Consider the following 72,089-nt stretch of genomic DNA (forward strand, 5'->3'; position numbering starts at 1 on the left):
TCTAGGAAGCAATAATATTGTTGCCCGGCCAATCTTTTCAAGATTTGATCAATGAAAGGTAATGAAAAATGGTCCTTCCAAGTGGCGGATTTCAGCTTTCGGTAATCCATGCAAACACACCACGAAGTGGCAATGCGTTTCGAGATGAGATCACCCTTAGCATTTTCAACAATTGTGAATCCTGACTTTTTGGGAACCACTTTAGTTGGACTAACCCACTTAGAATCAGAAATAGGATAAATGATTCCCGTATCTAGAAGTTTCATAACCTCTTTCATGAAAACTTCCTTCATATTCGGGTTCAATCTCCTTTGAGCATCCCTAAAGGGCCTTTTATCCTCTTCCATGTGTATGCGATGCATACAAATAGAAAGGTCAATGCCTTTTAGGTCAGCAACACTCCATCCAATAGCTTCTTTGTTAGCTTTAAGCACTTCCAAAAGATCATTCTCTTGGTCATTTTTAAGATTTGAAGCAATGATAACCGGAAGAGTCTATTTTGGGTCTAAGAAGGCGTATTTGAGATTAAATGGAAGAGGCTTAAGCTCAAGAGTAGGAGGAGAGATGAGAGAAAGAACTGGTGGAGTACTAGAGAGTGAAGGAAGAGGTTCTTTCTTACTTTTCCAAAGTAGGAAATCCATAGTGGCCACAGAGTCCATCAAAGCATTCACCTCACTTATGGATCCTTCTGTGTCAAAACCACAACTTTCAAATATTTCATAAAGGCACCCCTCAAGAGGGTCCTTAGAGAGAATAGAGGGAAGATTCTCCTCTATGGTTTCATCCAAGACATCCACTAGGAAACACTCGTCTTCATCTGTGGGATGTTGACTCGCATTGAAAATATTAAGCTTAACCATCATGTTGCCAAAAGAGATGTCCATAATGTCGGATCTACAATTAATGGTGGCATTGGCAGTGGCAAAGAATGGTCTTCATAGGATGACTAGAATATGATTGGTAAGATTACGGACTGACACAGTATCAAGTACCAGAAAATCAACCGGGAAATAAAATTTATCAACTTTAATTAGAATGTCCTCAACAATTCCCCTGGGTTTCTTAATTGATCTATCGGCTATTTGGATTACTACCGATGTTAGCTTTAAGTCCCATAATCCTAATTGCAAGTAAACAGAGTATGGAATAAGATTAATACTTGCACCTAAATCAAGGAGAGCTCTACAAACCTCTTGGTTTCCAATAACACAAGAAATGGTCGGAGCACCCGGATTCTTGAACTTAGAAGGAGTGTTAGAAAGAATAATGGAACTCACTTGTTCCGTTAAAAGCACTTTCTTAAGGTTCTTTCCTTTGTTCTTCCTCTTTTGAGTACACAAGTCCTTCAAGAACTTTGTATATGGTAGAATTTGCCTAATTGCATCTAGAAGAGGAAGATTAATTTTCATTTGTTTAAACACTTCCATCATGTCATGAATTTTTCCTTCTTGTCTCCTAACTGATGAAGTCTCTCTCAAAGTTTGGAGAAATTGAGCTTTTGGCTCATAAGGCTTCTCTAATTGAGGAGATGATGATGAAGATGATGGAATGTCCTTTTTAGAACCACTAGAATCCAAGGAAATAGGAATAGGATTTTGAATGGGATGGATGCAACCACTTGGTTGTGCCAGTTCACTATCCTTCTTAGGTACCTCTACCCTATTGTCCACTTTCCTACCACTCCTCAAAGTAGTAATTGTTTGAACTTGCTCATTTCTTGAAAATCTCGATGAAAGACTTGTTTGCGCCATAAAATGCCCCTTAAGATTGGTCTCAGTTTGACTAGGCAACTTACTTTTCTCTCTCACATTTAAAGAATTAGCTAATTATCCGATTTGAGCTTCAAGCTTTGTAATTGATTGAGAGTGAGAATGAAACAATTGATTATCTTTTCGGAGATCACCTAAGGCTTCCAAGACCTTATCTTCAAAAACGGGACTCTTAGGAGGCGTTTGATTTGGATTAGAGTAAGATTGAGAATTTGATGCTTGAGGATGAGAATATTGATTCACATTTTGAGGATAGAATGAAGGACAGTATCCTTGAGAATTCTGATTTTGGAGATGTGGGGGAACATACTTTGCTTGGTAACCTTGAGTTTGAGGAGGGTTTGCACCATCTCCTTGATTTTTCTATGCAAAGTTTGGATGATTCTTCTACCCCGAATTGTAAGTATTGGAATAAGGGTTGTTCCCTTGATGAATGAAAGCGGCATTTGCTTGTTCTTGAGACTCACTTGGTATGATTTGTCCAAGAAGACAATTTGAAGTATGGTGAGTGTAACTAGAACAAGTTATGCACATTTCATTGGAATGATGGAAAGAAGATTGAATTGTCGGACCTTGATTCAAAAGGAATTTATTAAACCTTTGAGTAAAATTTTTGACCTCGGCGGCAATTTCCATGGACGTGTCTATTTGACATAGAGCTTTCTTTCCTCCCACATTTGCTAGGCGACCCCCCCCCCCCCCCCAGAAGATAAAGATCTATGCATTGAGTTTTCACTCATTTTCTCGAAAAGATTTCATCCTCATTTCTTTCTCTGTAACTGCCTCCACGTGAAGCATCAACAATGCCCTTATTGGCATCGGATAAACTTGAAAAGAAACATTGAACTAATTGTCACTTAGGAATGTCATGATGTGGACACTTCCGTAGCAAGTCATTCAAACGTTCCCATGCTTCATGAAGGGGTTCTCCTTCTTCTTGTGCAAATTCACGAATGGAAGTTCTCATGGAATCGATTCGACTCGCGGGGTAATACTTTTTTAGGAACTCTTGTTGCAATTGTACCCAATAGGTGATTGTATTTGGCCCCAAGTTGTTAAACCAATATTTAGCTTTATCCCGAAGAATGAAAGGGAAAAGTTTCATTTTAAGGACTTTTTCCGGCACATCCGTGATTTTCACGATGGAACAAACTTCCAAGAACTTATCTAAATGTTTATAAGGCTCTTTATTGCTTAACCCATAGAAAAGGGGGCACATGTTAATGGTGGAAGCCTTAATCTCATAATGATGAGCATGGAAATTTAGTAATTGAATGCAAGTGGGTGCCATTTAACCTTAATGAGGGTATGCCATTTGACCTTGATGAAGGTATACCATTTAAACATATTGATGTTGTTGCTCACCAATTGGGGGAACAACATTTGGCCTTGGCATCCCTAGATTAGGTTGTTACATAATAGGATTGATTAGTTATGGCATTCCCAAGGGTGGATGCACACCTTGAAGATCCACAATATAAACTTGTTGTGGGCAGTGCACACCTTGATGATCCACATGACCAAGATCTTCAATGGGATCTTCAATTGGGTCTTCCATTAAAGGTGATGGAAGATCAAAAGTGGGAAGAATAAGATGACTATCCCTAGTACTACCTCTTAAATGCCGAAGGGAAACTTTGAGATTTTAATTTACAAGAGCGAGAGGACGACTAAGTGATCTATTGTGATACCCCTCGATTCTAGAGCCATGGGTGATCAAGTCCGAGCACAGATCCGAGGGATACCAAACAATTAATATGTAAAACGAACACGGAATACAAAAGTGAATTTAAAAAGAAATAAATAATATAGTTGAAAAGAAATCTAATTACAAAATCTTCAAAGGTTATTATTGTAAAACCATTAATCCAAAACCTCCATTTATTTATAACTCGAAAATCCATCTCATGGACCCTTAATAAAATCCCAAACCGAAGAGAAAAGAACTGAAACAAGTCCATAGCTAAACAAAGAAAGTAATCCTACATAATCGGAGGATTGAATGCCTGTATCTGCTATGCATGTCCAAGTTCTAACCCTGGAACTAACGAACACCTGAAAAATAAGAGGATGGGTCAGGCCCACATGCAAGTCCTATTCTACTACGATCCATACATAAACTCGATACGCAGATACATCCTAGATAGACTCAACAATATCTAGAGTAGTCCATATATGTATATAATACATACTATAGGACGCTCACTAGTCCAATAGGTCTGTCTCAGCCTGAGTAGAGATACTATGCAAATCGCACATTACGTGGTCATGTGTACCTAGACCTACCAGGGAACAGCAACTACTGTCCAACTATCCATCCTAGGCAATATACGTACCCTAACCATGGTCCTGAGACTCAAGCTCATACCATGGTACTATAACATAGATATATAAAATCCGTTCCAGATGTGTCATTCAAAAGGTTTATTGACCTGACACCTAATTATAAGTAGGACTTAACTTATATAGTTAATCCATCTTATTTCCATGTAGGTAGGACTTAGTATTAAACTAATCCGTCCCTAAAATAGGTAGGTCTCAGTGTTTTGAACTGAGCCGTCCCTATTATGCCACCGTCCCATACCGGTGCATATCCATCCCTGCAAGTAGGACTTAACTTTTTATAGTTAATCCAACTCACTCCAAGTTAGGTAGGATTTAGTGTTTTACTAATCCATCCCTAGTATGCCACCGTCCCATACCGGTGCATACAAATCTCCACATAACATAATTGTTAAAACAATATTTGTTATTTATCTCTACTATCCAGAATATGCATCATACAGTTTAATACATATATCATGATATTAGACAGTTATTATAGAATTCTAAAAATCACATTCCAACTATCTAAGTTGCTACCACCAGACATAGCATTTAAATCCTTCGCAAAATCCATAAATTGATACAATTATTACGACATACATATCAATTTTGTTCCAAACCAAGCATAGATGGTTTCAATGATTTACTATACCTGTAACGCTATTTAATTATAGTTAAACAGAAATAAATTATATATATCAAAAGCCTCAAGTATCCGCAAGTAGTTGAAATCTCCGACACAGTGAGAAATCTACAGTTTTTCCCTAACTTCCACTTGTTCCAAACCTTGGTCCAATTATGAAATAATGATTTTACATCATCATACCAGTCTGTTACAGTCCTAGGCATTACTTAAACAATTTAAAACAAAGCGCAAATACACTGCATAGACCAAACAGCCCCTAAGGATCAAAAACTAGACCATTTAAGTGAGAGCAGGCTCTTTTAAAAATTGGAGCCTGCTCTAATTCACCTAGAGCCAACTCTAGGTCCTTAAGAGCCTGCTCCATTGCACCTAGAGCAGGCTCCACCTCAATGGGAGCCGGCTCCAATGGTTTTAGGAGCCTGCTCTCCCTCCTATGGCAGCCGTCTTTAGTTTTCAACTTGTCTTTTTCGACTCCGGTGATTTCCAAGCCTCTGTAATGTGTTTAAATTCTTGTTCCAGTGCTCAATTATCATCCCAGAATAATTATAAGGCAACTATATGCATCGTTGTTTTCAAACAAGCAGACTTAAGCATAGGTAACAGCATGAACTAGTTAACAGAAAACTTAAAGAACTTGTAACACAGTTTCAACAAACGAGATTAATTACCAACCAAGCATGCATAAAAGATTTATTTAAGCATTCTTTTAAACCCTGGAGTCTATCTAACATGCACAGATCACAAGTTTAAGGGAAAGAGAAGAACAGAGACTTACCTTTGAGTTTCAGTTTGAAACTCTAAACTGTCGTCTCTGAATTTTCCGACGAGATTCCCAACTGTTGTTCCACCTCTGCTGCTCATGGTTTCACCTACGAACAACCTCTTCTTCCTCCTTCTTGATCCAACCTTGGTCTAGACCAAATCCTAGCCCTCATCTCTTTATCTTCCTCTGTTTCTCTCAGTACCTCTCTGTCTCTCTGTTTTACAGAATTCCTTTTAATTTTCTAAACCCTAAACCACCGTAAGGTTTATATTTATAGGTTTATAACAATAACCCTAACCATGTATAATTTGTAACAGAGCCCTAAGTCCAAACTTTAATCGGCCCATGAAACTACACGTGAATTGTAATCCGAAGGTATAACTGTAACCTAAAAAAAATATTAACTTAGTGTTTGACACCACAAGAAAAATAGTAATTACTACCTACGTTTAAAAACAGAAAAATACAATTAATACCCTTTGTAATTTAATTAAAATAATTCCATTAAAAATAATAAAAAAAACAACAAGTTAAACCAAGTAATTCACATAATCACAACCTAATTCAAGTAATGCAAATAAGTCAAAGAACAACCATTAAATCACACAAACTAAAACCAAACAAATCAATAAAATATACTTAAACAATAAATTAAATACCAGAATTATCCTTTTGAAACTAGGGGTATTACATCTATGACCATGCATGCACTAGAATAATTCAACACACCAACACTTCAATTTTCAACCTCCACATACGATATTCCCAAACTCCTCAATAATATCAATGCACAAACAAATAAAAGCCTCCACACGGGCCGATGCCTTCTACAAGAAGGTATGCTTTGACTTAAAAATAAAAGAATTCAATTTAAGCCTCCACTTGGGCTGTCCAAAACATGCAAAATACTAGACAATTAAATTCAAGACTCAAAGAAAAACTTACAAATGGTCCTTAAGCAACTTCAAAATTTTTAGTGCTTAAAGGTTCAGCGTTTGCTCCACTTTGCTTCAAGTACCTAATTGAAATAATGTCAAGTGGGCATCATATTTTATAATTTATAAAACCACTAAACACTTATACTATGGAGTATGAAGCAAGAAGGGATCGTCCCAAGAGATCTAAAAAATGTTGATTTTTGGAATTGAATTCTACTTTAATACTTATGTGATTACCAAAAAGAGGTTTGTCTTGTGATTAGAACTAATTTTTAATTTAAATAATTGCAATTAAATATTATAGTTTAAAAGATTATGAAAGAAATTTAGGGCTTAAGATTCACCACTAAACACATTCACTAACTCACTAACTTTTAACTAATTGGGGAAATAATAATGTGTAATCTAAATGTGGCAAACAATTACAATAAAAAGTGTAAACCATCAATTTCAAACATAAATCAACTACTAAATGACAATTAAACTAAGTATAGTGCAATTCACCAGTTCAAAGTATGATACATCAATTCAAGTTACAATTTCAACACACATTAATCTAGAGGATAATGCATTTGTAACAAAGAGCATGGAATTCAAACATAAGTATGGATGGTTTACTTACCTAATAATTAAATTGCAATTAAACTAATTAAACTTAAATTAAACTAATTATACATAAACTTAAAATTAATTAGACAATGAATTAACTTAATTGTGTAGTGCTATCCATCAAGTAGAAGTATTTTCCATCAAATTGAAACACAATTACATCTAATTAACACAATGCATAGCCATCACAAGAATCAATTAACAAAGAATTCAAGTGTAGAAATTAATTATCATTCAAACACATATAAGACAATATGAGATTGACATAGATAATCAAATAAAAGAATTAATTTATATATTTCAAGGTTATAACATAAATTACATAAATTAATCCCCAAAAGTCAAGAGTTAATAATTAGGTTACATGCTTAGGGTTTATCCAATCCTAAGTTAAAGAATCAACCACTCATGGTCGATGGATGCAAGATGTCAACAAGTTCCATCATCTGCTTCATCATCTTTGAGCTTTTTCTCAAAACCCTAGCCTGTTCTTACTTTTTCTCCTCTTTCGTGTTTTCCAGAGAGAAAGATATATATATTACGGAATATAAAAACTTCATAAAATATAATAAAAACTCAATCTCTAATAATGGTTCACTGCCCCTTAAGTAACAAGCCTATTAGAGCCAAATAGGTTACATAATAAGCCCAAATAAATTAATCCCGTAACCATTAAAATAAGACAATCCTGTAACTAGTCTGCTCCCAGAAGCATGGCGTCCGGATGCAGCTTTTGGCGTTCGGACGCAATGTACAGAAGGCTTGAGTCCGGACACAAGGAATGGCGTCCAGACGCAGTGTAAGGTAGACTTGCGTCCGAATGCAGGATGTTAGCGTCCAGACGCAATGAACTTTGCTGCATTTTTCTGCTTCCTTCTGGATCTTGTCCTAATGCTCTAGCTTGACTCCAAAAGGCTATAATGGACTGTTCTTAGCTCATTTTAACTTTATTGCCCTGAAATACACATAAACATAAATTAGGACTAAAACATGAAAGTAAGATAGATGCAAGGACTGAAATACCCTAGCTTAGGTGCTGAAATGTGCAAGGACTGTTCTCAGATTTTATAATAGACTTTTTGGGATCTTAGATTTTGATGTCTATGGTTCTTCTTGATGTGTTCTTGTATGTGTGTTTTGTGCGTTATATATATATATATATATATATATATATATATATATATATATATATATTATAAACGAATTTCGAGCCGAGCTCGAGTTTTTGGCAAACACAATTGAGCCGAGTTCAAACAATGAAGCCGAGGCTCGATTCGAGTTCGAGTCAAGCTTGAACACTCCTACTGCAGATCAAGTCGAGCTCAAACAGCCCACTAGTCAGCTTGACTCGGCTCGATTGCAGCCCTAATAGTTATATGCCATGATATGAGCTTGAGTCTCAGGATAATAGTTAGGGTGCATATATTGCCTAGGATGGATAACTAGTGGTGCACACGGTTAGGTTCGGTACGGTTCCTGCTGGAATCAGAACTAGAACCGGTCTCGACGGTTCCTAAAAAATGGAACTAGAACCGGAACCGTGGACAGTGGTACCGAACCGTGAAAACGGTTCGGTTCTGGTTTGGTTCCGGTTTGGTTCCATAAAACCGTTGACCAAGCTAACTTTTTCAATATTATTTTAATTTCCCTTAAAAAAAATACAAATACAATAACATAAATCAAAACATAAATAAACAAAAAATATAAAAATAGTACATCCCACAAATTCAGTTACTTCATTAGAATTACAAAAAAGAAAACTGAATCAATATTCAACATTCAACATTCAACAATCCAACATCATTCACTAATAATAATTGATATGAAATCTAATAGTCCATTATGCAGCATCATCAGCAACAACAATGACTCCTCCATTGTAGCTGCTCACAGCTTCACACAGAAAGCATCTTCCCCACCTTTTAAAAAAAACCAAGAGTTACAGAATGTGGTGAATTTGAAACTAAAAAAGTATAACCAGTAAAAGAACTACAAAAGAACTCACCAGTGACTTAATGAGACATTCTGTTGCATCATGCATGGCTGCATGCTACTGCCAAGTGCTAATCAGCTACTACATTCTCATCTACAAAAGGCAAAGACAACTTTTATAAATATTTTAATAAAAGCAAAATACTTTAAAACTAAATTTTCATCCCAATTGAACTGAAAATCAAAGACTTTCACTAATCTTCAATGGAATTTTAAGATCCTATCTGTTTTTAAGTTAAATAAATAAATAAATTTGACTAACATTTCAATCACCTAGATGTAGAATTCAGTATTCACTATCTCAAAATAACCAGAACGGCAGAACTAACCTTAATTCTTGCCAAACAAAGCTGGCAGACACGTGATGTTATCATTTAATTATAATATAAAATGTACGTTTGAAAAAGAAAGATCTTATCAAAATAATTACATCTATCTATATATAAACAAGAAACTAATTTAACTAAATAAAATTATTTACCTAAAAAGAAAAGAAAAAATAAGTAAAGAAAACAATATATGCATTCATGGAGTTATATATAAGTTATAACCAAAGAACTAAAAGAAGATGTGATTAATTAAATTAACAAACAAAAATAAATTATTATGGAACAAAACAACTTAAGATTGAAAGGAAAAGGTAAATAAAACAACGTTGTTATAGATGATCAAGAAATATAAAGAAAATCTATCAGATCTGAAATACCTACCTGCCAAACTGAGACCGGAAGCCGAAGATCTGTCAGATCTGAGAAGACAGAGACCACGAATCACCGAATCAGAGGCGAGTCGACGCCGCGAGAGTCACGAATGTGATCTGAGAAGATAGAGACTTTTGAGTTTTGAGTTCTAAGACTTGAGATTGTGAAAGGGCCGAGAGGCTGAGAGTAGGAGATGAGAGGAGGGAAGGCGAAGCGGTGGAGTGAGTTTGAGAAATTGAGAGGTTAGGTAAATTTAGGTTTTGAGAAATTTGATATCTTATTATTTTAGCAGATCTTAGTATCTTACAACGGCCCACACTCCAGCACTGTCGGCACAACCCAAACTAGTAGCCCACACCCCAGAAGTAATCAAGTATAATTATATATATATATATATATATATATATATATATATTGGTTTGGTTTGGTTCTAGAACCAAACCGTGAGTTAGGAACCGGAACCGGAACCGATTCCAACAGTTCCTTATTTTTGGAACCGGAACCGTGAGAACCGAAAAATCAGTTCTGGTTCTCACAGTTCCGGTTCTGGTTCCATGATTCTTTTGTTCACCCCTATGGATAACTGGATATGGTAGATATTTGTGTGCCCTGGTAGGTCTAGGTACTCATACCCACTTTATGTGCGATTTGCATGTTGCCTACTATTCAAGTTGAGGCAAACCTATAACCTTGTGTGCATCTTATAGTGTGTATCTAGATATATACGGACTATTTAGCTATTGCATGAGTTGACTAGGATGTATTCGTTCCTTATGTCTCTGTTAGATATAGTAGAAAGAACTTGTTTTTGGGCCTGACCCACTATTTATTTTTAAGGTCTACGTAGATTTTGATCGTGCAGAGCAGAGACCAGTCATCATCATTCTTTTGGATCTTCTACATAGGATATTACTTTATATTTTAGTATTTAGATGTAAACAATTGTTACTATTGATTATCAGTTTGGGATTTTCAAGGGGTCCACACAGTATGAATTCCCGAGTTGTATTTTGGAGGATTAGATGTATCAGAAGATTTATTATTTAATGAAAATATATTCTGAGGATTTAATAATATTGGATTATCATTTTAATTTTCTTTTCAGCATTTTACCTATTCTTATTTATCCTTTTGTATTGTGTGTTCGTTTATTACCAGTTTGTTTTTTATATCTCTGAGTATTCGGGTGTGGGCTTGGCCAACCCGCATTCGGAAATCTAGGGGTATCACATTAATTCTCTATATCTCTCATCTACATATCACGTATCTACATACAGGAAGTGGATCGTGCAACCGAATGAGAAAGATTAGGTGGGTGTATTATATTAAGCTACCATCAAATTAACATAGTGTTAATGAAATGGATACTTTAAAAAATGTAAGAGGACTTTTCATCAAATGATCTTGATCCATCTCTAGGAACTACTTTAATGCATGAAGAAGATGATGATATATTCATTAGAATTAGTAACTTACTTTAAGGCTCGAGTAAGCCTCTAAACCATCCACAAAGGGAACGTTCTCCCTTATGAATATCACTTTAGCTCTTTCCTCCTCATTAGGTCACCATCTTCACTATGGTAGTCTTGCCTTTAGGAATCACCTATATGCCTCCATGAAAGACCTTGGATGCATAACTTGTGAGAGCCTCCATTAAATGAGAACACAAAACCTTAAAATTCTAGAGAGAGAAACTTTATTTCTTCACACATTAATGATGCCAAAAATCCCACTAATCAATATATGGTCACATGTATATATAGTCACATGGTGTATCAAAAGTAATTCTCAATCTTTACAATTAAAGTGCTATCTCCAATCCAATGGGCCTCCAATATCAAATTGTGCTATAGGTGAGAATTCTTTGGGCTTACTATCTTTTTGTTCCAATGAATTAATAATTGACCCGGTCCATTGTACCATGAACCCAATTCAATTCATTCATAAATTAATTTCTATTCCACTAAAAGAAATTAATTGACCTCCAATTATATAATAAATAACCACTAAGTCAATGTTGCACTTTCACCCCTCTATGCATAATTAGATATCAAATAATTAAATACATCAATCTGATCGCACAATTACTATATTTATTGTGGTTCCTTAATTATTTCCCGGCTTGATCACAATAAAATATTTATTTGACAAAAATAATAATTTAGTAAATAAATACATAAAAAAAACATTTTGTCTAAACACAAGAAAGTCTTTGAATTTACTTTCTGATCAACCAAAATTAATAAAATAAATAAATACAAGTAGCAACGATGCATATATTGAGAATATAACCCTCCAACTGTTAATTATATAATTACCCAAAGTGTCGGTCATTGGATCCTGAAGGCTCTGCCGAATCAATCAAAGTAATTACTAATTAATAAATAAATTTACACTTCTCTCATGCTTGAGAGGAAAATGCCATAACTATGATATGGAGCAATTGCATATGATGGCTCTCGCAATATATCTTAACCTATTACGGATCTGGTTCAAGTCTTAGGTACTTAAGAGTCCATCCTTAATTACCGACTACAAACTATTTATGATCGCTATTTATATTCTTGTATTGATTGCCATCACATACATATAAATATCTCTTGTAACCAAGTGGACATATTCAATTCCATCATGAATCGGAAACATAATACATTAATATTCACCAATTGTATAATACATAAATGTCATTTCAGATAAGAAAAAATGTCTATACAATCCAAATAAGAATTTTTTATGCCAAGGCATACAAATCCTAACACATAATACCTCACTGTAAACAAGTAATCTCATTTATGCCCTAGATTATTTCATTACACCATATTTAGCACCCTTCATCACTCTCGCGACTCATCCCAAAGTGATACTTGAATCCCATTATCTATATTGTACTCATGACTATATCAATAAACACAATTCTGACAAGGTCGACCGAGCTTTGAGTCATAACACAATAATGTATCACATAATTATCTTCCGTAGCTACTCACGTTAATCCAATTAGACTTATCTACTTTCCTAGATATGCCCACCGGATAGCATCAATCATGATCCTTTTGGTGAAGGCAAAACGGAAGCATTTAATAAATTTTCAGGATCTTATCCACGTGATTTTTCATCAAATCAAGAAACACTGAAAAGGGATCTCATACCTTTGGACGAACACTCCGAGAACAACAATGAAACGCACACACTCCTCCTTTAGCCCGAACACCAGTGAAACTTCACCTCTATAACCCCATAATAGATGGTCTGGCTTATGGTACCGTACGTCTATTAGCCTCACTCTCTTTATTTCAGAAGACTATTTTTACGTTTGTTATTTCATAATAAAGACCTGAGGGCAACGACGATATATGCACCATTTAAGTGATAGGGCTAGAGATGAGGATCAAAGGGAATCCTTATCTTAGCTTCAGTTGGATAGAGGTTGAGTTATCTCATAACTCTACCCTATCCAATTAATTACCATGATATTATTGTAATTGTACTCTAAGATTTGGAAATTACAACAAGGCCCTATCCTACTAAATAATTACTTATCATAAGTAGCCCCAGGAAAATATATACTGTCCCACCTAAGGCTTACTTATTATATTCCTTGAGTAACCAATTTAATCCTTATGATCACTGAATTAAATTCTTTTAAAAAATAAATAATAGAAAATTAATTTAGTAAACATTTTACTAAAATGCCCTGGCCAGGTTCTAGTGATCAAACTTATTAAATTGCATCAAGGGGATATTCTAAGTCTTATAAAGTATGAATTCCATGTTGAGTATTTGTATTCCCAAAGCTTCAACATTAGCCACCCAAGATACTGTAGTATTAAACTTAAAAGATCTCACACGTTAGAAAATCAAAGTGACCAATACTGAAACTTGAGTCTATCAAACCTCTCAGGATTTAAAGCTTAATGTATTTAGTAGATAAGAATCACACCAAAATAATAACAATAATTTTTATAGTGTGATCTTATGGTAATCCAGTTTAGTGTACTCTAAGCACACGAACACCCTAACTTAGAGTCAACTACCCCAATGGTCGAGACAAACCATCACATCTCATAGAGGTCAAGTGTGTTACAATCTTATAGATATAAGTGTCCAACTTTTATCACTGACTGTGAACGATACCAAGGTGTAAGAAATCAGTGAGCTCAAATCTCTTATGTGTAAATCTTATTCAAACACTTAAGTCACCTATAATGCAACTTAAGGACTAAAAGGCATATCATGCAAATATATGAAAAACCCAATGCATGAATATCTAATTTAATAAATCATATTTATTAACTAAATGTCGAATATTAAAAGTATATAATTGAATTTTAGGGCACATAATCCCAACATTAGGTACATACTAAAGTAATGACATTAATTATTCTCTTCATAACATAGTCATAGCTCACAAAAGCAAGAGAGAAATAAAAACAATGTTTAGACAAAAAAAAATTTTGTCTAAACATTTTATATAAACATAAATATACATATATCCATATATGTATATAAATATATATACATAACACATTATTATAGGTATATACATATATATATATCTGTCATTCATACAACTACGGGTTAAAAATCTCAACCCGTCTAAGCTTCCTTCCTATGGCCCAAACCATTTAGTTGGCCCACACTACAAACCCAAAATCTCCTTTTAACTTTAAAAAATAAAACTAAAATAAAGTACCTAACTTAAAACCCTAAACATCTAAATAAACAAAAATAATAATTAATAACTAACAAAACAAAGACACAGTAAATAAATACATTTAAATGACCATTAATTACACATTACATAAATAACATCTAAATGACAAATAATTAAACACTCCAAAATAAATGCACAAACAATTCACATAGCCATAGAAAAATAAATAATTTAAATAAAATTTACACATTAAATAAATAATATTTAAATGACAAATAATTAAACACTACAAAATAAATGCACCAACAATTCACACAGCCCATAGATAATTAAAATGAAATATAAATAAATAAATAAAAGCCTTGAAAATTTTAGGAGTATTACAATTTTTATATAGTTAATTAAATTTCTACAACAAGGATACATAACATTTTTTTATCATGAAATTAACACATAAATACTCACAAAGAAACCCAAGACTTCATGAATTAGACACCCCTACTTCAAATTAGCGTGAAAACCCTAATCCCACTGAAATCAAAATGCCTCCCTCGCAAAACCGGTTCCGTACGACAAAAGAAAAAGTGAAGGAGATCAACCTTTCCTCATGAAGTAATTCCAAAAGCCTCCACCCTTGCCATGGCCGAAATCTCAAAGTGTTCCAATGGCCTCCAAAATCACCTCATCTTGTAGATCAAGAGGTGTTCTACAACATCTCTAACCAGCCCCTCTTCTAAATCCTATCTCCAAGAAACCCAAAAATCTAAACTGGCTCAAATCTCTAATTTCTATCTATGGGTGTGTAGAGGAAAAGGAGAGGAGTAACTTTCCCATCTTGAGCACTCTCAAAATCAAAGGATAAGGGCTTCAAATTGAAACTTTTCTAAACCCATTTATGAAGGGTGATATATAATTAGATACAAGAGAGAGAAAATGTGAGGAGAAAGATGATGAATAGTGGCTAAACATTTCATATATATAGTCCAACACAACTTCTTGCTAATTACGTCATTTAACCCAAATTTTCATAACTAATTACTTCCTTCCTCTAAGCAACTTTCATGAAATTACACTAAGGCAATGTCCCACTGAAAAGATAACAATAATGCCCTCCAATGGCCTTTCATTTAAGTCCTCGCCATTCCTGCGCAATAGGGTGACCCTGGACCCACATGGGACCTCCCGGTCCAAAAGTCCAAAAATGAACACAATAACCTCAAGTATGTTTCTAAGGGTTCTAAACTAGAAGAAACGTCCCAACTAACTCCTTGTACAATGTGGCACGCATCCCCGTGCATAGATAAAATAATAGATAAATATAAAAATGCCAGAAAAAAATTTTAAAAAATCCGGGACGTCACACTTTAACCCACTATTTTTACATTTTTCAGATTTTAGAAGTTTTAAGTCTCAGGATTGAGGATCCGCAGCTTGGGGACTTATCAATCATCTACTTTCTTGTTTACTTCAAAGTAGGACACTATTTTATTATTAGACTTTAGCATTATTTCTTTATGGATTATCGGATATTGGATTTTTGGTTTAGGTGTCCTTGACTTATGGAATTCCCAAGTTATAATTTTGGAAGATACATTCTATTGTAGATTTTAATTAGAAGATTTAATGATGGAGTTATTACTTATTAGATATCCATTCAGCATTTTGTGTATTCTTAGTCATTTATTTTGTACTATGTGCTTGTTTAAATACTTAATTGTTTTGATATCCCCCAGTTCTCGGGTGTCGGCCTGGCCAACCTACAAGTAGAAATTTAGGGGGTATCACACCTCTTGACTGCCTTCCAACGAATAAATACTAGATTAGACTAATATCGACTGACAAAGCCAACTGTATAACATATGACATACATCAAGCTACCAACAACACTCGATCGAATAGGGGACACGGGCCATCTATTCTTTCTCTTCAGGAGTTTTAGGACCCATCTCAAGGCTCAAGCTTTCACCTTTAGTGATAAGAATGTCTATAGGCTTGCAACTTTGCATTTAGAATCGTTATAAAATCTTCATAATGTAAGTCTCTTAAGACAAGCCAAGAAATTTCTTAGAATGATCCCTAAGGATCTTAACTCCGAGCACATAGCTTGCCTCACCTATGTCACTCATCTCAAAGATAGAGGACAAAAACCCTTTAGTGGCGACAATCAACTTATTATCATTTCTAGCCAACAAAATGCCATCGACATACAATAACAATATGAGGAAACCAGCCTTGGATCATTTGGCATAGACACAATGGTTATCATTGATCAGGTAATACCCCGTATTTTTAAATGATTTATTAAATAGGAATTTATTTAGTTTATTTGGGTTAAATTAATTAATTATTAACTATTATATGTATTTTGTGTTTTTGCTATTACTTTATGATTATTTTGTTTTGGTTTATTGGGTTGGATTAAATGCGGGTCATGGATGGATTTTCGAATTGGGCTTCTTTTAATTAGGCCTGAGTTCTATACTACAATTTAGCTTATATTTTATTTAAGACTGTGTTCTATGCAATATTTTATAACTCTAGTATAGCAATTAGGGTAGGCCATCTGCACCAGCCTCTCCGGATTTTGGCTATCTAAAAACGCCACATCAGCTTTTCCAATAACCACATCAGCAATTCCAAGAGCCACGTCAGTAGTTTTTGCTCTCCAGAAACATGTACTACATCAGACTCTCCGAATTTTCGCTCTCCAAAAAAAATAATAATAATAAATTATTATTATTATTATTATTATTTTTACTTTTCCTAAACGGCTATATTTGTAACGGTTATATTTTTAACGGCTATATTTGTATAGGCTATATTTTCTCAATGGCAATATTTTCAATCAAATAATATTTTTGCAAATTATTAAAAATAAAAAATAAAAATAAAAATAAAAATAAAAATAAACTACGATTGATATTAGAACTTGAAACAATACATTATCCATTATGGATTAAGAAAAACAAATTAAAAAAAAAATTAAAAATAACTTAAACAATACAATATCAAAAATTGGAATAAGAAAATAAATAGACCAAGGATTACAAAATCCTATGGGAACTTTGGGGCAGACCGTGAATTCAAATATGCTAATATCTCATTTTGTCGTGCAATAATCCAAGCTTTCCCCACTTCTGTTGGTGTCGAATTTGGATCTATTAACATGAGTTCCTTCTTTTCAAGTCAGTGTTTCTCTAGAATCTCTAGCTGCCTTGTCTTCTCTTTCTCTATTTTTCTTACCTCTCGTGCCACTTAGGCATCCTGCATTTTCTCCTAACGACTCTCAAAATGGCTGGTGATATTATTAAATTTCGAAAGGAATGAAGTTTGCAATTCATTCGCTGAATTAATTTTTGCTCGACACTGCTTCGCTGCTTTTCTTCGTCTTTGTAGTTGATATTATTTCACACCTGGTGAATCATTTTCCCCTATGTGTGTGATTCTTTAGTTGAAGCTCCATCTGTCGTGGTTGCATGACTTGACGGAGTAGATGGTAATGAGTGCCCAACAGACTCATTAATGTCAAAGTCAAATCTACTCCTCTTCTTCGGCTCTTTTTTCTTTTTTCCTTTTCCTACTTGTTCAGCACAATGTGAATGCCATTTATTGTTATGTTTCAAGATCTCCCAGAAACTTTCTAACTTAAATTCACCACCTGTTTGGCTACGAAACAGGTCTTTAGCATCTATCATTTACACAAAAAAATTAAAAAAAAAAATAAAAACCGACTATTTAAAATATTTACGAGTTATATTTAAACAATAAATAACTCACCATATCATCATTGTTGAAGCCACTATGACGATTCATTTCCATGGTAGTCATGCAGTCGGAAAATTTGCTAATTTTTTGTTAGATCACCGACCAATGATTCATCAAACCTCCATCATTTCGCTCAGTTAGAACACCAATATGTTGTTTATATTATTCCAGAGTTCGCTCCCATAACTTCTTCTTACTTTGGTCTGCCCCCGTAATCGCATCAGAGGTAATGGACATCCACGCCCAAAATAAAGCCTCATCTTCAGCCTTTGTCCAATTAGTAGGTCGGATAGCCGGTTGTTTTGGCAGGAGTTTTAAGTTACTTGATTGTGGAACACTAGTACCACAATCATGATGAGAAGTTTGGGATGGTTGATAAGAAGGTTGGGATGGTTGATTAGAAGGAAATTGAGAATTTCCTCCATAAAAATTGATATTATCTTTGGGAAATGGCAAAAACTCATCATTTGATGGGTTGAATTGGATGTTGTAATAAAATGGATGTTGAGGATTCATGGAATCGAAATGACTTTGAAAATAATAGCTAAAATTGAGAAAATACAAGAAGAAATAAGATTGAGAAATTTTATAGAGAATTTTAAAATTTTTAATTATAATTTTTTTTTTTTTTGCATAAAGTTAAAAAAAAAAAAAAAATTGAATTTTTAAACTTTTTTTTTTAAAATTATAGCCGTTAAGGCACTGTTTGTATCAGCCAAACAATGTCTTAACGGCCAAAATAATTTTTTTTTTTTTTTTTTGGACAAACAATGCCTAAACAATATATTTTTTATTTAGTAAATTTTATTTTATTTTATTCCCAAAAAAAAAGAGCTCTAAATAACCTATTTTTAGGTCTTTTCAAAAAAAAAAAAAAATCTGCCAAACAATGCCTTAAGGCAATGTTCAGTACTGTGCATGGCCGTTAGAAAAAAACAAAAAATATATTTTGCATCGATCGCAGACCGCGCCAATCCATTTAGCTAGGCCGCTGTGCAGTGTTTAGTCCAATGGAAATTGGGCTTTCGCGAGCCCGATGTGGTTACTCTAAACATAACATTTGAGAGAGAGGGCTAGGACTGAAATCCCTAGCCTGCCGAATTGTGGAAGGGAATCCGGAGAGGTTTGCGACTACGTATTGCTACAATTTCTAAGGCAAGTTGTTTTCTTCACTTCCCCTCCGAAACTTACAAGCTTTTCAGCTCTTTAGAATCGAAATCAGTAGGTTAATCTCTGTTAAAAGCATGTATGATTTGATTATGAAAATTGTAGATTGAACCTATAAAGGCTTTGTTATTTTCTTTATGAAAACTATATGATTTTCAACTCAAAGTTAAACTTGGAAGTTGTATAGTCTGGTTGCCTTTGTTATTGGTAATTGCATGATTTAATCTGTTATAGCCATTGATTTTTCCTCGGCCATCCAAATATTGACTCTATTGTTAAGCCTTGATGTGTGCGTCTTAAGAATTTGCTTCCAGGCAAAACTCCTGCTACTTCAGTTTGCTTCTGATTATTTGCAATACTTGCCCAGTCACACTTCTTGACCAATCATTTGCTTGTTAAGGCTCTATTAGACCCGTTGGTGTTAATTAGGAGTTTGGTATTTTGATTGATCATTGTAACCCGATTAATCTCACGGAACAATAGGATTTGGTATAGCGTTTATGGGTAAAAAAAATTTCTGAGTGCGAAAGCGTATTCGAGTTACCTCAAAGTCGCTTTACCCAATTCGGAAACGAACCAGCGGATGCTTCACGAGCCAACACAGCCTCAATCAATCTCGTGGTGGAATTACACTATGAAAATGAGCGTAATCCTTAAATCCACAGTCCAAAAACCTTTCTTGCTCTCCAGAAATAATTGACAAAGAAAAAGAATTTCGGTGTGGATTTTTTTTTTTTCTTTTTGTGTTTGTCATAAGTGTCGAAAATATCTTATATTTATATTGTTTATTCGTCGCCAAGCCAATATCAGACATGAAAAGCTCTGGGTAGAGGAATGGCTCTCGAGGAAAAAAAGAAGAAACATTTAGATGAGATATCCCCGATATAGTCTACATTTTTCCTAACTGGGTCGGGCTCACCCATGGGCTCCACGGTTTGGGTCCAAACCCAAAGTCTAACGTATGGTGTCCAAGTCTTGGCTTTGTTTTCATGTCAACAATATCTCCCATTATGTGCATCTGATGCCCACACAAATGAAAATTATACTTCTTAACCCAAAAAAAAAACTACTAAAAGGGAGAATTGAATATAAGATCCATACATGGTAAAGTAATCCTTATATATGCCAAACTGAAACAACTGCATGCCCATTCTAGACAGCATTTACAGAGAAATCTGAATTTCATATCTTGAGGCCTATGGAAAAAACACCTTCAATTTCTCAATGTGTATATGCATCTATATTTGACATAATTAGATATAAAATAACAAGTTCTTGACCTCAATCACATAATAAGCAATCTTCCAGAATGTATGATTGGACATTTGATCTCATGGAAACAACTATGCAATACTTTCTTCTCCTTTTCTGTCACAAAACTGCGGTGGGAGAACTTGTAGACCTCAATATGGTGCAATGAAAGCTCCATAGCGACAAGTGACAAGTAGATGTGATAGGAAAAGGAGTGCTAAAGAGCTGGTTTATGCTGTTAACATGATTTCTGATTGACTAGAATTCCATGTTGAGAACCTTACCCAATGGTTGATATGTTTTAGGAACAGGAACCAATGGTTCATATTTGAAACTACTGCTTTCTCTCAGAATACATTCCTCCTGAAGCGCAGCTATAGCGGCCTTTCTTCGTTCCCTTCTCTCTCGCCACTTCTTCAGCTGATCCTCAAGTGCAGCTTTACCCTTCTCAGCCGCTTCAGCCCTGCTTATGGCCTGCTCTGCTCGTACCCTCAACTCCCCGATTCTCACTTTTGCTGTTTCCAACTCTCTCATCAAGATTTCCACTTCATAACTATTATCCAGCACTGGCTCTGGAACTTGATTTGCTTTCTCAGCCATCTTCATCAAAGCCTCATATTCCTCCATAGAAATTGTGACAAGGGTATTGGTGTCATCTCTTCTATTTTCATCTTCTGTCTGTATCTCATTGATTTGTGGAAGTTGTCCGTCATGAAGGTAGTTTTCACTTTCTTCAGCCGCTTTTTGTGTTTCTTCCATTAGCTCTCGTTTCTCTTTCTTGGCTGCTTCGGCTTCCATGGCTAGCTGCTGAACTGCTAGATAGAGGCCTGACTTTTCACTCTTTGCTCTTGCCTCAGCTACCTCTGCTGCTGCAATCTTTGATCTCCCTCTATGAAGCTCCGATTTCAGCATTGCTATCTCTATCTGTGCTTCAGTTTCACTTCCTTTAATCTCCTCCACCTCATTTTTCACCTTCTCTAACTCATCTGTAGTCATCTCAACACTGCAGTTCAGGCGGCTCACCTCTTCATTTGCATTCTCGAGTTCTAATTTCAACTGATTCAGCTCCATCTCCAATGATTTGATATAAACTGCTTGGTTTGAGTTCTTCTTTTCCTGCATTTCCAAATCCAATGCTAGCTGGTTTAAATCCTTAATGGCATCAGTAACCGTTCTCTCAGATGAACTTTGTAGCTCATTCACTTGCTGAATTTGCAACTGCATTGAATCAATAAATACCGACTTAGCCATGAGCTGACTCTCTAAATCATGCATCACTTCCAATTGTTTTCTCATATTTTCTAGTTGCTTTTGTGCATCAACTACAGATGCTGTAGTATACTCTAACTCAGCCTCTTTCTCTGATAAAACTCGACACTTCTCTTCCTCTGCTTCAGTTGCAGCCATCTTCAAATGAAGAATGGTTTCATTGAGCTCCGATACATGCCTTAGAAGCTCTTCCATCTTCAACTTTTCCGTGTCTAATTCAGTCTCCATCAACTCCGTTTGCATCATAGCCTCGAGCTTCAATTCTATAGCAGTAGCGAGTTCTGTTTCCACATTAAGGAGCTCCCCTTGTGTAGCCCTCAACTCACTAATGACATTCGAAAGCTGCTCACGGACCTTGAGAGTTTCCGACAGTTGACTGGCCATCTCCCCCATCTTGAATTCAAGTTCATCTTTTTTCATTCTAGCTACTCTACATTCATTGATGTATATATCTTTCTCGAACTTGGAATTCTTCAGGAGGGTGAAAAATTCATCACTAGCTGTCTGATAGTGATCTAGTTGAAGAAGGGCTTGCTTGTAGGCAGTGTCCTTTGCTTCCAACTGAACCTTGTTAATGGCCAAGTCCTTTAGTAGGACTTCAAGCTCTCTCTCTTTCTCCATTTCCTGTTGGTGAAGAAAAATATAAGAAATTTAGGTACAAAGTTATCAAATGGAAAGTCCTCCCTGAGGCCGTCAGATAACAGTCCTCACTTATGAATCAGCCAACAGGTCATACTGTGCATCTAAGAAGCACGGATATAGACACAAGACACGGGTAAAACACGACAATTGAGGACTGTTAAATTGGCTTTTAAGCTAAGATGGCACATTATTAGACTATATCTATCTATACCATAAGAACCATAGATTTGCTTCATGTGCTAAAACTATGAATAACTCCAATGTATAGTCCTTTTTTTTTCATCGGCAAGAAATACACACACACACACTTGTCCCTACGGGAAGTTGAACTCTCAACCTTCTGCTTTAGAAGGTCACTCCCATGTATAGTCAATTGCAAATTCGAAAACCTTAAAAGTTGCCAAAGGACACTCGTAATTGGCATACACTCATAATATAGGATTAAAATGAATACAGCTAAAGTTCAGTGGATATGAATTTTAGACCTTTTAGTCCAATAAAAGTTAACCTAGATAAATAGTACCAGACTGTCATGGTTTAGTAATTCGGATTTGAAGCTAAGGCATTGAAGTTGTAATCTAAATTTAAAATGCTATCAGTTACCAACATACATTGCTGCCAGTTGACAGGTTTTTCGTCGGATCATTTTTCTCACCAAAGAAGGACAATGCAGCTTGGACCGACTCAATTGATTTTGTATCGATCTCTCCCATACTTCCCTCTCAGAAAATATCCAAAATGTGGACCAACAAAACCGTTTGTATCATACAAATTCCGGTGGCAGTCTGCAAGCCCTGCAAATCACATTTATTGGGTTTCAAAGATTAGCATGTTTAAGAAAATGGAAATTTACAAAGGCTTCAAACACAGCAGACTAACTAGAAATTTTTTGCAGGGCACATTAACGATAAACGAAATGGAAGAGTGAGATTTCTCCTAAAGAATTCTCGGCCATTGTATCATGTAAAACAACCCTATGTTGTTGCACAAGGGCTTGGAAAGGCCTATAAGTCCTCGTATAATCGTATTGCAGCAAAATATACGGTGATATATAAAAATTGAAGCAAAAAAGCACACAAGATGTACAAGTGTTTTGGAGGCATATGGTATGAACTTATGGTGTCCCTTTGTAGCCTCAAATTCCATGTTCAATTTGGTGTTTGGAACTCATACCTTTATGGAAGCCTTGTGTATGGGTTCGTTTTCGTAACACAATAAAATACATATAAATAGTGATATCATACACAAATCTGAATAATTCAGACAACGTAATAGAATCCGAGGTGGATTGAGAGAGGTGGAAGCCCAAGCAAACTTGAGAGAGAGAGAGAGAAAGAGGATGGCAGTGTATTAAACACCATTGACTCCCTTGGTAAATGTTTAAGGGTTGTGAAGACAACCTATGAGAGAGAGGCTTAGAGCTCTCAATGTCTAGGAAGTGTTTTCTTCCCAGTTTGCTCTATTCCTCTTGGCCTTGGAACACTTCCTTATATAGGCCCGGTGAGAGGTTGGATGTTATCATTGGATGACATCACATATGAATTAATTAATATAATAATTAAAAGAGAGAAATATCTCAAATAATTATAAAGTTATATTAATTAAAATGAGGTTAATAATTTCAGGAGTCAAAATAGTATTTCTCTCTCTACAAGTTAGGTCGAGGGTTAATTCGACGAGCCTTGGACTTCAGCCACCAAACTAAGTACCTCTCGGATCCCAGGTAATCTTGAGTCCGGCTCCCAACTTAGGTCTTTAAGTCTTCGATCTTCTACTCGAGGTATTCTGATAAGGTGGTAAATTGCACGTATCTTTGACCATTGACCGTTTGATTTATGGGCCATCGTTGATGATGTGGCATAGTCTGTTGACTATTTGACCAAGCTATGTGGTTATTGTTGATGATGTGGCGTAGTTCTTTAACGGTTGGACCAAGCTATCTGTGCCGTGTGAGCTAAGATATTTTGGACACCTACACCTTGCAACCACTATTTGTAATAATGCAGAAAAGAGGGTAGAGTCCCTTTCGGCCACTGCATTAATCTTGATTAAAAACAATATATATATATATATATATATATATATATATATATATATAATGAATTCGCAGATCAAGAAATGAGAATCACTGTTTTATTAATTTTGATTTTTTTTTTTTTAATGAAAATATTAAGGGGCATCATGGTTGTATTTGAAAGATAAAAATGATCCACCGCATCATTGTAACATAAAAACCTTCACTACGTTTAATTGCCAGGTAATTAAAGGAAAATTTCAAATTTCAGATCTTACATTAGTAACTCCAAATTATATTAAAATTGTATATATATATATAACCATGTAAGCAATATTGAAGTAGTCATGGTACGTAAGAATTTCTCAGAGATTGGGTCATGACCACAAGATGCAACAAACAGAGTCTTTTAATTATATTAATTTAAAAGGGTATTTAGTATAAATGTACATATACATATAGAGAGAGAGAGAGAGTACCTAGCTCTTTTTCCTGGAAAATTGAGTGATGGAGAAGAGGTATTGAGTTGGGGTGTGGTGTGCCTGGGATGGGATGAGCTATGCAGAGTGAAAGTTAAATGAAGAATATATATAAATATTTGCTTCTTTTATATGAAGTTTTTGGTGTTTCGGAGATATCGAGGTGGTGCATTTTCGTTCGCATCGAAAGTGCACAATATTGTTCTGGACATACAACAAGATTGATCGGTCATTTGAACATAACCTTGATGTGAACGACTCAAAACCTTAATTCACTGCATCATCTACATTGTGAATTTTTTTTTTTTTTTTCCTGGCAAACATCTACATTGTGATTGTGCTCTCATTTTATATATATTTCGTGCCAAACGGATTTTAACTGCTGGGCCAGATTTGGCCAATGTGGCTTATTAATTAAGGGGCTGTTTGCTACACGTTTTGTTTTGGTAGCATTTTGTTTTAGGCCAAGGGTTTTGTAGCAGTATGTTTTAAAAAAAAAATGTATTTGATAAAAAACAAGTTTTGTTTTTTGCAATGCCAAAATATTTTGTAAATAGTGGTTAAAAGTCAAAATACCAATTTGCTATTATACATATTTTTGCAATGTAATAACGAGATGTAGTTGGACACTAAAAAAAAATAATAATAATCTTAAAATGACAATTCTAAACTAACCAGTATATTTTTTAAACTTGTAACACTTTTTTTACTAAACATGTTTTTATGTTTTGCTTCTAAAAAACTTGTAACAAATGGACGTTATAAAATATGTTTCCGATTACTATTCAAAACAATAGAATATTTGTTTTGTTTCAGGTTAAAACAAAAATACAAAAACAAAACACGTACCAAACTGTCCCTAAATGTTATTGTTCTGATAACTTAATTCATGGCGAAAACGCAATTTCAGTATTAACAATAACTCTATCATTAAAAATGAATTATAATTCTAAATAATAAGAAATCGGTTATCACCACTGTAAAAATAAATAAATAAAAAACATATTTATTTTTTAATTACTACTTACACCCAAAATTTAACTCTTAAAATTTTCACTACTTAATTTTCAGTTTTATAAAACAATACATAATCTTAAATTTAGTTTGAAGTATTTGAATGTAGGATTACAGGAATTCTAGACAAGAGTTGGAGTTACCAAAATCAGGAAGGAATAAAAACATGTTTATATAATATAATATACAACTGTGTCTTATAGTAGTTAACTTTAATATGTGGCTTACTTGTTTTTTTATTGCTCAAATATCATTATTATTTTATTTTATTATTATTTTCTATAATTTCGGAGCATTACAGCAAATCTCCAGCAGAGGGGTATGGATGTCGATATAACTTGTCGTTTTAATAGTGAGGATGATGAAACCCTTGAGCATATTCTATTTATTTCTTTCATAAATTAAGGATATTCTGTTGAAATATGACTTTTAGATTAATAAGTGTGATTATTATCGAAGACATTATATTCCGTTGAACCCTTTGCTAGAATACGCTTAATTTCTTATAAAAAATAAATAGAATATGCTTTTAGATTAATAGGTGTGACTATTAGTTTTCAAAAGTCAGTAACTATTTTTTAAATTTAGTTTTTGACGAATTGTAACTCTATTCAAGAATCACCTTTCAAACTCTTAAATAATCTCTTGCTCATTATATTACAGTATATCTAGTGGAATAGGATCAATTTTTTAAAAGAATATGAGCAATGCTACCAGGTCTAGCCAGGATTTTATTTTAGCTCGTAATGTATTTGACTAAAATAAATAAATAAAAATTAAAAAATCAACTAACATGAAAAATATAATTCTTTTCACATGAAAAGGCAAAAAAATAATAATAATAATAAATGATAAATAAAAAACCATAGCAAAATCACAAAATTCTCAAGTAAGAGCATAATATTCTTGATATAATTTAATATCAATAATGATTTAATTAAAATAGAACAAAGAATTATCTATGTTTGCTGAGATACCAATTGAATTTTGAGCCATGCCAAATTACTCCATCTCCAAGCACTTCGTGAATCCTGACAACCAAAGTAAACAAGATTTTATATGTTTTTCAGTAATGTGAATAAAATTTTAAATAAAAGAATTCATTATTCAACTGAAAAGAATAAAGTTACAATACATAACAAATATAAAAGCCAAAATATAGAAGTTTACTCCACAAATATAAGAACCAAAATATAGATTTTTATAATATTTTCATTGAATACATTAAAACTGTCCTCGACGAGATTTCATTTTTTGAAAACGCTGCATGATAGCCTTATTATCTATGCTCCTAAATATATTTTTTTCAACAAATGCAACCAAGCTATCATTCATACATTGATCTCCGATCCGATTATGCAATTCATTCTTTACAATATTCATAGCAAAAAATGCCCTTTCCACCGTGGCAGTCGCAACTGGTAAGATCAACGCCATTATCACAAGCAAATACATCAATGGATACACCTTGACCTTTTTTGCCTCCACCATTTTTTTTACAAGAGTATAAATCCCTTTCAATACTTCAAAACTACTATTAAAGCGCACATCAATAATATAAGTCTCAAGTTAACTATGAAGTTCTTTGAGCTAGACTGTAGAAAATCCTTTTGGATAATATTTAGCAAAACAAATTATCTTTTGCTTGTTAAAAACAAAGAATGAATCATTTGGACATAAACATGACATACAAAGAAGTAACTCAGTATTAGTCTCACTAAAATGACTATTTAACTCTTGAAGTCGCATATCTATCACAGAATAAAACAACTCAACACGATAGTGATGCAAATTTATCATTTCTTTCACACGTCAACCTTGAGCAAAGAAAATGTCATCCATGTTGGGAACATCAATCTCATGTCTCTCACAAAATGAAGAGAATTCTTCGAGTAAAGAATCTCATCCATCATCCCTCATCATTTGTAGTCGTTGCTTATGTACTTTGACTAAACACATAGCATTCACGATATCTTGATCTTTTCTTTGTAGTGCTTTTGATAATTCATTTGTCATTTCCAACACTGCCTTCATCAAATGGAGACTGAATACAAAATTAAAGGATTGTATTGTCCCAAGTAGAATAGTTGCTTCACCTCTTTGATCGGATCTAAATCCATCTGCTTCAATAATCTCAAGAACATCAATTACAGATGAGAACATTGTAATTAAGCTCATTAAAATACCATAATGTGAGCCCCTATGAGTGTCTCCTGCACGTATAAGAGAAGTACTCTGATTTAAGCCTTGCCCACTTGAAAGCTCACCATTATTTGGTCCTTCAATAACTTTTGCAATTTGTTTCTCTCAAAGCATATCACGACATTTACATGAGGCTCCAACTACATTCACCACATTAGTAACAAATAAGAAAAAAAGTGGAAATCTGACCATGATTCTTTGTCACAGCAATAAGAGCCAACTAAAGTTGGTGAACAAAGTAATGAACAAAAAAGGCAAATTCATTCTCTTTCAGAATAACCGTTTTAAGATCGTTAAACTCGCCTTGTATATTTCTAGCCCCATCATAACCTTGCCCACACAATTTAGTAATGCGCAATCCATGTATAGAAAATACCTTATCAATCGCTGCCTTAAGTAAGAGAGCAGTTGTATATGTAATATGTACCATACCAATAAAACGCTCAATGATACTCCCATTCTTTACATAACGTAAAACAATAGCCATTTACTCCTTTATTGATACACCACGAGACTCGTCAATTAAAATAGAGAAGAATGCATCTCCAATATCTCTAATAATAAAATTGATTATCTCTGTTCCAATGGAATTAATAATTTCTTTTTGAATCTCGGGTGATATTAATTTCATATTTGCAAGAGCACTTTCCAATACGACAGCTTTAACATCCTTATTGTGATGAGCATGAAATCTCAAAAGTGCAAGAAAGTTCCCTTGATTGTTTGAATCATCAACTTCATCGTGGCCACAAAATACAAGTCCTTGGTGTAAAAGATATTGGATACAATCAACTGATGTGGTCAAATGAGTTCGATATTCAATTCTAGCTTGGTCTGACTGCTTGAAAAAATTGTTTGTATGTGTTGCTTTTGGTTCACCAAAGCTTTACAAGATTTATAAGCTTAGTTGTGGGCACTATAGGGACCTCCAACATAAACTTTAAGTGTTTCTCTCTTCTTCCAATTTGAAAACCCCTCACCCACAAAGGAGTCACCTCCTAATTGCTCTCCAATATCTGGTTTGAAAAGGAAGCGGCATAGGCAAAATGCTGCATCTTTGGCTATGCTATATTCTAGCCAATTAGAATATTCGCTAAACCAAGCAGCGTTGAAACGACGTAACCCTTTCCTGAAATTCTTATAAGGAAATTAATGAGTCTTAGGCTGACAAGGGCCTTTTAGATAATATGTTCAATGAAGCTCGTCTCGAATATTAGGATGGTAATCCATGATTCGAGCTCGTAGTCCTGGATTTGCTGGAAGATCCTTCAAGTTAATGTCGAAACCGCATTGCTTTAAACTATCATCATTTCTCTCTGTAGAAGATGTCAACTCTGATTTTCTTTTACAAAATTGATCAATTTTTTCCCCATAACTGTTTAAAAAAGAAATAGATTATTTAGGGGGGAAAAGGAAGAAATTTATGATTGTAAATTGCAATTACTCACTCCATCTATCATATTAATTATTAAGCATAGGTGTTCCAAAATGCAAATTATATTTCTTTTAAAATTTTAGAGAACTCAATTATAATCTGTAGGATTTTGGGAAGTGACGAAATATGCAAATAATCAAGAATAAAATAGGTCAAAAATATTAACTACTGATTTTATGAAATGATGAAAGTGAAAACTAGAGATGGTGAATGGAGCATGTAAAATTGATTTCAATACATGCAATACTTGGTCTGCTAATCTTCTAGTGTTATTAATACATCGAATCATCAAACAATGTAAGTTTGTAAATAAATATAAATCAAAATGCAAAATACAAAAATAAATCTTAAAAAAGGGACAATAATCATAACAAAATTGACAATTTGTAAGCGAATTTATGATGATTTTGAATGCCATGTGACAGTGACTATACAATGCATTGTGGTGACTTGTAGGGTTCTTTGTTTGACTAATTTCCATGGTTGGCTAGCATCAACTTCACTCTATTAATCTCACAGTTCCGCTTTGGGTTTTTTCATTCACTTTCATTAGGTACGCTCTAATATTGTCCCTCTTTTCAGATTTATTTTTGTATTTTGCATTTCAATTTATATTTATATACAAACTTACATTGTTTGATGATCCGATGTATTAAGATCAAAATTAAAATAGATGTGATTCATGTGAAATTGTGAACCCAAAAAAAAATTAGGGTTTCCAAATTGTATTTAAAAAGAAAAAAGAAAAGAAAAAAGAAAAAAAAAGTATGTATTACCTGGGGAATCAATAACAGACTGATAGCAAAACAAGGCTAATATTTCTCTTTTGATTCTGTAGCAGACAATGGAGTTTAGAAGAATCAAAACCAAATTCATGAGTAGCGATGCCTTTTTCCAGGTGTAATGTAAAGTGGAATTGCTTTCCCAGTTTCCCCCAAACAAAAAGAACAAGATGGTTGATGCCGATCTTTTATCCTTCAAAATGATATTGAATGAGTTGAATGGCTGAATCACCCTTCAACATGTGAACAAAAAAAAAAAAAAAAAAAAAAAAAAATTTTGAGAGGGGGGGGGGGGGATTTGAAAATTTTAAAATATATATATATATATATATATATATATTTTAAAAAATATATTTAGGGTGGGGCACGGTCTCTTCGCCCCTGAATGCTACTCTAAGGTTGAATAGTGACAGTTGTCATGAGCTCTTGCATTTTTGTCATGATCCTTTGTACAAATATTAGGAAAAAAACCCTCACTAGTTACTTTCTCACTGGACGCCGTTCAGTTAGCATCTAACTGTGGTGATTAACACCGCTTCTCTAACATATTCTTGTCATCGTCAATTCAGCAAATGAAGAAAGAAATGAGAACTTTTATAGGCCAAAAATAATATATATATATATATATATATATATATATATATATTTGTGTGTTCAAATTTCACCATATCTATTAGAAATATGATGACCATTTATATAGATATAAATTTATAAATATATTTAAAATTTATAAAAACAAATTAAAAACAATGATAACCAAACATGTTTTTTGTTTCTTTTTTATTTTTTTTTTGGCAATAGTTGGAGTGACCAAACATGTTTTGTTTTTAAAATTAGAAACGCGTGACCTACCAAACATGTTTTGTATGTTTCTGTTTCCGACATTTTCACAACAAAACTTCCCAAACGTGCTTTTGATTTTTTTTTACAAAACACTCATATAGCGAAAGTACTGTTTCTGTTTTAGCCAAAAATAAAGCGTATGTCAAACGGGAACTAAGAAAGTACAGAAAAACACCAACATAAAATAAATAAATTGTCTACTTCTCTTTTATTTTTTTAATTTATATGATATATGAAATTTAATCATGAATACCTGTTGTAAAATGTAAAGACTCACATTATAAAAGTGCACAAATCTTGATTTATTCGATTTAATCTAATTTCAAATTAATATTTTGATTTGGAGAACCTAACTAACAATAATTTAAGTTTCCAAAACACATTAGTTATGTGTCATTAATTTTTAAATTATTGCAAGCAAGGATTATCTAGTTTTGTTGAGTCTTACTAATTTCATTTGTTACATAATTCTCAATAGTATATACACCATAAGAGGGAATCATATATACATTAGAACACAATTACACAATTGAATTTGTTTTATTTTTACATAATTGTGTTATTTAAATATGCATAATTTTATTTTCAATAATGCCTAAAAATTCATTGAAAATAGATGTAAATGTCACAAATAAAATTATTATCAATCAAAATATAATTTTAATATCTATTATTTTGTTCAAAAAAAAAAATTATCTTTAATTTTATTATTATTATTTTTCAATGGCGCCACCTCGTGGGCGGCCAATTATATTTGATTTTGCGAATCTTCCTTCGTTGGAGGTTCTAAAAGAATTCATTAATAAATTTGTTGATCTTCGGGAGGAAAAAAATGTATAATGAGTTTAAACTTAGAAATATAATTATATTTAAGATTAATCAAATTCCAATTTGAACTCGAATTTCATCACTAACAATGTGGATTGAAATTTAAACCTTTCCAGATGTGAATTTTATTCAATCCATATAAGTCGTATTATAATTGTTGAGGGAGGACATAATTTGTAGAGACTAGTATAATTTCACTTTTGTAAAGAGATATATATATAAATGTAAACATTTCTTTTTGAAAATCTAACTTTTTAAGAGGAGGTGTTTTAATATAAAAAATATCAAACATCAATTATTGTATCACGAAAACACAATAAGATTGAAAGAAAAAGTAGGAAAATATTATTTATGGTAAAACTTTTACTCTTTTTCTTCAACAAGAACCCAATAATTTTCAACCAATTTTTATGTGTGAATAATTAAATAAATACCTAATTCACTTAAAAGTTTTTTAAAACTATATTTTGAGTCCTCTTTCTCTTAATTAATAACCTTAATTTCCTCAATCATCTACATGTAAAAAAAATTTGATAAATAAGTAATCAACTTCATGTTTATAATTTTATTCGAGAAAATATGGTTACAGTAGATCTACATAATGTGATAGTTTATTTTTTTATAAGTTCATTAAGAAAAACTTCTATTAGTAATGTTAAAAAATAATATTAATAAATAGTACTTTAACTTTTAAATAAAATATTTATTTTGAAACATTTAATTTACGACACAGATAATAATACTGTTTTTTCCACTATTGTCCAATTGAAAGGAAGACCGACAACATTATTGTTCAATTAATACGAAGACAAGAATGTGACTGTTGTCTGTTGGATGTGAGCTGGAATCTATTCTTCTCAATAAAGGGCATCATGTGGGATCAAATGACTTTTGTCGATTAATAATATTAAGAGAAATTCCTGCCTCGCCAATCATATATATATATCTGATTAAAATTCCCTATAGTTCACTCAAATCTGCATTACTCTATGATCCACATTTCGTTACATTTACTTTAAAAATTCACCACTTAAATGATGAATTTTCACTTTTTAATGGTGAAATTTCACTATTAAAGTTATAATATTAGTGATATTTCACTTTTAAAATATTATTATTATTTAAGTTAGTACTTACACACTCACGTCCCTATTGAGATTTGAAGGGATTTTGGTGTCACTAATCCCTTTGGTAAAGAAATAATAATAATAATAATAAAATAAAATAACATTATTATAATAAAATGAATGGATGTTAATGTTTTTGATGGGTTATCTATATAAATATAAGTAGAGGTTCTTACTCCCCTATTTGTTGTACAAATAGTCAATTAAAAAAAAAAAATAGATGAAATAATTCACTGCAACAAATTTGTGCAAGTATTATTTTCCTATAAATTATGGACGTAGTCAATTAAGACTCAACCTTCTCAACTTTAAAAAAAACTTATATTTTTTTATGTATAAATTTTTTTAATTATGAAATTGCCCCCTTAAATTTTATTTTTGGTTACATTACTTCCAAAGAGAATTTCTGTCTCAGTCCCTCCTTCTTCAAATCCTTTTATTTATCATAATAGTGTCATTTGGGGTCCACTGAATACCACCATCCAACCAATACAATCCTGATCATTCTTTTATTTAATCTCTTTGCTACACGTGTCCTCACTTGAACCATGTCTTATGCAAATTCTATATAATATATCTCCGGTCATTTTTACTACCCGGTACATGTGTATAATGGTCGGCTTTCTTTGTCGGCTTTCTTTGTGTGATTTATCTTACAATCAAAATTATTGAATTCATCTCTAATTTGAATTGTGTTTAAAGCTTTGAACTACCTTTGGTAACTTCACTTTCAGGATAAGTTTAAATTAAATAGACAAAATATACCTACTCATTTAGCTCACTCACCAACAATTAATGTAGTCCAATAACAAATACACAAATTATTCGTAATTACCTTCTCTGATTTTTTTATTCATCTGTAAATATGCAAATTTTGTCCAAATTAAATTACTGATATTTTGAAGAAAGTCCTCTAATGAAGGTTATTGGGACTAAACTGGAACAATTTTATAAATCTATGAAAAAAAATTAATTGAATCTTTCAATAAAATAATCAGGTCAATCAATTATAAGAGTTTTTTTTTTATTTTTTTGTCCGGCAAAGTAGGGGCATGGAGAATTCGAACGCGATACTCTATCAACTAAATTATTTAATAATATCTATTTTTCTTTTATTCTTATAAATTAAGAGAAAAAATATCCAAACACAAACACACCTATTTAAAAAGTTAGACCTTTTAATTTAACTCAGTCATTGAATAATATTCAAATAAAGAAGGTTGTCTTCAATGATATCATTCCGAGATAAAATATATAGGAAAGAGAATGATGTTTCTTTAATCATTTTGGTGGTACTTTTCTATCTGGGATTAAATCTAGATTGCTATGTCAAGTCTAACGCAACTTTTCTTGCATTTCATGAATATAATTAATTGACACTTGAACAAAACATGATTTGGATACCAAGAGGGAATTTTTAATTTTACTCCATTGGAAAAGAGAAACATTTGATTTGAAGGCATTTATTTAATTTATGTGGTGCCATTGTTTGGTACTATAATCATTTTAAGCAAAATATTTTCAGAGTTGACCTATTTTCTCAAATTTGTGTACCAAGTCAATTACATTTTTTTTTACATCACTGAGTCGCAAATTTCAAATGTTATATTCGGTAGGAATGAAAGAAGAGATGTAGAAAGAAAATAGGAAGAAAATAACTAACTTTCTTTATTCAGTAGATATGATACAAAAAAAGAAAGAAAAATAGAAAGGATGAATACTTTGTAAATTTTCGTCCGCCCAATAAATTAGGGAAGACAAAAGACAAGTGGACTGTTAAATAAGTTTTATATTAAATATCATCCTAAATTATAAATATTATTGAATATAATAATAAAAACAATTATAACTTTCTCTTTCCTTTTCTCTTAACTAATATATAAAATTATAAGCTTATTATCCTCTTTTCTATCTAACCGAATAAAAAGAAAAAAAAATACACAATCTCTTTCCTACAAATTTCTCACCAATCCGATTTTCTCACCCTTCATTCAATTTTTCTCTTTCATACGTAATAGAGCATAAAAGAACTATGTAATGTAATTATCTAACCGGGAGTTCTTGGACTAGTCATTTCAGCTGGAAAAAAAAAAAAATCAAGATATTAATCTTCATCTATACATGCAATTTAAAATATATTTTGAAGAATATATATTTCACTGACATTAAGAAATTTATTCTCACATAAGAAATAAATAAATAAATAAATAAATAAATAAATAAATAAATTTATGTTTGAGAATACTAAATTAGGTCTGTTAGGTTTGTAACTCTCAAAACAATGAAAATTTCAGTTTTAATTTCATTACACTAGTTCAAAACTCTCAAGAACAACAATTTTAATTATAGTCAGGTTAAACCTTAGACTTGTCTGGTAAATGTGGCTTACGGGGTGTTGCCTTAAGGTGAATTAGTCTCATTCATAAGGTGCTGAGCCCTCTAGGGGGAGAGGAGGGGAAGGGGGACACCTCATTTTAATATCATAATCTTACTCACCTCTGATGAGATTGTGGCTTACATAACAGATTCTCCCCGTAATTAAGGAAGCTGATCGAGAAAACAATTTTCACCAAGGTCAATGGCAAAAAAATTAATGAAAAGTCAGTTTTGCTTTTTTAATATCTAAAATGATAACAAATATTTTATTAGCAAAAAGAAAGAAAGAAAGAAAATAAAAAAATTACCACCGTCAATAACAGAAGAGTTTAGTAAAATTATAAAATTCTGAGGAGTCAATTGACAATTATAATGAGAGGTAAGCATTAAAAAAAAAGGGGGGGAGGGTACAACACAAGAGTATTTTATTTTATTTTTGTGGCGGCGCTTTTCTGTCGCTCTGGCATGCATTCTTGACGAGTGACTGTTTAGTGTGAGAGATGACAGATGAGGGGTGAAATTAGAATTTTCAGTTACGGACTCCTCACCTCTTTCTCTCTCTAGAAGTGAGACGAGAGAGGAAAAGACCGGGCGAGGACTGAATAGAGTAGACAAGAACTCAAAAATGGAGAAAGCTCTGACCAAAGTTGGGAGCCTGAAAACTGGTACATTTTGGGTTTCCAAGAAAGCCAAAGAAGAGATCTCCAATATCACTCAAGACCTCTCTGTATGCACTCTCTTTCTCTCTCTCTCTATATATATATATATTTCAACTGTACGTATATGATGTGGGTTTAATTTAACAAGCTTACCCAGTTGATCTAATTGTGATTTAATCGGATATCAAGATTATATAGTGCAATGCGTGAACTATGATCTGCATATATGATATATTCTCCGCAAAATGCAAAAGTAATTTAGTTTAAAAGAAAATATTGGGGTGGGTTTAATGGAATTGGGTGAAAATGAAGGGTTTAATGGGGTTTCCTTTTCCCCAAATCTCTGATTTTCTTATTTCTTTAGTGGATTGAAAGATTTAGATGAATTGGAAGATTTAATGCTCTGTGTTTGAAATGGTAAATTGATTACATGCATAGATGATGTGTGTGTGGAGCAGGGTTGATTGGCAAATTGGAAAGCAAGTTGAAATCTGTGATTTAATATGAATGCAATGGAGTTTTGAGAAATTTCTTGAATTCTTAACAATATTGGCTTGTCTTCATTAATTAACTTGTCATAATGTTTCTAATTTCTATTTTCAAATTTGTGGAGATTAAGCTGTCATTTAAGTGTTTAGTAGAATGGTCTGTATTATGTTTAATTGGAAATGAGAATTAAATTGATGATGGAAATAACATAGGTACTATTATACAGATTGATTTGGTTCTCAAGGCGCGCTTTGATAATTAATCTAGTACTCTTTTTTCTCTATTTTTTTTTTTTTTTTTTTTTTGTATTTTAATAATTTTGTTTTATTTGTTTCAACCAGTTAATTGCAGATCTTGTTCATCTGAAAATTCTGTAGAACTTAAGGTAAAGCCCTGTTAGTTACAAAGAGAAAAGGCAGAACATTAATGTAACCCTTATATTTAACATTCCCAGCATTTGAACATTTTGGTCCACGGGATCAGGAAACATATATAAAATATTGATATGTGACACCAAGAAATCATCCATTTAAGATTGCTTTTCTTAGTTGGGTTGCAACTTATCTAAAAAAAGTATGAGATTTCATGCTTTAGTTGGCCCCTTGTCAGTTGTTTGCCAATAAAACAGAAGAAAAGAAGAGCAAAATTTCTCTTGCATAACTCATGGGGATTTCAGGGGTTTCCTTTCAATTTTCATTTTCTTTTCTTTTATTTTCTCTGTCTGCCGGTTTCATAGCAACACCAAATGAAGCATTCAATTGTATGTCTCTATGTCTACATATTTTCAGTTAAGACTCAAACCTACAATTTTGCAGTTTGCTTCATGTTTTATGCAATGAAACTACTGCAAAAACCGTTTGCAGTACAATAGTGAGTTGCTAAATTATTTTTGAATTTTTCATAACTATAAACTTTTTAGTCTACAAGACTGAATGGATATATGACCTCAAGAAAAATTACTATAACACTTCTACTTTTCTTTCTCCAAAATAATAATAATAATAATAATAAAATTACTCTAATAATTGCACCTTTCTTCTTTATCAATTTAACTCGCTAGAGGTAGAACAGATTACACTGCAAAAGACAGCTATCCTGATTGATAATTTGAAGTTCTGTATTGGCTGACAGGTTTCATGATGCATGTGAGATGCTTAGACTGACATTATCATGCAATATGCTTTAGGAATTGGCCCCGTGCACTAATCATTGTGTCATGCTACCCCTCTTATTTTTATGGCCGTACTTTAAAGTTGAATGATCACTTCTCAAATACATTGAATTACAAGTCATGAAATCCATCTCTCCATAACTTTGACATGAATTTGTTTCTTTTTCGGAGGATATATATATATATATATATATATATATATATATATATGAGATGTTAAAGCAGGACAAAACATTAGATGAGCAGACAACTGCAGGAAAAGCTTCACACTAGCTTCTTGTAAAACCGACTAACATTTCATTTCTACTTGCTGATTTGTTGATCATCCCATTACAAACTTGTGCATCAAATTCAAAATTATGTTTGCTTGGCATGTTACCTGTAGTTGTAGATAAATTTTGTGTATTATTTGTATCTTAACTGAAGTGTGGTCGTGATACCAGACGTTCTCAAACACAGTCGAAGAGAAGGCAAAATGGATATTTAAGAAGCTAAAAGGTAAGATCATAATAATGTAGTTTTTCCTTCTTAAATGATTTGGAAATGCTTTAAGGACTTCAGGCTCTTGATTTTTCTATATAGATTGTATAACTTCCTTGTTTTTGAGGCTTTTTTTTTTGGCTGAAAGTTGTCAGGCAATCCAATATAACTCGAGAATGCTGTTTAAATAATGTGATTCTTTGATTTCATCTACATTTATGCAGAATCTGTTCTTCTTTTTTCTATCTGTTCAATTTTTTTATTTTTATTTTTCCGTTTGTTCCAGTATTTCCTTTTCAAATGTCTCTGCAAGTTAATATGCTGATATCCTCATCCTTTTCTGATATTCAAGAATTTAAAGTTATAACTAGTGTAGTCCTGGAATGTTCTTTACCATGTTCTTCCAGGTACCAGGACGGCTTGCTCTCTTCAGTTCACATAACATTGAATTCTGAGGCATATGTCATATATTAATAATTACATAAAAATGTCGCATAATTTTTCTTCATTTTGTATATTGTATAAAATGTTGAGCTTTGCATAATTTTTCTTCATTTTGTATATTGTATAAAATGTTGACGAGTGACGCAAGGGCCTTATTCCTCTCAATCGAGAAGGGCTTGAAGAAAACCGAAGGTTTCCTTGGTACTTAGTAGTAGGACAGTTGTTGTACTATTATAGAATCTTACTGTGTGTGTTGCCTTTCATCTCAAACCTGTAGTTACTTTAGAAATTTGAATATTGTAGTTTTTCAAAAAGGCAGGCATGAGTCCTTTGGTCTTGATAATCAATATCGTCACCATTCTTGGATTCACTTAGTCATTGAAGTGACATTCATGGTAAACCAATAGTCACTCTACAAACAAGCTGGAGCAATGTGATTGGATGAGTATAGCTTAGTAGAGGCATGTTGCATCCCCTCCTACGTCACACAATTGCTTGTCTCACATGCATCATAATTATCTTTTGCTACTTGCACCCGGGTTGAGATAGTTGCCTCAGCTCATTGCACACACAAACACCCACTATATATATATGTAGGTATGTATGTATGTTCACGTCGGGCGTGGTAATGTAAATATCTTTTCCACAATCTTGAACTGCTGGCTTAAAAATGTAAATGAAGCTTACACTTTTACTTTTATCCTCCTGAAGGCAAGCCATTGAAACCCTTGCCAGATCTCCTCCGCGAGTACAACCTTCCTCCTGGCTTCTTTCCTCAGAACATAGTATGTTATGAGTTTGATGAGTCAAAGACCAAGCTGATCGTGTATTTGGCTTCTGCCTGTGAGGTCTGCTTCAAAGACTCATCTGTTGTAAGGTATGCCACTCGCGTCAAAGGGACATTGTCAAGGGGAAAGCTCACTGGCATAGAAGGAATGAAGACAAAGGTCCTAGTATGGGTCAAAGTCACCAGTGTGACTGTCGAGAGCTACAAGTCTGACAAAGTGTGGTTCACAGCCGGGGTTAAGAAATCGAGGTCCAAAGATGCTTATGAAATGCCACGTGATGCCATTAAAGTGGAGGAATTTTGAGGTTAGAGAATTTTGAGATCTCCATTGGCTTTTGTTAATGTCAACTGCTGCTTCAATATATAATGTGCATGACCTTTATTCATTGGTACATTTTTCATTTTATGTGTTAATAGCTTTTCTTGACCTTTAGTTGTCCATATTGGTTTTCATTGTGATAGATCATTATATGTTCTTTTGCCACTGCAAATCTATATGCATACATACATGTGTGTGCGTGTGTGTTTAAGGATCATTGGGATGCATCAAAGGGCGATAATTTGAATCCACTACTCTACCAATGATGCATGCTCTTGGTGCATCTTCTAATTTCAATATAATCAAATCCATAAGGGAAACAGCTTGGTAGTTTAATCAAAGATGTTTATGGATTTCAAACCTTTTCTTTCAAGTTATATAGATTAATGAAGTAAGGGGTAATGATTATAACAATAGATGGTCTTTATTCTTACACTGTTATGTGGATAACTCTTCAAAAACTCATGGATCAAGTTTGATAGGCCAAATTGCTGCACTGAACCCTTTTACTATTAATATGCTGCACAAATCTCTCTCTATTTTATATATAATATGTATATATGTATTAAAAGGTCTTCTAACTAGAGGACCCCCCACCCGTATTAGCCCCTTGACACGGATAAGATTTAAGTCACGAACTTGTGCAGCAGAAGGGATTCGTCGCGGGGGCATAAATGGGGGATTAGGAGAGTCGAAACTGAGCTCTTGGGGTTGAGATTACAAAATGCAAAAACCAAACCAAAACATAAATAACAATGTTCATATAATTTAATTTTTTTGGTTTTTGGAGTAAATGCTGCTATGAGCCTATGAAGTATCAAATGATAATGTGGCTCAACCAAGATAACATCCAATCACAGGCACTGATGTACATCTTGAAATTTTATATATTTTTAAGCAATTTGCTTTAGAAATGACCTAAATACATAATTTTTTTTTTTTTTTTTATCAAAGTAGTAATTTTCCGGTGATGTTACAGAGTTTTTTTTATAAAAAATTTATTTATCAAAGTAGTGATTTTTCGACGAGAGTTAATTAGTTGTTGCTAAAACCAAATTGGTTGTTGCTGAAACCAAAAGAGACGTGATGAAAATGTAGTCTTTAGAGAGAAAGGAAAAGAGAGATTTTCTTTCCTTCTTTTTTCTTCTTATATCAACAAGGGCATTTTAGGATTTTTATATAAAATGGTTAAAATTGATGATAAGGAAGTAATTTGCTCAAAAGGTTGATAATACAGGGATTTGTATGCACCTAATTTTTAGTGGGGTGTTTCTTGCACATTTTTTGCATAGCAAGGGTATTTTTTTTGCACTTAGCCCTTTATATATATAAATATATATATCCTCAATTTATAAAAAATTGCAAATAACCCCTTATGATCACGTGCGGAATGCATAGACCTTTTTTTTTTTTTTTTTTGACGAAAATAAGGTAATTGTGCATCAAATTTTTTATTTTATATTTTTACTATGGCAAGTGAAAAATTACACACCATTCCCTTTTTATTGTATATTTTTACTATGGCAAGTAAAAAATTACACACCATTCCCTTTAGAGATCGGAACCCTTGAGCAGTTGGGGCTAGGTGTGAATTGTGGCATTATGTTAGTTCAAAGTTTAAATTGATTTCCATATCAAAAAGATGGTATATTTAGTGGAGATACAAAACTAGTAAGTCCAAGTATATATATTTGGAATTATTGCATGTAAACTTCATCAACACACACAATCACAGCAAGCTTTAATTCGATCTCCATCTTATTAGCAATGTGCTTATATAACGCCATGCCATGATTATACATGGAAGATATATTATTACCATGTATAAGTGATTGAGCATTAACACTCTCTCTCTCTTTCTCTCTCTCTATCTATCTATCTATATATATAATTAAACAACCTATATACCATCTCTCACCCCACCATTCTTGTACATTAACCAACCCTAAAAAGTTATTGTGATCATGGCCATGGAAGATCAGTGTCCTTCAGATGGCTCAAGCATCTCAGAAGGATCTGATGGAAACTGCAACAAGAAGAAGAATGTGAAACTGAAAGAAAAAGTTTCCGAAGAAACGAATCCATTTTGCCTTGTACTCGATCTGAAACTGTCCAACCATACAAGTCAAGTAGTAGTGTCAAACCACCCAGAAAAACAACTTTTGAGCCCATCAAACGTGGGTGGTTCTTCTTCTCCAGCAAGCGAGTCGTCGGACGAGGAGGCGAGACGGGATGAGGAGAACCTGCCGGGGCCGGAGCCGTCATCGACTACGACTAGGGTTTTCACATGCAACTTCTGCAAAAGAGAGTTCTCTACTTCTCAAGCACTAGGAGGGCACCAAAACGCTCATAAACAAGAGCGAGCCTTCGCGAAACGGAGGAATGGGGGGCATGGGATGGATGTCCCGCCTTTCGGACACCCTCCCCAGCCCTACCACTATTATCCTTACCCAAATTTCCCTCATCATGTCCCTTTTTATGGCCCATACGGTAATAGATCATCATCATCATCATCCGCACCATTACTCGGGGTCAGACCGGACTCCATGATTCACAAACCGTGGCCCGGTTATCGTTATATTGGCCACGACGGGGTGCCTAGGTTGGCCGTGATGAATCCACAACCATCCTACGATAGGCTAAGGAGTGTCCTAGGTGACACTAGCTCTCAATCACATAGTAATGGTGTTTTTGGTGCTGGAGGAGTCTCTTCTTCCTCAGCAATGGCTCGTCTGAATCATTCTGCTGCGACTAGGGCAATCGAAGGTGACACTAGTGCTGTGAAAGTAGAAAAATCGGACGCCGAATCACCGGGACTCGATTTGAATCTCAAGCTTTGATTACTGCTTAATTTTTGTTTTAAATTACTATGTTTTGGTTTTGTTTTGAGACCATAATCAGTTGAATGCAAGTTAAAGTATTATCTTCTCTTTAATTGATTTTAATTTTCTTGTATACCTCATTTTTGTATTTTGGGAGTGGCAGTAAATTAATTTCCATGTACATGGGTTTCAATTTAACTTTGGTATTAGTGCCTTTGTTTCACTCAATGCTCAATCTTTTTGAAATTAATTTCATTAATTTATTACGCATGAGTCATGCAAAAAAATATTACAAGTCCTCATACTCGTATCTTCCCAAAATCTTGGTCATTCAACTAGTTTATATTTATAGATACGTGTATAAAACAATAAATATGTTATTAGATATAGTGTCTCTATGTGTGTATGTGTGTTTTTTTCTTGCAAAAACTATAAAGATGTTATTAGATAAATAGTTGACAGGACACGGGAAATATATACTCCGTGTGTGTGTGTGTATATATTGAAGTATTGAAAAAGAAAAAACATTAAACAAAACAAATAAATAAGGATAAAAATGAAGTTGCCAACACGGGTTAGGGAAATAATAAAAAGAAGAGTAGGTTTTGGTGTCGCTATTATAAAGCCAGCCTTGTTTCCTTTCAATCGAATTGTTGAATCAATTAGATTTACCTTGTTGAACTTGCAAAGATATGAAAAATATTATTTATGTTTATCAACTACTTATCCGTATTCATTTTTACAAAATATGACAGAGAAATTATATATTATATATATAATTATTAATATTATATATATGTATATATATAAGGTGTAAAAATATTTTTTTTCCTAAATATTTTACGACAACCAAACACTATAAAATAAGGCAATAGCAGTGTTTATAGCGATTTTGGGAGACCATTTACCTTAGAGTAATGATACTTCCCTACTAATATGTACTAAGTATAAATAACCAATCAGAAACATTCGGTGCAACAAATCGGTGCAAGTATCATTACTCTTTAGCTTATTTAGGCTAAGATGATTTTTATTAATGAAAACCTGTGCTGGGACGTGGGAGATCGCCCCACCCCGTTTAGGTAGGTAAGTTACTAAATTACCCTTATTATATTAGTTTATATACTTAGCTGCTTTCTCAACCGAGAGCGGCAAAGCCCTACAAGCTAAGAACACTCATACCCTTAAATTTTATGTTAAGTTATTGATTGCCCATTTTTTATGATTTTTTTCAATAGTTATATAATTGTATTTGAGAAAGAAAAAAAATTTAACAAAAAAGCAGAGAAATTCGGGAACTAAACTGGGAGGGGCGGGTGCCCGTGGGGGTAAAAAGTTAAACGAGGCAGGGATGGGGTGGAAAGGCCTTCTGTTTAGGCGATTTTGGGCGGGGATGGGGTGGGGGTTTCTAAATAGTTGTGGGGAATGGGTAGGATACACCCTCCCAAAACCACCCCCGTTGTCATCTCTAGAACTTACAGAACTCAGTTGCCACATCAGCAACCAACTTTTTCAGGAGGTAGTATATCTCACCAATTGGTTTTGTGATAAAGAGGTGGGCTTCCACTTACTTGTATTGTGCATAAAGAACCAATCACAAATATTCAGTTAGGTACTATTTTTCACCTTAGCATTAATATATGACATTCTACCTTAGCACACTTATCACATTTCTGAGTTAATTGCCGGACCTGCTTCTTTTAATTGATTATCCATACAACAAATAAGGGAGCGGGACCCTCCAATTACTTGTATGATATATAAATAACCAATCAGAAATATTCGGTTAGGTAATTTTCTTTCTGCAACAAATTGGTGCAAGTATCACTACTCTATTTTATTTAAATAGTGTGCTTGAGTTGAGATGTCAGAAACCTAAACCTAAACCAAATCCGAACCTGAATTTTAATTTTATATGTATTTATTTCTTAATTTAAAATATATTATATATTCAACAAAATCAATTCGTCATTCCTAACTTTTGAATAACCTTTCATGTTTAGGAATTAAAAAACACACACAACCATGCTACGTAGTTCAATTGTTTTTTTCTTGGTGGGGTGGAAATACCAAAGGATCCCTTGTCCATTGGTACGAGCGGTAATAACTTATGCTTCGTTTGGTTGGAGCAGTGGAAGAGTGAATGGAAAAGATAAGAGAAAGGATGAATGAGGTATCTCTAGAGAAGGGAAGGCGTCTTTCCCATTTTTTGTTTGGTTGAATGAAATAGATAGTAGAAAGAATGAATAGAGCGATACTTTTTTTTTGTTTGATTGGGAGGAAGGGAATGAAAGTTTTTATATTCTTTTTACCAATATACTCTTATTATATAAAGGGAAAATTTAGGGTATTTTGGATTAAAAGCTACAGGGTGTTTTTGTAATACCCCTAATTTTAAAAGGACTTAATTGAAATTTTAAAAAAGGACTTAATTGGAATTTAGTTATTGTATTTGTGACAGCTTAAGTATTTTAACCCGGTGCGTCAGTGATAACTCGAAAGTTGACTCGATAACGGATTCGAAATGCAGAAACAAAAGATGAAATCATAGTCCTTTGAGATAAAAACCATCCCTAATACATCAATGTGACATTCCATGAGGTCACGGAAGTTAAAGAGAGCAAAAGAGGAAACTAGAGTTAAAACGGGCAAAATCCAATAATGAAGGACAAAACGGTCAATTCAAAAATAAAAGGAGAAAATTAACTCTAAACAAGTCAAACAAGGTGAATACAACCTAATCTAATTATTTTACAACATTCCAAGATGTTCTAAGAACATTGGTCAAGAATCCCACAAAATGCCCTTTTCCGGTTTAGGTGAAAACTAACCCTACCTCACTAAAACATGAATATCCCTCACTGTGTTTTGAATCTGAGGATGGGATTGGTACCATTGGAAAGCTGACTCAAAATCCTTGAGTTAAGGCTCAAGAATCACCCCATTTGGATTAGAAACGAAAAAGTTATGGACTTTTGAAGTTAAATCATCAATGCTGAAACCTAACTGGAAGCTGTGTGCGAGTTCAAGCTATTTCGGTCGACCGAAATAGAGTTTCGGTCAACCAAACTGGACAGAAATTTTTCTGAAAACTATTTATAAGTGTTGGTTGGTTCGGTAGACCGAAATGAAGCATCGGTCGACCAAAATAGGCCATCGGTCGACCGAAATGGCCCTGAACAGTAGATGTGATGATTCCAATTGCCATCAGTCGACCGAAATAGAGTTTTAGTTGACCGAAACACCTTGAAATGCTACTGTATGACCTGCTATGTGCCAAGTGTGTAAAGATTCAACCCATGCTTCAAATCCCCTCATGTAATGGATCAAAAATGAAAGTTTAAATGTGATTTTCAATGAGATTTGAGTATGTGAACATATCAACAAACTTCATATGCATATTTGAATGTAAAACAATGGCTCCTAGCCTCATACATGTTCATTACAAGATTTTCATACACCAAACCTCCAAAATTGGTAAAAGTACATTTTTATAGCAAAAGTTAGTACCAAATGAACACAAGTACTAAAGTAAACATGCTTGGCCCTTGGCCTCTTTACATACATGCTTATAATATCAAAAGTAAGTACTTAGGTATCATTACACATCAAGGTAGCTACATTAGCCTCAAAAATACCATACATCCATGGTATGCAAAAATATAACATCAAAAGTTAAGTATGCTAAGCACTTGCATGTTAACTAACAAAAATGTTCCAAATTGCTCATAAGCCTCTAAGGGTGATGAGCATCCAAGAACATAGTCTCCTTACCTGAAAAACAACCCAAACCACTAGGGTGAGTAATCAAGTTACTCATAGGAAGAAGCATATGCGTATACCCTAAAGTTTCAATATTATTGCAAGATCAATATAGACGAATACAAGGGAGCATTCCACTTAACGTCTATGTTCAAGGTGTTTTAAGGGATGATCTTAAGCTAACTTAAATATCTCTTAGCAACACATATCAAAGTAGATGTACTTAACAACATCAAATCGCATGAAACCAAAATTACAAGTTACAATTTAAACATTGATTGTCAACTTGGAATTGAATGCGAAATCAAAAAAAAAAAAAAATGGAATCCTTGGACATCTAAGCTCGGAATTCTGCCGAGACCTCAATGGTTTTTCCGGGCATTAACCCACTGGGAAGACCACCCTAGTACGCACTATCTCAATTAGGGAGAACTCATACCTCCTGCACTAGAGCCAAACTCTAGCCATGTCACTTATAACAATGTCCCAAGAGAATCCAAAATACATCAAGTTCAAAACTTATACATAATATTAAGGCATATATACCACCTTCTATGCACAAGTATTTTGAAACCATACAAACCATGTCTTAGGGTTCCAAGTCTAGAATGGCATAATAAATGACAAGTCTTTAACATGATATAATGTGCAAAACAATACCATCAACTTATCAATTTAAGTCATGCCTCAACAACAAGCTTTATACATTAAATCTTAACATTTTAGCAATAAGCTTCTAAAATAATCACAATTATTATCAATAAGATTATATAATTAATACCACCATAAATATAGCAATTCAAATCAATAGGAATTGTACAAGAGTTCTATATCACTACACGTGCAAATACTAGAATTTAGTATACTACTAAATTATATAATCCTTCTATACATGGTTTATACATATCATACATGCTTAAATCAATAAACCTATAATACCCCTACTTTTAAAAAGGATAAAATGGGAATTTACTTTTTATTTTTATTTTTATTGCCGGAACTTATTTAATTAAGTGACTTATGTGCTTATGTGCTTATTTGACTAATTGTGTTCATTGGACTTATTTAGATTAATTGATTAATTGAAATTATTTATTTGTTTTATTTTATTGGTTAATTATATTATTTGATAAATTGGTAATTATTTAATTAAGTTAATTATTGGATTGTTTTGTGTCCACAGTTTATTTGTTTTACGTTGTGTAAGTTAGGGTTTTATGTCTCACATTGTAGCCGACTTATGGTTAGTATAGGAATTAGGTTTTGGTGATATTTGAAGCCTATAAATACTATATGATATGTCAACTTAGGGTTTAAAACGACAGAACCTTTATTTCACGTAGTGGAAAAAAAAACAGAGAGTTATAGAGAGGAATACAGAGAGAGATACAGAGAGGAAGTCTAGGGTTTTGCCTTAGGTTACGGTTGAACCAAGGAAGGATTGAAGGGGTTGTACGTGTGTGGAACCAAGGAGAAACAGAGGGATTGATCGGTGAAGGACTTGCCTGAAAATCTAGACACGATAGTTAGAGATTTTAATCCAAAGTCTCAAAGGCAAGTCTCTGTTCTACTCTTTCCCTTAAATCTGTGTTTAGTGCATGCCTAGTTAGACTCCAGGGGTTTAATGAATGCTAAAATTGAGTAATTATGCATACTTAGTTGGACTAAAATAGAGGATGTATGGCTTTGTTTTTCGTATTCATGTTTTGAATGATTCTGAAAATTCTTGATGCACAATTAATGTTTAAGTTTAATCTTTGCATGTTAAAACATCTAAAATAATTTAGTATGGACGTATGGGACTTAGGTTGAAACTTAGAGGCTTTAACTATGGAGTTTTAGGGTTTACAGAGGCTGAACAGACGAAGAAGACGACTTCAGCAATAACTCAGCCAACTAAGTTGGCAACTCAGCCAGCTAAGTTGGACCGCGACCTGGATGTTGGTTTTAATTGCCCAGAATTATTTCTAAACCTATTTTAATTAATCTAAATGGGTTTAATGGACTTTGGAAGTTCCCATAATGCATCTTATATTTATATATGCTAAGAAGGTGGATGGTTTGGAAATTTAAATAACTTATATGTTATTTAAATCAGATGGAAGAGTAAATTTAATTGCTTTGAGAATTGAAATTAATGTTTAAACGGATTAAACAATATTCATGAAACGTTATATTTGTTTATCTAAGATGTATGTTAGTACCTTGGAGGGTAAGTTAGCTGCATGCTATTTAAACTGTGGTATTACTTAAATAAATGTAATACTTATCTGTATGATGTGTATCATATTATCTGTGGATTAAATTGATGTATTATTTTTATATTGCATCATTTATTGGACTGGATGGTTTAATCTTGGTATCAATTTATGGATGATTTGGAGAATTTAAATGCTATGACTTACTGTAGCTGTTTAAATTGTTGGAGCATGATTTTTAGGTTTTGTAAAGAATGCCTAATGTCATGATATATGTATTAAACCGTAGTTATGCAAAATTAAAGAACTGTTAAAATGTATGTTCGATCAATTGTATGGATGTGGATAATTTAAATTGTTTATCATTACTTTAACAATTTAAAAGGAGGATTTATGATTATAATCATATACTGGATGCATGATAGGATCGTAATAATATCTGATTTCTATTATGCTGGTTTCTGGATATACTTGATGTTCATTTGAGTGTGTATCATTTGTGGATCATATGCATTATATGCACTGGTATGGGACGGTGGCATATCAGAGATAGATTAGATCAAAAAGCTAAATCCTACTTCTTCATACATACGGTGGGGAATTGATACTTGGATATTATTAGAGGTTGTAGCCACTTCTTATATCACCATGGAAGTAAGACTACACAGGAGTGGATGGTTGATAGGAAGTACCGACATTGGTTGGAATTTTACTCCCATCGAAATTAGGAGTCGTGGATCAAGCAAGTTCGATTGTGGACATCACTGTTGGTGGTGTTTGTTTTGGCATGTTATGTCAAGTTCCACATTGCACTGATAACGGAGTCGTAGTCTGTGGTTATCTCGTATAGGAGTTAAACACTGCTATGTCAATGGAGTTTTGAAGGTATTAGGGCAACAACTATGCTTCGCATCTCTAGATAGGAAATTGGATCACGATATTATATGTGATCATGGCAAAACATTGTCTTTTGGAGGTAGGTCAATTTCACGTATCGCATTGACTCTTCACGGATTTTGGTTATTGGTTTATGCAGTAGCCTATTGTTTAGCGTTACCAACTTGTTAAGCGCTGGATGCATAGGAATTTTATAGGTTTGTTCTATGGAACTTGAAGAAATAGGGATTGTTACCCTTCGCTAAATAGGGGTATGATTGGATTGTTGATAGATACAACCTAGGAGTTGTACATTTATGCTATATTTCTTTTATAGGGAAACTTAGTATATTGTTAGTTATGTTGGGAATTTGGTAGAGCTCATCTAAAAGAGGCTATACCACACGAAAAAGGAAATGAATTTTAAAAAGACATTAATTCAGAGTTTCGTGAATTCCGAGGACGGAGTTCCTTTTGTTAGGGGGGAAGAATGTAATACCCCTACTTTTCAAAAGGATAAAAAGGAAATTTAAATTTAAATTTGTTTTTATAGCATTTTGATTTAATTATGTGACTTATATGGTTTATTTGCTTAGTTGATTTAGTGTGAATTTATTTTAAATTAATTGGTTATTTGTTATTATGTATTTGTTTTATTTTATTAGATAATTGTAATTATTTGTTGGTTGGTTTTATTTAATTGTTTAATTGTGATTAAATTTACTTCTTTGATTTATTGGTTTTAATGGACGTGTTTTTATCTGGATGCTTAGGTGGATTATTTGTTTTAAACATGTGTGCTAGGGTTTTATTTTCATATAGTTTTGGGACGCCGACGTATATTAGGTTTTAATTAACAACTTATAGATATAAGTTTAAGCCGACTTAGGATGTGGGATGCATATTGAGGAGGCCCCGGATGACATGGGCCAGATCCGACTCGCAAACATAGCATTCAGTCCGTACAGCTGGGCCAGCCCATAGAAGGACACTGCCATATGGGCCGAACGAGAGTAAGCCCATCAAAGGTGACCAAGGCTTACGAAGGAATAGGCCCAGATCCAGCAATTAGTAAATATCTTGTAAATATCTTGTAAATATCTTGTAAATATCTATAAATAGGAGATGGAATGAAATGGAGGGGGATCTTTTTGGGTTGAGGTGTAAGAATTCTAGAGAGAGAAAGAGGAGAAGGAATTTCTTGCATCTTCAATTGGCGCCGTCTGTGGGAATACAGAACCACCCCAAGGCGGCCGACTGGGGAGAGCCCGTTCGCAATGGCGTATGGTACCGAAGCAGTTATACCGGTTGAGCATTTAGTCCCCACTATCAGAAGCTTAGCATGGAGTCGGGATCAGAACGACAAGATGTTAAGATTGAACCTCGACATGATAGACGAAAGGAGAGACGCAGCGGCTATAAGGCTAGCATCGTATCAGCAAGTGCTGGCGAATAGTCACAACAAGAGAGTAAAACACAGGGATTTTGCCCCTGGCGATCTGGTTCTGAAAAGAAAGGTGGGGATGGTCAAAAAAATGATGCCACCCTGGGAAGGCCCATACAGAATTGCAGAAGTCATTGGCAAGGGGGCATATACGTTGGAAACCATGGCGGGAAGGTTGGTCAGCAAGCCCTGGAACGCCACATCTCTGAAGAGGTACTACCAATAAAAGCTAAGTTCTGGCTTTAATTGGATGTTATTTGTTGTCAATCAAATACGTATGAATGAGCAAGTTACTGGAATTTACAAAAAAGAATTTTCTTTTCCAACGGTCTACTATAAAAATTTAAAGCCAAGTGGCAAGTGGCATTCTAGCCGAGCGCCAGGCACTTAAGCAAGATAAGTGGCAGCTGGCACTATAAGCCGAACGCCAGACACTTGCTAAAAATTTAAAGCCAAGTGGCAAGTGGCATTCTAGCCGAGCGCCAGGCACTTAAGCAAGATAAGTGGCAGCTGGCACTATAAGCCGAACGCCAGACACTTGCTAAAAATTTAAAGCCAAGTGGCAAGTGGCATTCTAGCCGAGCGCCAGGCACTTAAGCAAGATAAGTGGCAGCTAGCACTATAAGCCGAACGTCAGACACTTGTTAAAAATTTAAAGCCAAGTGGCAAGTGGCATTCTAGCCGAGCGCCAGGCACTTGAGCAAGATAAGTGGCAGCTGGCACTATAAGCCGAACGCCAGACACTTGCTAAAAATTTAAAGCCAAGTGGCAAGTGGCACTCTAGCCGAGCGCCAGGCACTTGAGCAAGATAAGTGGCAGCTGGCACTATAAGCCGAACGCCAGACACTTGCTAAAAGCTTAAAGCCAAGTGGCAAGTGGCATCCCAGCCGAGCGCCAGGCACTTGCCGTAAACAAACACACGACAAAGCTAATATAAAAGAAAAAGAGAGAAAAGATATGTATGTACTGAAGATAAGTTGAATAGAGCACAACACATAGGGAAAAAGAGTTCTGTCATTTCATTAATATTGAACATTGAGTTTACAAAAGAGAGATGTCCATCATTACAAGAAGATATGAAATAGAAGAATTCGAAGGAGCCCTAGCTAGACGCCTCAGTACCAACAGCATCCTGGTCGTGCCGACTCGCCTCCTCGGCCCCATCAGCCGCCTCACCTTCATGAGGTGGGGAATCAAGGTGAATGACTGAATCGTTCGGCTGGGGTTCAGCGTCAGCAGCGGCTATAGAAGGAACCACGGTTGACGATTGGGGAGCGGTCAGTGGCAGAGCGGTAGGAGGAGCTGTGATGATCCTTGAGGATGCGATGTCCTGGCACTCATCAAATATACGCTCCGCTTCGGTAGGTTCTGGGTCGACATAGACCCCCAGAGGTTCGATCCCCAGATCCTTGTCTACCTCATCCGGAGTGGAGCTGGTCTGTCCCTCATCCGAAACCCGGTCGGCGAAACCTTCCCGGAATCCTTGAGCATACCTAAGAGCACCGACCCTTGAGAACCGGGCGTGAAGGGCCAGCATCCCACCACCCACTCTGCTGATCGCGTCGATCAGAGCGGTACGCTCGTCCAGAGCTCTTCTTTCAAAGGCCATCCGAGCAGATTGTTCATCAGCTAGAAGGCGCTGGAGTTCTGCCTTCTCTTCTCTAATTGATTCCCGCTCGGTCTGCCAGACGCTCTTCTCAAGCTGGAGGGCGTCCTTCTCATCCTGAAGGGAATCATTCTCCTTCTTCAGGACATCTCTCTCTTGCTCGGTTTTGTCAAGCCGAACCAGCACCTCGGTATTCTTCATGGCAAGGAGGTCGTTTTCTTTATTAGCCACCTCCAGGCTGTCAGAATACTTACGGGCCCTGGCGTTCCCCATCTCCACCTACTTCTGCATGGCCATCATCCCGAACAATGTCTGCATAGGTGCACATTAAAAACGGTTAAACCAATAGTCAGAACGGGCGAAGGCAAGACCAAGTAATATGAGAGAATTCATGAGTTAGAAAATAAAAGTCACCTCCATAGCAGATTGGGGAAAGCGACTGAACACGTCCTTCTGGGAAAGGCCCTTTGCCGCCTCAAGGTCCTTCGGAGTCCACATGCTCCTGTAGTAGGCCATAGCGGTCTGGCCATCCTTCAGCATGGTCTCGTTCGGTTTCACGAACGTCCCATCCGTTCGGGTGTACCGAGGGGCCCATGGCGGTAAGCTGGGGATAGAAGGGGGGCCTGAAGCAGAAGCAGAGCCACCAGCTGCAGGAGGCCCAGAGGGAGAAGGAGCTCTGATCGCTCGGTGCAAGAGAGTACCCGGCCCAGAGACCCGGGTCCTTCTAATGAGAGGCTCCTCCTCCGGATCGATTTCACTGTCAGGATGAGGCCTTTTGCCTCGTTCTTTGTCCCGACCGCCCCCCGCAGCAGCAGGAGCTATGGTAGCTGGGGAGGGCGCGTTCTGGTTGGCAGCAGGAGCGCTGGCAACAGGGTTAGTAGCCACTGCGCTCGGGACAGTGTCAGATATTGTGGCTGAAGAAGAAGCTGACGCTGGAGAGGAGGTCGCCCCAGCAGCAGGAGTGGCTGGGGGAGTATTTTTCCTCCTGCCAAAAGAGGGAATCTGAAGTCTGCTCATGTTGTAGCCGAGTGATGAGAGCGCTAAGAGGTTGTCTGAAGTGAGGAGATCTGAGCAGGAAGGAATATCGTTCAGAACGTATCTCTTCAAGTAGTTACTCCTATCCCTGCAAACACTATAGCTCAAGTCATCACAAGGTATTCCCAAGGAGCGGCATAAGTAAGTGCAAAAACGAGGAACGCATGTTTCACAGGGGCAGTCATGTTTATGGGATTTGAATTTTTTATAGGAGGAGACAGAGCAGACACCAAAGGCGCTCGGGATTGGGTAACCCTCTGCAGCCGGCGAAGACCAAGCCCCACTAATGCCCACTATGCTATCCCTCCAACCCTTTTCAGATTTTATTGTGTCAGTACATATGGACATCTTCTCGAACGGGTAGAGGTGGTAGAAGGGCTCGTTAGTACGGATCTTACTCACCTTATAGCACAGAAGGAGGTCTATGAGGTCGAGGTCCAGATTTCTGTCACGCATCAACAAGAGCATAACAGATATGATTCTAAAGAAGTTGGGGTTGACCTGCAGAGGGGATATCCCCAATCTATTGAAGACATAACTAAAGAAAGGGTGCAGAGGGAACCTAACAACATTCAATTGAAGGTTCGTGAATAAGACTTCGCCAGGCAGGAGGCCGGCGCCGGTCGTAATATTAACGTCTTGGGGGCAAACCCTAACTTCGATGTTGTCAGGAAGTCTAAGTCTCATACGAAGAACATCCAGATCTACAACCATGGTGGAAGTGATAGAAGAATCTACAAGAGGGTAAATGGAAGCCTGCCGAAAGTAAAAAGAACGAAACTAACCTCGGAGGACTGCAAGATCGCTGGAAGAATGACTCTTGAAGGATTTCACCAAGGAAAGCTTAGCACTGTTCTAGAAAAGAGAGAGACTTGGCTGATGATGGAGACGGTAAAGGGAAGTGAAGTGGAATTCTAGAGCATTATAAAGGCGAGGGGGCCCGAGGGCCGAAGCGTCGGGAAGGCGAGAAATCCCTCGAGCCCCGGAACATTGATGCTGGATCTGACCGTCCACTCCCCCACGTGGTTATCTCGAGCCGTCAACATCATGATGAGACGCCATCAATAATTACCCCTTATTAAATAAGGGGCAATTATGGGGGCAGTTGAGGAGGCCCCGGATGACATGGGCCAGATCCGACTCGCAAACATAGCATTCAGTCCGTACAGCTGGGCCAGCCCATAGAAGGACACTGCCATATGGGCCGAACGAGAGTAAGCCCATCAAAGGTGACCAAGGCTTACGAAGGAATAGGCCCAGATCCAGCAATTAGTAAATATCTTGTAAATATCTTGTAAATATCTATAAATAGGAGATGGAATGAAATGGAGGGGGATCTTTTTGGGTTGAGGTGTAAGAATTCTAGAGAGAGAAAGAGGAGAAGGAATTTCTTGCATCTTCACATATATATATATATATATATATATATATATATATTCTGAGACGTCTGCTAGGGTAGTGGGAAAACCCTATTCACGTGATAGGGTCTTGAGAGGAAAAACCAGAGAGTGGTTTGGAGAGGAAAACACAGAAAGAGAATCACAGAGTGTCTTGAGAGATTAATTAAAGGGGTTGCTTCGGGATGGAATTAAGAAGCAATAGTGGAATGAAACTGTGATCAGAAGAGAAACAGTCTTGGTGAATTCTGGAATTTAGTAATGGCATTGAGAGGTTTCAAACCGGAATCTTAAGGCAAGTTTCATTCTCTCCTTTCTGTAAACTTGTGTTCTGTGCATTCTGTATAATCTCTAGGAATTAACTCAATTTTTAAAACTGATGTTTGATGCATGTTTGCCGAACTGTAAACTAATTAACGTATAAATAACTAAAGTTTGTTTTCCTTGCATTACTGTTGGATTGTATGTTAAACCTTTGTAAATTAATTTATGATGGATTGTAAGGAGTTGCTAGGATGGTTAGGAAGTTAATTAAACTTTCAAACAGAATTTTAATACATGAGATCAGACTTAAAACTGGTTGTTTGTTTATTTAACTGTGATTGGTGTTCTTGCATAAACTGCTCTGTTTCTGTTTAGATTTTTGGTTAACAATTGGAAGTGGAATCAAAAGAGTTTCTAGGAGTATTAGAACTTAAATTGAACTCTTACAATCCTTTAAAAAACTTAGGACAGACAGTTGGAATTATCGCCGGAAACGAAGACGAAGAACAGAGGAAGCAGAGAGGGAAAACTGGAGGCTAGGTGAGTAGAGCCGGCTCCACAACAGGTAGAGCCGGCTCCACAACAAGTAGAGGCGGCTCTATAAGAAGTAAAGCTGGCTCTAGAAGCTTAGAAGCAGCCTCCAAGGGTTTCCAGAGCCGGCTCCCTTGGTTGCTAACACCTACGGGTGTTTTCATGTGGATTTCTGGGTTTAAGGGTCTTGGATGTGATTTTGGGAAAATTGTGGGGGGTTTTAAAGGTTTAAAATTAATCTGTTTAAGCATAAAAACAGTTAGTATAAGTTAGTGTGCTAATCTTAAAAGGTTGATCATGAAAAATGAACATATGATTAGGCATACTGTTAAGGAGGGAGGAATGATCAAGTTGTTGATTTGTTTAGCAACTTAAACGAACTGTTACTGAATTGTTTGTAAGGCATTATATGATTATATATATATAACTAAATGAAGGCTCAGGAAGTTGGTTTAGAATGTGTTAATAGACTTCATGAAATTTTAAATAATAATTTGTATGTCGTCACGGAATATGAAAGGGTTGTTGCTAGCGACTGTTTTAGCAAAATAAACGGACTAATAGGAGTGTGGTGATAGAATCTGAGTGTGTGTGCTCAGTTTATATATCTGAGTATCATTATATCATACTCCGGAATTACAGTTGGGGATTAAATAGTCGAAATGAGAATTAAATATTAATTTGCATGCCGACAAGGATTGAGGAGGATTTAAATGCTAGTCTTCATTTTAATAGTGTAAATGAACTAGTATGGATGTATTGGTTGAGAATTCTAGTATAATGGATAGTTTATAATTCTGATATCCATTATATTATGTTAGGGATGATAATTGTTGAATTGTCGTAATTTCTGTTCTGTCAATTATATGGAAATGAATGGTTTAAATTGTTTATCATTACATTAACAATTTATTTGGAGGATTAATGATTATAATCATATACTGGATGCATGATGGGATCTTAACAATATCTGTTTTCTATTATGCTGGTTTTGGATATATTTGATTTTTATTTGAATGTGCATCATCTGTGGATCATATGCATGTATGTACCGGTATGGGACGGTGACATACGGAGGGACGGATTATGTCAAAACGCTAATTCCAACCCATTCATACATAAGGAATGGATTAACTAAAACAGTTAAATCTTACATGGATGCATGTCCTATCAACTAAAACCGTTGAACGACATAATGGATATTTGTTTTATCTTTCTGCACTAGGAAGGAATTTATATATATACTTATGGTACCGTGATACGAGCTTGAGTCTTCTGATTATGGTTAGGGTGCGTATATCGCAAAGGTTGGATAGCTAGATATAACTAATGTTCCCTGGTAGGTTTAGGTACTTGGCCGCTGAAAAGCGTGTTTTTATGTCACCTTCTACCCAGGCTAAACTATGTTATAGGCTAGTGAGCATTCTATAGTGTGTATATATATATATATGGACTATTTTAGATATTGCTGAGCTATCTAAGATGTATCTGCGCATCGGGTTTATGTACGGATTGTAATAGGATGGAACTTGCATGTGGGCCTGACCCACCTTTATTTTTCAGGTGTTCGTGAGTACCAGGCTTAGGGCTTGATCGTGGTGATGCAGATACAGTCACTCACTCTTCCGACTACATATGATTTCTTTTCTTATTTTAGTTTTGGATACTTATTTTGTAAATTTATTTATCAGTTGGAATTATTAGGGGTCCATTGGATGGATTCCCGAGTTGTACGGATTTAAAGGATTTAAATAATATTAATTTATTATTTAAAGTTTGAGGATTTTCATTTTAGATTTCTTTCAGCGCATTATGATCGACGGATCAATTACAATTATACATCAACCCGTTTTGCAATAGCACAAATCACTGTAAAATAGGGCTATTGGTCGGGTAAGTCGAACCACTGGGACTGCGCTAATCTATGGCAACCTAAGTGTCTAAAATCATCTTTTAGAATGACAAGGGGGGTTTATAGCGGATTTGTTGGTTTTCATTAAAACTATGAATTGAGAAATGTATAAAATGGTAATGCTACGAAATAGATAGGCAAAGACAATTAAAAAGAACTAGGGAAGTGAATCCGCACTAAACCCTAAACACATGCTAGATCAAGACTAAATTGGGGATAGATAATATATATATAATGGTCAAGAATTATATAGCAACACATGGTTACCCTATAATCATCAAGAAGTTCATTAAATCAAAACAAGAATGATCCATCAAAAGTTCATACATTTGAACTACCTAAACTAGGGTGTAGCATCAAACCTACTACCTTAAGCAAACGACCATCAAGCCATTAATCAAATGATAAAGCACATGAAGTTAGGAATCAAGTATAAACCATCAAAGGGAATACCTAAGCAATGGACTATCAAATTTCTCTATCAACATGCCATGAAAACCACTCATAATCTTATTTCCATCTTCACCATGAAAATGTAAGCATTAAGATTAATATAAGGATCATCAAAGACAAGATAATTAACTTACATCAATCATTTATGAATATTGAAATTCATTAGAAAAAGTAATATGCTCTAGATTATGAAAAAACCAAAAATTATACATATTTATCCCCAAAATAGAGCCTAATCTAAAACATGATTACAAGGGAAGGCATCATCACCTCCCGAGATGAAGGTTTAGTTACACATGAATGCAAGGAGTGGAGAGAAGGAAGAAGAAAAATTCTCCATTGTTGCACCTTGAGCTCTAAGAACACCCAAAAAGCTCTCCACCTCCACTCTAGTTCTTCCAATTTTAGATATGAGATATCTATGATCAAACCCCCTTCTTATCCTCCAAAACCTACTCCCCATACTCCAAAATCCCGAGCTCCCCCCTCTGGCTCAATCTCCACCACATAAAAGGAAGATAAGGGAACAAGAATGCTGAAAAAAAAGGGGCAGGTGAACTGCCTGCAGAGGCGCCGGCGGGCGCCCGCTGAAGCTGTGGCTCGCGAGGATGGTACTGGCATGTTTGGTTGGCGCCCGCGGTGTGATACCCCCGGATTTCTGAATGCGGGTTGGCCAGGCCCACTCTCGATTACCCGAGGATATCAAACCAATTAGCAATAATCAAACACAGAATACAAATAAGAAAACAGGAATAAATAAATTACTGAAAAGAAACTAGAATAATAATCTAAAAACCTCAGAAATTTTTTTTATTAACAAAGAATAATTTTGATACATCCTACTTTTCCATTTCTATTACAACTTGAGAATCCATCTAGTGGACCCCTAAAATATCTCACTGAACTCAAAAGATTGGAAATGAAACCCAAGTCTAAAATATGAAATAAAATCCTGGTCATCGGTGGAGTGAAGACTGTATCTGCTCAGCACAATCCAGCTCTAAGTCTGGAACTAACAAACACCTGTAAAAATAAGAGTGGGTCAGGCCCACATGCAAATTCTTCTCTAACTACAATCCAAACAGTGACTCTTCATATAGGTATATCCACACTAAGGGACATTCACTAGTCTACAGTAGGGGTCTCAACCTGAATAGAAGGCAACATGCGAAAACGCACCCAAAGGTAGGCATGAGTACCTAGACCTAACAGGGTACACCTCAACCTACTATAGCCAGCTACGCATCCACTGCATATACGCACCCTAACCAACGAGTCTGAGATTTAAGCTCATCTCGTGGTACCATAAACATATGTTTAAAATCCATTCATATCCATCCATAGGAAATCCAATAAGTCGTTCAGTTTATTCAGCTGCACAGACTTAAATATAAGGAGAATTACGTTTTTATAATTCGAACCCTTAATCCAAAATAGGTAGGACTGAGTTATTTTGAATCAGTCTGTCCCTAGTATGCCACCATCCCATACCAGTGCATGCAATCCACAAAATCCATATAATTGATTGAACAAGTAAAACTGTTCACCAATTAAAATCCATAAGGTAGGAATGAGCATTTTGAGCTAAACCATACCTAGTATGTCACCGTCCCATACCGGTGCATACAATCCTCCATATCCATGTAAATTACAATATATAAATAATAAGCAAGTAATTTACAGCCCAAAACCAATTATCCATATCATTGCAGAATAGTTTATACAATGCCACAACAATTACAGTTCAAAACCATAATCCAATTAACTGTAGAATAACATATAAGATTCCACAATTAACATCCAACCCATGTAAATTACAACACATAATTAACAGTTTACCAATTTACAATCCAGAACCATCCCAAATACTTGCGGGAGACTATTTATAGTTTCAGCAATTTAAATCCAAGAGTTAAACCATGTATTTGCAGGAAACGGTTTAAAGGTTCAACAACTAACATCCAAAGCATGCGTAGATCACATCTAATATATCAATGACTCTATCATGCATTACAATTAAGTTTTATAATCATATTATAGCCCAATCAATTCCTAAACTAATCTAGGCAATTTAGTTCATTTCGTCCGATAACAGCGTACTAAGTTGTATACTCGTATTCTGTTTCATCTTTTAGCACAGAGCCATACACTATGCCACAAGTCCAATTGGTTAATTAAAATACTTCACCGTGCATATAAAATAAGTTTTAATAACTTACTAAATCCCATAACAATTGCTGAAATTTAATTAAACAATTTATTTCTCTTCCATCCGTTAACAGCGTAGAAAATTCCTTAATTTTATACTGTTTGTCCCATTGACTTAGAAGTTAATATTAATCAACTTAAGGTCTTAATTACACCCAAAATAAATTTCTTAATACCTCTGTGTAGACCCAGACCCATTCAAACAGTTCCCATGCTCCAACAGTTGCAAACAGATCGTAAAAAAAAAAAATTCAGAAAACCATTATTTGAAAGAGCCTGCTCTAAATTCCAAGAGTAGGCTCTTTTTGAGCCTGGAGCCGGCTCTATAGAATTTAGAGCCGGCTCAATGAGTGTGGGAGCCAGCTCCCATATCCATGGAGCCGGCTCTCACCTCCTTTGAGAGCCTCTGTCCCCGTTCTGTTCCGTTCTGACTTTCTGCTTCTTCTCCGGCATATTTCTGCCCTTCAGTTGGTTTCAAAAACTTATCCTAAGGGTCTAATTAATATCCACTAGCAGCCCAAAGGTTTGATTTTAACCATTTAAATCAATTACATAGATCAAATTTGTTACCGAACTAGACATGTTTTAGGGATAACACTGAAACTATTTTGCAACCATAGCTCCATTCCAACCACTCTGTTCCTCAATAATATTGAACCTAAGGTCTTCTATCACCCCATTAACATCTCCATGGTTCGTTTATAGAAGATGGAAGCAAGTATAGTAACAAACATTACAACAGAACTTAATATGCTTTTAAGAATAAAACTGGGAACAACCATACATGAACTGTAAACAGATTTGAATTTACGGCAAACAGATCATTCATATAACATATATTAAACATATAACTTCCAGTTATTGATTGATTAAACCCTAGAGATCATCTAGGTGCACAGAACATGAGCCAAAGAGAAGGAGAAAGGGAAGAACTTGTCTGTGATTTCAGTTATGAAATCCCGGCGTCATCTCTAAGTTTCCGGTAACTACTAACTTCCTTCAAGCCTCCTATGGGTGTGATCTAATCCACAACAACCCTCCTTTGACCCTCTCTGTTCTTGTCCTTGGTAGCTCTTACAATTGCCTCTATTCTTTGAACTCTCTCTCTCTCTGTTACGATCTATTTTTACTGTGCCGTGAATAGCGTTCCTCCAAAACCCTTAGTGAAACTCATACACGTATATATATAGGCCTTTAGAAAACCCTAATTAAACTATATATATATAGGCCTTTAAAAAACCCTAATTAAACTATATATATATAGGCCTTTAAAAAACCCTAATTAAACTAGAGCTAAGGCAGAACCCTAATTAAACTAGAGTCGGCCCATAAACTTGAGTCACATACACGTTAAATACTTGTATGACGGCTCCAAGAAACCCTAACTGAAAATTGTTAATTCAACTTCTACTTAAGCACTTACCAAAGACAATTAAATAATTAACCAAATAAGGCATTTAAAATACAATTTAAAATAAAACAAACAATATAATAACTCAGATAACTAAACAAACCATAATTCAAATAAAGAAAATAATTAACCAAATAAGGATATACAAATACACAAGTAACAATTTACAAATAATTAAATAAAACAAACAAAATACAACAATTATAAAATCAATAGACAAAAATGCACATAGAATGAAATTTAAATCCCAATTTTATCCTTTTTAAGTTTAGGGGTATTACACGCTGTGCGATGGCGGGCGCCCGCGGTGGTGCGCGGGCGCTACTGCAGGGGCTTCTGTAAGGCGCCGTGAAACTAGACAGAGAGGTGAGGCATTCGGCAGGCGCCTGCAGGAGCTTACCTTTGCAATATTTTCAAGGCTTTTTGCAAGCCTTCTTCAAGCCGGACCATGGATGCACTCCCACGACGAACACTCAGCCATGACTTCATAAAATGGCAACAAGAGAAGTCAGGTCCAAAAGATGACTCCCAGGCACAGCGTACGTATATCAACATAATTGATGCCAAAACCGCTTCTTTGATCAAATTCAGGGAGACCGACCTGAAACAAGACAAAAGTGCAAAAATAAATTAAAACTGTACATTCTACTCCATTAACAGACTTAACTAATGCAAGAAAGGGCGCTTGAATATGCAATATTTGGCGCTTATCACACCCCCAAACTTACATTTTGCTAGTCCCTTAGCAAAACAAAATATAGAATCTAGCAAAAATGACAACATGCATCAATCATTAAGCAAGAAATTTATCTATGAAGCTCAAATGTAACATGGAATGACAAAAAATTGGAGGAAGTTCCATTAAATAAACTACCTTGCATTTATAAAGCCTTAATAATCAAAATGGCAAAAATGAGTTCAATCTTAAATGCATCAATCATTAAGCTCTATATAAAAACTTCAATTATCATTTCTTGAATAACATGAACTCTAACTTCAGTGAAAGTGAGCCGAATTCCCAATATGCGGCTTTTACCCTCTTTTTCCAATCCCAAGAACACATTTTCACATCCTTAAATCTGCTTCAAAATGAGGTCCCCATGGCATAATTTTATTCACAATGCAACTTTTATTGCTTATTAAGAATTCTGTTGTTCATACAAAAGAAAGCTAACTATTGGTTGTGCAATGCCAAAATCCCTTAAGCTTTCTAACCAACCCATGTAGCAAGCGTTAGGCCCCCAAACCAGATGGCTTTAGGGTGCTAAGTGTAGAAACTCTCCTAGCACTTAATAACTCGAGCTGGAAAGGCTACGAATTTCGACAACCAAATTTTTTTTTTTTTTAATAACCGTGCAATGTCCAGGTTCTTTAAACTTTCTAACCAACCCATATAACAAGTGTTAGGCCAACAACTCCCAAACCAGATGGTTTTAGGGTGCTAAGTGTAGAAACACTCCTAGGGCTTAATAACTCGAGCTGGAAAGGCTACGAACTTCGATTGGTCATTGATTGCTCTCCTTTTTTTTTATTTTTTTTATTTTTATTTTATTTTTTTAGCTTAAATGCCAAGGGTATCCATTCATTAGGGTCATTAATTCAGATCACTGAGTCCCGATCAAGGTCAATTTGGGTTGCATGCCTCATAATTAGGTTTCCGGTGTGCAAATGTGCAATGTGAAGCATAAAAGAGTATGAAATCCGACAAGAATTTAATTGAAGTCTTTATACAAACCAACTATGAATCAACATACTTATTTCAAAAGTTTCCTTATTTTCAAAAATTATCTTAGCTTCTATACACAAAGTATTAAGTACATGCTTTAACCTTCAACAAGTTCCATGGTTACATTATCATTGCTTTCAACAACATGATTTTATTAACTTATGAGCATAAAAAATGAGCAAAAATCATACGAATGAAAGCACATGCACCCCCAAACTTGAATGTCACATTATCCTCAATGTGAGAAGACAAAGGATAAGAGAATTAGAAAGAAAACTGGAGAGTGCGAAGAACAATAGTACCAAGTTGAGGAGCAATAGAGTGGTGGTGCAAAAATAAGCCACTTTGTGAATTCCAAGAGCATACCCCCAAACTTGAAATCAAACACCTGTTAAAAGCATCTATACAGAGCAAGAATCAAATGAATCCAAAAATTACTAACAATAACTGCAATTTATTTCAAAGCTAAAATCCATGCAAACTAACAAAAGAGATGCAGTTAAAAGTTTAAAAGAACTGGAAAAGAAATGCCAAACGCGGCCCAAAAGAAGTCTAAAAGTAGTACTACAACAAAAGGGAAATAAAACGAGAAATAGGAAATCAATCCTCCATCGGCGTGGAGGAGGAAGCACCAGGTGCGCCTGGCGCTCGGTCTATCAATGACTAGAGCATAGCCTGCAAAATCTCTTGATGCTCCTCGGTTTTATGGACGGCACCCTCTATAGCATCAAAGCGCAAGGAAAAAGCATCGAGACGAGCATCCAAAGCGAGATAGTCGACGCGAGTCATGACATCCGGCGGCGGGACAAAAGTGGCAGCTGGAGAAGCGGGGGCATTAAGAGGAGGAGGAGTAGAAGGAGCCACATGGGGGGCCGGAGCACCCCAATCCAACGCGTCACTAATGCGGACCTGACGGGACGTCTGAAGTTGAGCTGTGCTGGACTTCCAGACCCCAAGGTTGAAATGCAACACATTTTTTTCTTTCTGTTCACCACGGGGAGCTCGAAACCCTATATTTTTTAGCAGCTTTGTAATAAGGTATGGAAATGGGAATGCCCAGGTTGTGGTGGTGCGCGACCGAACCAAGATTTATTCCTTGTAGATTTTTAGCAATTGGTCCTAGACAAGTTGTGGGACACAAAACCAACACTCCTTTTCAGCATAGTAGAAGGTTTTCAGAAATTCCCCCTTTCGCTCGGATTGGCCTGGCACGGGTAGGACGTTCTTGGCCAGGACCGAATCGAGAAACCATAGCCGGCAAGGTAAGAAAGATTTATTAGTGCTTGTGGTTCTGTTTCTGATGAATTGACCATGACAAATTTCTCCCACAATGTCCGCTAAGGTAGGCTAATCGGGACCTTCAACATAAAGGGGGAGGCCCGCCTCATCCACTGGCGAAATCAAGGGGCAATCCATAGCTATAGCAAGGTCATTGAGGTCGAATTCATAATCATAGTCATCAATGGTGGTTTTGATTTTGTCCGGTTCCTCACATGAGTGGACCATGTTGGCATAGAACAGACGGACCACATGCGGGAAGTAAGAATGAGCGCGTGGTTTGAAAATAGAGGATAGGCCACGAGCCTTCAATTCGCGGACGGACCATGCGGTCTCCACATTGCTCTCAAAAGTTGGTGTAATGTCAAAACGAGCTTCGGTTTCAATTGGCCATTCAGCCCAATTTGGGGGCGGAGGAGCATTAGAGGGGCCCTCGAATGACCTAGCACGCTTGGAAATAACCCTATGAGCCATTGGAATGAAGAAAATTGGTTTAGGACTTTTGTCAAACACCCGGTATGCAGTAGAAATTAGAAGAAGGCAAAATGAGGTTAAAAAGGTGAAAATTCCAAAAATTTGCATCAAAAATCAACCATGCACAATCCCAACAAATTCTATAACCTTTACCACATCAATCCCATCCTCCATTGATCCATAAATTGAAAGAAAGGAAGAAGAAGACTTACCTCAAGTTGAAGAATCAAAAACTCTCTTGTTGGGGCTTTGGGATGAAAGATTAAGAGGATGAGAAAGATGGATGGAGATTAGGATGGAGGAGGATCGATGATAATGAGGTGAGAGTGAGAGATTTAGGGGTGAAGGAAGGTTTAGGGTGCAGGGTGAGAGAGGGAGGAGGGTTTATATGAAATTAAAATGGGGGGAAATGGGCTTAAAAGCCCATTTAATCTACTAGCGACGGGTGGCGGGCGCCCGCGGATGACCTGAGTGTACTGACTAGTTTGGCGACCGCTCGCGATGGCGCGGCGGGCGCCCGTGGGAGCTCATGAAATGCTACCTTGTGCAGCATAGCCAGGTTTGGTCAACCCACAGACAGAAGCACATGAACTTCCAGCATAGATTGGAGAGCAACGGGATCGTGATGACTGCGAAGAATGAAATGGAACGAACTAATTTACCACGACAGTCCTACGATGCAAACTTTGGATAGAACAGGAGATGAGTCCAAAAGACTTCGAATATTCCCCGAAGTTGAACAAAGATATGGACATGATGAAAATGACCAAATATGATCACCAGAATGTGTCCTGGGAATGTCTTGACATTGGCCATGAAGAGAACGGAAGCGTAGGAAAATGAAAGAATTGCTTCCCATGAGTGCTAAATTTTAACGTCGATAGCTAGACGAACTAAACGCGCACACTAGTCCTCGTAGACTAGGTCCATTAATAGGACTTTCTCTACTTTGCGGATTGGGACTATGCCGTCAATGAAGGGCTTAAGGCGTTGGCCATTAACCTTGAACAACAATCCATTAGCAGGATCTTGAAGCTCAACCACTCCATTAGGAAAGACAGAAGTGATGAGGTATGGACCATCCCATCTTGACCGGAGTTTATCGGGAAAGAGTTTCAAGTGGGAATTGAAGAGCCAAACTTTTTGTAGCGAGGCAAAAGACTTATTGACAATGTGCTTGTCATGGAATGTTTTGGCCCTTTCCTTATAGATTTTGGCACTCTCATATGCATCATTTCGGATTTCCTCAAGTTCATTAAGTTGCAAAGCACGGGTAGAGCCGGCTAGTTTGAGATCAAAGTTGAGCCTTTTTATTGCCCAATAAGTACGGTGCTCTAATTCTTCCGGGAGATGACACGCTTTGCCAAAGACAAGTCGATATGGCGACATGCCAATGGGTGTCTTGTAAGCCATCCGATAAGCCCAAAGTGCATCGTTTAGTCTTAGCGACCAATCTTTGCGGTCCGGTCGAACCGTTTTTTCCAAAATATGCTTAATCTCCCGGTTAGAAACCTCTACTTGACCACTCGTTTGAGGATGGTAAGGTGTAGTAACCTTATGAATGACGGAATACTTAGAAAGGACGGATTTAAAATAACGATTTCTGAAATGTGATCCGCCATCGCTGATGATTGCTCGGGGCATACCAAAACGACTAAAGATGTTAGATTGAATGAACTCGATTACGACTTTATAATCACTGGTTCTGGTAGCCGTGGCTTCCACCCATTTGGAAACATAATCCACCGCTACAAGGATGTACTCATAGCCATAAGAAGGTGGAAATGGTCCCATGAAGTCGATTCCCCATACATCAAAGATTTCAATTATTAAGATGGGAGTGAGGGGTATAAGTCTCTTCGGGACATGGATCCGAGCCTTTGGCATCTTTCACATGATTTACAGAAATTGTATGCATCTCGAAACAGGGAGGGCCAATAGAATCCGCTTTGAAGAACTTTGTGAGCGGTCTTTTTAGCACTGAAATGGCCTCCACAAGCAAGAGTATGACAGAAATTGAGGATGCTTATGGTCTCAGTTTCAGGAATGCATCGCCGGATGATTTGGTCCGGGCAATACTTGAATAGTTCCGGATCTTCCCAAAAGAAATGCTTAACTTAGGAGAAGAACCGGTCCTTCTCTTGTTTGGACCAATGAGTTGGAATTTTACCTACCACAAGGTAGTTGACAATATCCGCAAACTATGGAAGATTTGTATGAGAAATCTGGAAGAGTTGCTCATCCGGAAAGGAATCACGGACGACGGCAAAATCTGAAGATTTTTTAATGAGTAAGCGAGAGAGATAATCGGCGACAATATTGTCTGTCCCTTTTTTGTCCCAGATTTCGATGTCAAACTCTTGAAGTAAGAGTATCCACCGAATTAGGCGAGGTTTAGCATTTCTTTTTTAGTGGTGGTGTAATTTAACTGAGCATCAGAGAGAGTCTTGCTCGCATAATAGATGGCATGCGGAAGCTTGTCCACATACTGGCCCAAAACCGCACCTAATGCATAATCCGATGCATCACACATGATCTCAAAAGGGAGAGACCAATTGGGTGGTTTCATTATTGTGGCAGATGAGAGGAGAGTGCGAAGTTTAATGAAAGCTTCCATGCAAGCTTCATCAAAATTGAATGGAACATCCTTGGCTAAGAGATTACACAGGGGCCGTGAGATTTTACTAAAGTCTTTGATGAAGCGACGATAGAATCCGGCATGGCGAAGAAAAGAACGGATTTGATGGACGGAATTCGGAGGAGGAAGATTAGAGATTAATTCAACTTTTGCCTTGTCTACCTCGATTCCCCGCTTAGAGATGACATGTCCTAGAACAATGCCTTCTTGGACCATAAAATGGCTTTTCTCCCAACTTAGAATTAGATTTGTCTCCTTGCATCTTTGGAGCACAAGAGATAAATTTTTTACACAAGAATCAAAGGAGGAGCCAAAAATGGAAAAATCGTCCATGAAAACTTCCAAGAATTTTTCAACCATATCGGAAAATATGGACATCATGCATCTTTGGAACGTGGCCGGAGCATTACATAGCCCTAAAGGCATGTGTCTATAGGCAAAGGTTCCAAAGGGACCTGTGAATGTTGTTTTCTCTTGATCTTAGGGGGCGATTGCCACTTGGTTATAGCCGGAATAACCATCAAGAAAATAATAGTAGCTTTGGCCGGCTAGCCTTTCTAGGATTTGATCAATAAATGGGAGTGGAAAATGATCTTTCCTAATTGACGAATTGTGCTTCCGGTAGTCAATGCACACACGCCAACCAGTGGTGGTTCGTTGTGGCACGAGCTCACCCGCTGAATTTTCAACAACGGTGAGACCAGATTTCTTAGGAACAACTTGCGTGGGGCTTACCCACTTGCTATCAGAGATGGGGTAGATAATTCCCGCATCTAGCAATTTTATCACTTCCTTCATGTTAGGATTTAACCGGCGCTGAACCTCTCTAGTAGGCTTTGCGTCCTCCTCCATATGAATGCGGTGCATACAAATGGAGGGGTCAATTCCTTTCAAGTCAACCACTGCCCAACCAATAGCTTCTTTGTGCTCTTGCAGCACTGCTAAAAGGTTGGTTTCTTGGTCCTTTAGAAGGTCCGATGCAATGATAACTGGGAGAGTTTGATTGGAACCAAGGAAAACATACTTGAGATGGGCCGGGAGCGGCTTAAGCTCAAGTTATAGTGGAGATTTCAGAGATGGAACCGGAGGAGTAGTGGAGAGCTGAGGAAGTGGCTCTTTTGGAATTTTCTAAGGGGGAATATCCATGATAGCATCAACATCAAACAGAGAATTAACTTCTTGGATGGATTGATCAATGTCAAAGTTTGAGAAGTCGAAATGAGACATGCAAGTTTCAAGGGGGTCCTTACTTAGAATGAAGGGGAGATATTCTTCGACCACTTCATCAATGACATCCACAAGGAAACAATCATCCTCATTGGAAGGATGGTGAGTTGCATGAAAGATGTGGAGTTTGACTTGCATGTTTCCAAAAGCAATGTCCATCACCTCGGTTCGGCAATCAATTGATGCATTAGCCGTAGCTAAGAATGGCCTACCAAGGATCACGGGAATGTGCTTTTTTGGATCATGGACCGGTTCCGTGTCAAGAACCACAAAGTCTACCGGGAAGTAGAATTTGTCCACTTTGATGATAACATCCTCAAGAATGCCTCGTGGATGCTTGACCGATCTATCGGTAAGTTGCAAAACCACGGAAGTCGGCTTTAGATCTCCTAAACTAAGCTATAAGTAAACTGAGTATGGAATTAAATTCACACTAGCTCCTAAGTCAAAGAGGGCCCTCTCAATTTTGTTATCACCAATGACACAAGAGATTGTGGGGGCACTTGGATCCTTATACTTTGGAGGAGTGCTGTGCTGAATGATAGCACTAACATTTTCAGTTAACCTCACTTCCTTTGGCAAATGATTTTTAGAAGTGCGCTTTTGAGTGCACAAGTCTTTGAGAAATTTTGCATAGGGAGGGATTTGTTTGATAGCATCCAAGAGGGGCAAGTTGATCTTCACTTGCGTAAAAACTTCCCACATGTTTTGAATTTTACAATTTTTTTTCCCAATATGTGTTGACTCTTGAAGACGTTGAGGAAAAGGAGCTTTTGGCTCATAAGTAGTGTCCACATTTGGGTTGACATGTGTGGGATTTCCGTGAATGGTATTTGGACGAGAAGAGCTTGGAATTTGATTAGAAGAGCTTGAATTTGGATTTTGCAAAGGAGGTTCTTTTTCATTTTTGTCTCTATCAACCTTGTTGTCAACCACTCTACCACTCTTAACGGTGGTGATTGCTTGAACATGCTCATGACTCGGCCCACTCGATGGAGGGGTTTCATCAATCGCATGCATCCCTCTGGGATTTTCAAATGGTTGAGCGGGAAGCTTACCTTTGTCCTTTTGAAGCAATTGGTTCACTTGATTTTCGAGCTTAGCTATGGATTGAGTATGAGAGTGAACCATTTGAAGAGTAGGCTGCAAAGATGTCAAGAGTTGCTTGTTGGAATCCATAATTTGCTTGTTTAATGACTCCATTATTTGCTTGTTTGCAGCCATAATTTCATCAGTTGGGTACACCGGAGGTTTATTAGAGACATTTGGATTGTACGGAGGTCAGTAGCTTGAAGAGGCTTGAAATGGTCTATTTTGAAATTGAGGAGGGGGCTGATTTTGATGCCCTTGATTTTAGAATTGAGAATTTTGTGGGGCTTGTTGCCGCTACGAAAAATTTGGATGATCTCTCCAACCCGGATTGTAAGTGTTGGAATATGGATTATTCCCGGGCCTTAAGAACATGGCATTTTCTTGCTCTTGATTAGGGTTGGGAAATTGCTCCGGTGTGGGGCAATCTTCCGTGAGATGGAATGGACTAGTACATGATAAGCATACCGAACTTGCCGAATTTTAAGATAATGAAGGAGAGAGATGTGGTGCCATCAATTGATAGAACTTATGAGCTATGGCATCCACTTGAGATAATTCATCCCTTATTGATTTTGGTTGACAAGGGTTGGTGTTTTTTGCATTGGTTGAGGTCAGAGCCCTACGAGAATTATGTTGAAGTGAATTTTCGCTTAAATTCTCTAAAAGGGTCCAAGCCTCATCCGCATTCTTGGACACAAACATCCCACCACAAGAAGAGTCAACCATGAATCTATGGGGTTCGGTCAAGCCAGCATAGAAAGCTTGCACTAATTGCCATTTTGGAATCAAATGATGCGGACATTTTCTAAGAAGATCTTGTAAGCTCTCCCAAGTCTCATAAAGTTGTTCTCCATCCGTTTGAGAAAAGCTAAGAATGGAACGCCTCATTTGGTTAGTTTTACTCACCGGATAATACTTCTTAAGGAATTCTTACTGTAACTGAGCCCAAGAAGTGATGGAATTTGGAGTGAGTGAGTTCAACCAATACTTTGCCCTATCTTTTAAAGAAAATGGGAAAAGATGTAGATAGAGTGCATTCTCAGGGAAACCTCTCAACCGGATGGTCGAACAGATTTCAAGGAATTCATCAAGATGTTTATAAGGATCTTCATTATCAAAGCCATGAAAGGATGGAAGCATTTGAATGGTATTAGATTTGATTTCATATTGAGCTGCATCAATGTTTGGCATCACTATGCAAGAGGGAGAAGCATAAGTGGTAAGGATGAAATGGTCCCTAAGAGTCATGGGAACCACATTTGGAATTTCAGCCCTATCATTATTAATTCCCTCGTTTCCGACATTTTCTACATTTTCATCCATTGTGTTAAATTCAGTTTCAAGTTCTCTTACGCTAGAAGATTCCCTAAGGTTTCGTCTAAGAGTTCTTTCAAGTGAATTTATGTCAACTGGCGAGTCAAGAGTTGGTAAGGAAAGTGACCTACGGCCAAACATCAACAATATATAATGCAATCAACGCAATAATTCATCATCATCAACTCCACATACAATGTTCCCTTTCTCCTCAATTATCCAGACAGAATTTAAATGGCCACGACAAGGACCAATGCTTATACACGAAATTTAAACAAGATAATAGCCTCAATAAAGGCTTCAAAACTAAATTATCACTAAGTTTAACACATGTACAATATTCACAATGTCGAAACTATACCCCCAAACTTGAACAAAATAGCAAATGCAAACACTCTGCAATACACAATACCATACACTCTACCCCCAAACTTGAATGGCACATTGTCCTCAATGTGTTAAGATAAAGATGTATAAATAA

General features: G+C 35.8%; 3 protein-coding genes and 1 pseudogene across 3 annotated transcripts; 3 read left to right on the top strand and 1 right to left on the bottom strand.

Moving 5' to 3' along the window:
- Positions 1-2,632: 2,632 nt before the first annotated feature.
- Positions 2,633-2,730, top strand: LOC132287350 (small nucleolar RNA R71; annotated as a pseudogene).
- An 18,096-nt stretch (positions 2,731-20,826) lies between these two features.
- LOC132285186 (protein WEAK CHLOROPLAST MOVEMENT UNDER BLUE LIGHT 1-like) lies at positions 20,827-23,204 on the bottom strand. Its single transcript, XM_059787353.1, has 3 exons — positions 23,103-23,204; positions 21,322-22,473; positions 20,827-21,192 (listed from the first exon to the last, which is right to left on the bottom strand). The coding sequence occupies exons 1-3, from the start codon at positions 23,202-23,204 to the stop codon at positions 20,839-20,841; spliced, it is 1,608 nt and encodes a 535-aa protein (XP_059643336.1). The 3' UTR covers positions 20,827-20,838.
- Positions 23,205-36,029: 12,825 nt separating this feature from the next.
- On the top strand, positions 36,030-40,046 carry LOC132284202 (uncharacterized protein At5g01610-like). Its single transcript, XM_059786285.1, has 3 exons — positions 36,030-36,318; positions 38,354-38,408; positions 39,546-40,046. Exons 1-3 carry the CDS (start codon positions 36,217-36,219, stop codon positions 39,923-39,925), a joined length of 537 nt encoding a protein of 178 aa, XP_059642268.1. The 5' UTR covers positions 36,030-36,216; the 3' UTR covers positions 39,926-40,046.
- Positions 40,047-40,242: 196 nt separating this feature from the next.
- LOC132284201 (zinc finger protein 3-like) lies at positions 40,243-42,963 on the top strand. The gene has a single exon (XM_059786284.1). The coding sequence runs from the start codon at positions 41,905-41,907 to the stop codon at positions 42,778-42,780; it is 876 nt and encodes a 291-aa protein (XP_059642267.1). The 5' UTR covers positions 40,243-41,904; the 3' UTR covers positions 42,781-42,963.
- The last annotated feature ends 29,126 nt before the right edge of the window (positions 42,964-72,089 follow it).

This window comes from Cornus florida, unplaced genomic scaffold, assembly GCF_030987335.1.
Source record: "Cornus florida cultivar Cherokee Brave unplaced genomic scaffold, ASM3098733v1 CherokeeBrave_3.0.0_Hap2_Chr11, whole genome shotgun sequence".
NCBI classification, from domain to species: Eukaryota; Viridiplantae; Streptophyta; class Magnoliopsida; order Cornales; family Cornaceae; genus Cornus; species Cornus florida.

What these genes read in the sequence shown, in the direction of transcription:
- LOC132285186 (XM_059787353.1), bottom strand. Translation starts at nt 23,204, where the DNA reads ATGGGAGAGATCGATACAAAATCAATTGAGTCGGTCCAAGCTGCATTG. An exon ending in ACCTGTCAACTGGCAGCAAT is followed by an intron (nt 22,474 to 23,102) that starts GTATGTTGGTAA and finishes CTTCACCAACAG; the next exon opens with GAAATGGAGAAAGAGAGAGA. An exon ending in TAATGGAAGAAACACAAAAA is followed by an intron (nt 21,193 to 21,321) that starts GCGGCTGAAGAA and finishes GAGGAATATGAG; the next exon opens with GCTTTGATGAAGATGGCTGA.
- LOC132284202 (XM_059786285.1), top strand. Translation starts at nt 36,217, where the DNA reads ATGGAGAAAGCTCTGACCAAAGTTGGGAGCCTGAAAACTGGTACATTT. An exon ending in ATATCACTCAAGACCTCTCT is followed by an intron (nt 36,319 to 38,353) that starts GTATGCACTCTC and finishes TCGTGATACCAG; the next exon opens with ACGTTCTCAAACACAGTCGA. An exon ending in GATATTTAAGAAGCTAAAAG is followed by an intron (nt 38,409 to 39,545) that starts GTAAGATCATAA and finishes ATCCTCCTGAAG; the next exon opens with GCAAGCCATTGAAACCCTTG.
- LOC132284201 (XM_059786284.1), top strand. Translation starts at nt 41,905, where the DNA reads ATGGCCATGGAAGATCAGTGTCCTTCAGATGGCTCAAGCATCTCAGAA.